Source organism: Cannabis sativa, chromosome 6 (genome assembly GCF_029168945.1).
Source record: "Cannabis sativa cultivar Pink pepper isolate KNU-18-1 chromosome 6, ASM2916894v1, whole genome shotgun sequence".
Classification (NCBI taxonomy): domain Eukaryota; kingdom Viridiplantae; phylum Streptophyta; class Magnoliopsida; order Rosales; family Cannabaceae; genus Cannabis; species Cannabis sativa.
Genome location: NC_083606.1, coordinates 17984880 through 18056968, shown reverse-complemented (window position 1 = coordinate 18056968; position 72089 = coordinate 17984880). Strand labels below are relative to the sequence as shown.

General features: G+C 32.8%; 2 protein-coding genes and 1 non-coding gene across 3 annotated transcripts; 2 read left to right on the top strand and 1 right to left on the bottom strand.

Moving 5' to 3' along the window:
- The first annotated feature begins 15723 nt into the window (after positions 1-15723).
- Positions 15724-17403, top strand: LOC115695721 (uncharacterized). The gene is made up of 5 exons (XM_030622791.2): positions 15724-15880; positions 15992-16112; positions 16368-16471; positions 16851-16982; positions 17106-17403. The coding sequence occupies exons 1-5, from the start codon at positions 15878-15880 to the stop codon at positions 17130-17132; spliced, it is 387 nt and encodes a 128-aa protein (XP_030478651.1). The 5' UTR covers positions 15724-15877; the 3' UTR covers positions 17133-17403.
- Positions 17404-35527: 18124 nt separating this feature from the next.
- On the bottom strand, positions 35528-36527 carry LOC133039188 (uncharacterized). Its single transcript, XM_061118021.1, has 2 exons — positions 36027-36527; positions 35528-35931 (listed from the first exon to the last, which is right to left on the bottom strand). Exons 1-2 carry the CDS (start codon positions 36525-36527, stop codon positions 35602-35604), a joined length of 831 nt encoding a protein of 276 aa, XP_060974004.1. The 3' UTR covers positions 35528-35601.
- A 4860-nt stretch (positions 36528-41387) lies between these two features.
- On the top strand, positions 41388-41469 carry TRNAS-AGA (transfer RNA serine (anticodon AGA)). Its single transcript has one exon. It is a non-coding gene; the product is annotated as a tRNA-Ser (tRNA).
- Positions 41470-72089: the final 30620 nt, after the last annotated feature.

Genomic DNA, 72089 nt, shown 5'->3' with positions numbered 1-72089 from the left:
AGAATGAAATCAATTAATAAAGTATCAAAATTACAAAGACAATTGACTTAAACAAGTTTAGACTCCCTCTAAAGTATTGCCGCAATCCTTTGTAATCCACTTTATGAATCTGACTTCTTGAAACACCTTCAAGCCCGAACTCCCTTCGTCTTTGAAGTGTGAGTGCTTACTTCCTCCCGAAGTAAGGCTTTAGCAAGTCTTCTCCCGAAGACCAAGTGCTTACTTCCTCCCGAAGTAAGGCTTAATCAAGTCTTCTCCCGAAGACCAATCTCTTGTTCAGTCAAGTAGTTCTTCACAACCTCTAGGATAGAGTAAGAACAGAAATAGAACAACTAGAACCTAGGTGAACAACTAGGCTCTCACAAAACAAAGAAACACTCTCTTCTCACAAAAGATAAATGCAAAAAATGAATAATGGAAGAGGTAATTCGAATGGTTGCTCTCTAGGCTCTATTTATAGATCAAAGAAACCAAAGAGGCAACCACAAGTTCGAATTAGCAGCTGTACAAAAACTTTCCAAAAACAAACACGATCTGCTACATCAGATTCGGTTGCTGACGAAGCAGACCGCCGAAACGGGAAACTTACTAAAATCGGGTCCGATCTTCTTTCAAAGCTTGATTCCTGCCAAAAACAGATTAGATATTCTGATTGTATCAAGATACAATCGAAATCAATAAGGAAAAGGCAATAAACAAAGTTTCCCTAAAAAAGGACAACTTTCCAAAAGAGAATTCCTTCTCTTTTGAGAAGTTTTCAACAAAGGAAAGTTCAGCTGAAAGTGCAACTTTCCAAACAAGGAAAATGGCAACTAAAACCGAATAAAAGAGGTAAGATTTCGAAAATGAATGCAAGGCAATCTTACCATAAAAAGGAAAAATTATTTTGTCACCTAACTTGCCAAAAAAGGACTTTACAGTTCACTTGAGACTTCATTATATCTCGCTTGTGCACTGTTAATGGCCATGTGCAACATCCATTTCATGGACTCTCTAGAGAATAACTCCCAATTCTCATAAGAGGCGGCACCACCTCTAGTCCATATAGGTAGAAATTAGTGTCTCACAAATTCTCTTTAGACACATCATTCCATTAAAAAACCTTTCGGTTTTAACCCTCTAAATTTTACCATTAGTACTCTTTCATAGATGAGACAAGTTGAGTACTACTTTTTCACTCTATTCACTTGTTATTACCTATTGAACTTAAGACTAGATTTTTACTAGTGTTAAGATAGGTTACCATCAATGAGTAAAACTCTAAGGGAGTTTAAGTCCCATCCCTCGAAATTTCAGTCTTTAATCTTGTACGGAGATTAAGCGATTTTTATAACCACACACTTTTCGATTCCAAACGAATCTTGCTAGCCAAAATTAGTGACCATTTTTACATGACCACTTTTCTCCTTAAGTATACTTAAGCTTTAATAATTTAATCATAGAAGATTAATTTTCACACTTAATTTCTCACACATTTTGATACCAAGCATATCAAAATATGTACACTAACTTTAGACACCAAACATGTCTAAGTTATACTCAAGTCTTAGGCACCAAGCATGCCTAAATTTCACATATCATCCATTCTTTTACCAAATTGCTTGATAAATATTGGATATCACCCCCACACTTTCTCACATTTCACTATCAAGATAATATCTTGATTTTATAATATAGATGACCACTTTATCTTTATAATTTCTCTTTAATTTCCTTCTTGAAATTATTTTAACTAAAATTTGACACCAAAATATGCCAAAATTTCTCATATGCACATAGCAAAAATTGATTTAGAATTTGAATTCCAAATCAAATAAACTAATCAACAATGTCTTATCACATTTTGTTTAAGTTTGTGGCTCACCCCCACATTTCTATTATAAAGTGTATATAAAATATCACTTTTAGTGTATTTTCCTCTTGAAATGACTCTTTAAGGTCACTTTAAAAAATACCATTTGACATTTTTAATTTTCTCAACAAAACTTAAAATATCAAACTCGCACATCACCTCTTAAAAAATAATGTGATTATTTTTACCTATAATTTTAAGGTTATCTCCTCATTGAGATTAACCCAAATATTACACCAAAGTTAACAAAATTCTCATCAATTTTGTTCACCATTTTGGTTATTTAAGATTCAAAATTGCTTCTCCCATTTTGTTATATTTTCACAATTTTTGAATCCACTATGATTCACTTTGATTTGAGTCTAAAATTGCTCTTCTAATTATGACTCATTTTACAAGTTTAGATCCACTTTGATCTATTTATTCTTTGGCAAGATAATTCCAAAAAAGAGTAACTCTCACAATTCACTTTCTCATCTCATTAAATGAGATAAAAACCACTAATAGAAAATTAATTCCAGAACTCTTCATTCTCAAAAAATGATGAAGGCATCTTTTTCATCATAATCATTATTATTATCATATATACTAAATATGATTAGTTATACATATATTATTATATACAAATAATATATATAACTCTCATGCATAAAATTATCTCCCAAATTTTATGCTAATTAGTATATTATGTATGTTACTATCATCTCATACATAACATACACATAATATTAATATACATCACAACTATACATGTTACATATCTCGCATATATATAACATATACTCATCATAATATATATCATCTCCTTATAATATATATCATATATGCCTTACATACATAAATATTCTCATCATAAATATATATCATGTATCACATGCTCAATATATATAATATATACAACTCATATATATGTTATATATTATGTATATCTCACATACAATGTATTCAAATATCATATTATATGTCACTATATTAATATGACATATACACTGATATATATATAACTCATATATATATCTCACGTATAATAACATAAAAATCCATATCGCACCATAGAAAAATATGTTAATATATATATTACTATATAAAAAAAATAGTAAATCACAAAATATCATATTTCTTACCCTTGTATTATCACATGTTGATTTCTTACCTTTCGTTGAAGCAAGGTAGGAAAGAATAAGCTTTTCATTGTTGGAAATTTATAGGTGCTTCAATAGAAAGACTAATGTCAAAATATAATTTAAAATGAAAAATACAAGAACAATAATATTGATTAAATAATATTACAACTCTAGACAAAATATACACATAAGTATAAAAAAGAAGATGAAGAGAAAATTATAAAACACAATATAAATAATAATATATATATATATATATGTGAGAACAATCTCAACATCACTAACACCAAGTGTCAAGTAGGGGAATCACAAAACTTGAACAAGGTTTTGCACCTTTGTCCAAAAGCTTATTTCCCCATACCACAAGCACTTAGGGAAGAAAGAAATAGAAATAACTTTCTAGAATTATCAAGCTTATAGTTTCTAGCAAGGTGCTCTCTTTGATAGAAACTCACAAAATTGTGTCTTCACAAATGAACCAAAGACCTCTATTTGTAGTGTTTAAGATTACACACTTTGAAATTCAAACTCATAACCCTCATGGATGATATGTAACTCATGCACACACCATAACTCCCATAGCATTAAGAATTTCAAATTAAAATGTTTAACACCTTTTTACACACTTAATATTTGTGATAATTGTGGAGGTTACAAAATGTAAGTAACTCCACCTCTTATGTTACAATTTATGTAAATATTAGATGTATGTAACTCTCAAACACATTATATACATTAATCTCATATCAATATATAATATGTTACATTTTAATATTTTAATCTATCTTATATTATAACAATATAATATAACAGCAACAAATGTAAGTTCTCTATGTGAAGCAAGAGCTCTGATCTTCTTTGGCAGTTGTGGACCTAAATAGAAATCCGTTTACATGAATATGTTGCATTTCAAAATAATCTCAAACACTTTGTAGAAGAAAATTACCAATTGAAATTACTAACACAACTTCTTAAACTAACATAATACCATTGAAAAATTACTGACTTTTCATTATCAAATGAGAAAAAATTAAAATCTCGGTTTACATCAAAATATGATTTTTAACCCAAAAAAAAATCATTTTATACAAAACCAAACTAACTTACCAACAAGCACCAAAGCGAGCTTTGCGCACTGAAAATTAAGAAGAAGAAAAATTAATCAGTAGGTAATATTGAGAAGTAAATTAAATGTAGAAAATGAAAAAGTAGAGAATGAAATTACATTGTAAATCTGAAAAGTCTTGCCAACACTGACGGTGACGAAGGTTTCGGTGCCTAATCGCTTAATGGAGAAAGGAGCACCGCTTGTAATGTATCCAATAGAATAAGTTGTAATCCTAAAGCCTAATCGTATAATAACAATTCATAAAAAAAAATCGTGTAAATTTAAAAAAATAACAAAAAAATATTAAAATTTGGGGATATACAGTTTGTTAGAGAGATATGTGGCTAAGATGATTTTTTTTTAATTTAAAAAAAGATTTTTTAATTTTTTGGGTTTAATTATTGGGTTTATTTGTTAACGGGAGTCAAACCTATTAACATCGTTAAATTTAACAGAATATTCTTTTAAAGTAGATTCTGTTAAACCAAGAAATATCGTTAGATAGACACTTTTAATATATAAAGATATTATGTGTCTCTTCTCCTCTCCCATTTAATTTTTCCTTTATTAAAAAAACTTTATTTAATTTAAACCTAACAGCACATATCCATATCTTCCCTTAATATTCTCTCATTTTCTCATTTTTCCTCTTCATCTTCTTCAGTTTTCCATTTATAATATCTAACCCATATCTAAACCTTAAACCCAACTCTTATTTATTTATTTTTGCTCACCCTCTCTCCACGTAATTATCTTCTCTCTTTTCATCATTCAGTTTTCATCTCTAATCCATGTCTAAACCTAATTCCAAATCTTATTCACTCATTTTGGTATGGTCAAGATTCATTTTTATTATTCCAGAGGTTAGATTGAAGGTATTTTTCAACATATATAAATCTTTCAATTGTTCTTACCTTCTCTTTATTGTACTTTTTTTTTTGAAAAAAATATTTTTACAAGGCTTCAAATGAACATAGATCTTTCACTACTATTAAGGTTATCAATATATAAGTAAAGATATATATATATATATATATATTTATATATGCCTTGAAATATATAGAATATAAAAAGACTTAAGATGGTTTTAGCAACTTAAATAAGAATAAAATTGTTGACGCCAAACAATGACATTGTTAGTGGTTCTGCTAAAGTTGCTCCAATGGTAATCTTCTTATTAAATTATTTGGTAGTTGAAGTTGATAATTATCTAAATTCTAACCTCTTTTTAATTCCATTTTTTATTTTAATTTGAATCATGTAATTTTTTTATTTGTTGTTTATTACATATGGATGAAGTTTTGTTTCTTATTAATGTAGTTTCTCATATTGGTATGCCTACTAAACTTCAACAACGTCCAACTCTTGCATGCATACACATGGGTATTACCTCTTATTATTATTTTTTTTTTTAAAAAAAAAAAAGATATTATTTTCTTGAATTTTTTTTAAAATAAACTGACTTTTGGTAGACTTCATTTAACAGTGATATCAAAACAAGTATGGGGCATCCTAGAATTTTTAGCGTCTTATACTCATCATGTCCTATATACTGAATCTATGTGGGTCGTCTGTTACTAAATCTATAACAATTTTTTGGGTCATAGTTAGAGTCATATTAGGAATATAAGTTTAAGATAAGAGAGTAGCTAGTTTAAATTTAATTTGTATGAAAATATTACCCAAAATTAAAATGTTCATAATTTTTTTTTTTGACTTTATAGTTTTATATGAGTGTGAATTTAACTCTGGAAAGACGTTAAAAATGCTCCTTACATCTGTGATACGAAGGACAAATAAGATTTAATATTGACTTGCGATGGAGTTAATCTACTATATGAAAAAGTTTTACTATCAATTACTTTGTAATTAAATCAAATAACATATATTCAGATATATCAAAATAAAATTTATGATCATAAAATGAATAACATGATTGTTGCTATACAGATTGTTATAATGTTATTAGAAATGATAAAGCTTCATCATAAGTGAGTCATTCATATAAACTAAGTTAATTAATTATCACCGTACAATGATTACAAGCACTAAACGAATATCATGGTAGTTTGATCGATTATATATTATAATAGTAGGGACACGATTTTGTCCTGTGATTGTACTTTCACGGAATGTATTCCGTGATGTACGGCAACCGTTAATCTGAGGGCTGAAATTGATCTAGGGATAATTAGCGTTAAAAAATAGTTTCGTACCCTGACACTCATCTAATGTACCCTGAGACTCATCTAATGTACCACGGAATACATTTCGTGAAAGTACATCACGGGACAAAATCGTATCCCTACAATAATATTCGGTGAATCAAATTGCAGTGTTGGTCAATATCAAGATTCTCTATTATATCATTTGCATTAAAGCCTAATGTAATAGCATATGAAAACTAATTAACACAATCTTATTATATTATGAATCAAAATTTGTATGTAAAAGTCATATATCAATGTTATGTTGTAAAAGATCACATATTATTATAGATCAAAATAAAGATAAAAAAATAACAACTTTATGTATATATTTCTATACATTTTCTTTTTACATTATTCTTAAAAGGATTATTGGAGGCAACATTTATTACGTTTTGATTTTATACACTTAATTCTTTTTTTTTTTAGCAAAATTCTTTTATGTTTTATTTTTCTTTGTAAATTTGAGGCATCAGTTAGATATTACCATTAAATATCAATTAAATTACCATTGTATTGAATTTGAAGTTTTACTGTCACATATATACAAGTGTACACAGGAGTTTTGACAAAAAAAAAAAAATAAAGAAATTAAGTATATAAAAGTTAAAACATAAAAAAGTTTCGGTGTTAATTACTCATTTTAAAAACTATAAATCATTATGTTGTAATAGTTATATAAAAGAGAATCTAAAAGACTGTAAAGATGAAGTTATGTTTAGATATAGTGCGCAGATTATAATTACATTCTATTATTTACAAAAAGGAAAAAGAGTTAATTATGCTTATAATATATTATGTTATTCAAAATGTGCAATAAATATTTATTCAAGAATACAAATGTTCAAAAATTATAAAAGTGACAAACTAACGAGAATAAATATTTAGGTGTTTTTAAGCACCAAAAAAGCACTGTTATAATATGACATTTGGTTTATAATATTTAATTTTATATATATTTGGATGTTTCTAAACACCAAAAAATACTATTACGACATGACTTTTGATTTTATAGTTCTTTTTTTTTCTTTGTCCGTTTGCTAATTTTGTTTATTCATTTTTTCAGTTTTAAGTTTTAATATAAGATTACATTACAAATAATACTAATTAAGCTACTATATCTTATCTTTTTTTGGTGTAATTGTTGAATGTCTAACGACTCAAGAAAAATAAGTCATTTATAACTACTAAAGTATTGATATGAATGTTAACTACTTACAAGTATAAAATAATTGTAAATATGTATAAGACTCTTCTACTGTAAGGAATTTTCTAAATACCTTATTTGTAGGACATTTAATAGTTTATTTTAATTGGGTAAGTGCATTGTAATACCGTTGTCTTAAATGCAACATATTTAAACTAGGATTGATTAAAATATTTTTTTATTCAACTCTATTTTTTGACATTTGCTATTTAATTGAAAAATGTTATTTGTCTCCCACGTGTCCATTATATAGTGTATCATCTAACCAATTTTTTATAATTACTTTTTTATTAATTCATTATTTCATTTTATTCAATGCTATGGACCCCACAGATATAATAATGCATGAATTAGGGTAAAACTTTTTTTTTTTTTTTCTGCTCATTGTTTCTTCTTGGGTTGCAGATAGTCTTCACTGTTATTTCAAACACTAGCCCTTGGTTAAGAGCTTTCATTGGGTTGATTTCTCCTACACCTGTTTCATGTGGACTCACTATGGAGTTTGAGTTGTTTCCCAATGGTTTTCCCATGTTGTTGTATTCACTTGCTGCATCAAAACATAGAAAAATAAATTAAATTTTGTTCTTGAATAAGATAGTTCCAGCTTTAAGTGAAGATTTTGTGTCACTTTTTTCACCTGTTATATCATGAGTGCTGATCTGATCATAGAAGATTTCCATTTCGGTCGAACTGATTTGATGAAAGCAGCTGCTCCTGTAACAATCTTAAATTAACATATATATATTGTTGGGATTTTATGCCCTAAATAAAATTCATTTCATTCTAATCTTATTTGTTATCAATAGAAGATTAAAAGTCATTTATGTTTACATGTAGTTTTCATGTTTATGGTTTAATGTATACAATTTCTGTTAAGTCCAGAACATATAGTTATTCACAATTATAGTGATGTCAACATAGTAGAAGGTAATTGTGATTATATGCTTCAAAAGTTAATGTCCCTTGATTCATCAGTGCACTGGATTTACACGGATGTGATAGTCAGTGATAAAGCTTACTTACACCTTGGATAAGTGTTATGTTCTTTACAGAACATTGACAAAGTATGCTAGTATCGGATGTATGGAGTATACATTGGACTGGGCCCAATATTGATCTTGGTAAAGATATTATAATCTTGCTGTTGTATCTTTCTAAGTCAATATCACTGGTAAAGATCTTAATCCTGACATGGTTAGTTTCGATCTCAAGAGTGTCATTTGTTATCTTTGAGTTGTTAGTTAAAGCCTACCATTTGGTTCGGGTCGAATGTACAATTTGGGAACATGCTAGTACAATTGAGTGGGAGCGCTAAACATAGATATGGAATCTATAGCTTCTATCTGGACGTAGAAGTAAAATGATGATTTCCTTCAAGCTTGGCTTAATAGAGATAAATGGAAGAGCTCTTATTTCAGTGATTATATTAGTTTACTAAAATATCATTTATAGGAAGCTAAGTATTTTAAGGATAAAATACATTGAGGGATAAAACGATAAATTTGTCCCTACTCGGTGTAAATTATCTATACATGATCTTTGATATTGGGGCTAGAACGATGGTTAAAATTTTCATAGCGTATCTATATCGTGGAATATGTAGAGTGGTATATATAATTGAGAGTGTATTCAATTCCAAATCTATAGTGGTGCAAGGAGGAATTAATAAGTTAGGGAATGTACTTGGTAAATTCTAGATCTGCTTATTGGAAGCTCGGTTATATAGGCATGTGGTCCCCATACTAGTTGAGACAATACTACTTGTAATACTCAGTTAATTGATTTTAATTAATCAATTATAATTCTAAAATTAGACTATGTCTTATTTATAAATTTTCACTAAGTTATGACTTGATTGTGAAGAAATAGAATTTTAGGATTTATTTGTTAATTAAGAGACTTTATGGAGTCTAATTAATAAATAATATAAATAACAATTTTATTTGATATATAATTTTAATTATTAAATAAATAGTTTTGCCATTTATAGGATTGAAAGTGCAAAAAGTGATATTTGTGAAAAATAGATAAATGATTGAGAAAAATGGCGAAAATCTAACTAGTGATGGGCCCACATAAGGGGTCGGCCACTTAATCCTATTTTTGCACTATTTTTATCATTTTTTTTTCATTCTAAATAATTATTCAATCCTAACCCTAGTAGAATTAGTATAAAAAGAAGAGTAATGTCTCATTATCCAGACTAATGCTTATACAGCCTTAAACCTAATTTTCATTCTGACAGACAACTAGAGTTTTGAGACTTCTTATTATTCTTTTCTCTCTTCTAATTCAAAATTCTTAGTCTTCTTCACTATCAAAATTTGAGCCTTAATGATAGAGTACATGCCCACGCATAGCAAGTTGGTACTCAATCATAGTGTTTAAGATTGTGAAGAATTCAATCAACTGAAGGAGAATCAGGCGCAGATCTTGGTGATACTCTACTACTGAAAGGATACAAGAGTTAGAGATCTGAGCGGAAAGAGTCATTTAATTCTGCTACAACCAATGTAAGATTTCTTGAACTTTATATGTGTTTAAATTCCATTGTTTTATAAATTCATATTTAGGATGTTAAACAACATACATGGTAGTAAATCTAGATCCTGTAAAATAATCTCCAATATATATGTATATTTATAGATATATAAATAATTAAATAAACATATAAATTTATTATATTACAACACTGTGCGTGGTTTTCTAATTATGCAATATAATTAAAAATTGAGGTATTTAATAAAAGTGTAAAATTAAACAACAATTAAAAGATAAGATTATATCAATATAACTAAGATTGTGAAATCTAATAAAAATAAAATATAGTAGTCAATAATTATTATTATATATATTTTATAATTAACAAAAATGTATGAGAAAATGTGAATAAGTATTTTTTTTCACATTTTGTAATAATTTATATAAAGTATATAAAATTGTAAATTTTCTTAAAATATTCTTAATCAGAAATTTGACTGTAAATAATTAATTTTAAATTTGGTATACCAAATGGTTTTATCTAAACAAATACACTGTTATATATGTAAATACACTGTTATATATGTTAATAAAATAAGAGAAATGAGCATTGTTCAAAAGAAAAAAATAAATTGTTCAAAAAAAAAGAGAAAAAATAAAGGGAAACTTACAAAAATATTGCTTTTTTACCAAATATTTTCAAAAATACTGGGACACAATAAACTTTATATTTTTATTGTCCAAGCCCGTTTTTATTTCTTTTATACTGTCTAGGCCCAATATATTTACTTTTATACTGTAAACAGTAACAAAACACAAACGACACATCTCCTTCGTGGTTGGGGACGGACAAATCAACACCGGAATCATAGAAACACCAGGAAAAAACCATAAAATCTGGCAAAGAGAAAAAATTACTAAATCAACAACAAATTACTGTTTTGTAGTATTATTTTACTGTTGTTTTAATATGAAAAAAAGGCCACGTAAATGAAATATTGTGAAAAATGACAGGACATTGAATCTATACCAATTCTCATAAAGAGCAATAGACAATGGAAAAAAGAACATAATTATTTCAAGAGAATGTGACAATGCTCAAAAACAACACAACAATACTTGAAAACAACACAGTAACAACAGAATCATACACATTGGAACACCAATTAGAAGAAGGAGGAGAGTTGAAAACAAGAGAACTTGAAAACGACAAATTCAACACAGTTGACTATGCGAAGCTGGTTGCTAAAAAAATGGTAGAAAAACATGAAAACAACAGTAAAAAACTAAATCCAGAAATCGACATCAACAATGCGAAGTTAATAACAGACAAACATCACCCAGAAGTTGAAAAAGGTCAGGCATACAAAGACATGAAAACACTGAAGAAAGTTTACAGCTTCTACGCAATCAAAAACAACTTCCAATACAGTTTTTGAAACACATATTTAATTGGGTTTCAGTAAATTTTTTTTTAATATCTTCAATAGCAGAGTAATAACCAGAGTTTGTAACTCTGGAATGGTAGTATTCCGATCGGGTGTACTTGGATTTTCAATCCTATAAAAAAACATAAGAAAACACTACGAAAACAACACAAAAAAAAAAATAAAAAAACAAGCATAAAAAAACTCTGGAATGGTAGTATTCCGATCGGGTGTACTTGGATTCCCAATCCTATAAAACAACATAAGAAAGCACTACTAAAACAAAACTAAAACAACAAAAAAATAAAATAAAAAACATAAAAAACAAGCATAAAAAAACCCTAAGTCCTGCAACATTCACAACTCTCTCTTTAAAATGGAGAATACCACTCCCATAGCAGTAACCCCTGTTGCCATGTTCGTTCCATCAGTGTCAACTACTGTTGATCCTACAGTCGTATCTATAGTCGAGGCTAATATGTCTAATCCCTGTTGTGACATTGTCCTTTACCAATCGGAGGTTGTTGGTTCTGCTCGCCATTCGAGTCCTGAGTCGACTCCGTCCCCGCCTTCATCGCCAATCATTCGGAAACCTCGTACGTTTCAAGGTAAGGCTCCTCCCCTGTCTAAAAAGGCTAGTCCTTCTATGTCGTCACCCCCTCCGTCTGTGTCAAAACGAGTCACTAGTTCATCGTCGAGTCTACAGCCTCAATCCAAACCCGTAGGACCTCCTCGTGCTCCATCTAAGGTGTATATTCCTTCCCAAACCACTGTTCAGCCAAAACGAAGGTCCTCACGTGATACCACGTATCAACCACTTGAAAAGAAATCCGAGACCGAACCCATTTCAGTCCCATCTACAGACTCGTTTCCCAAACAGTCGTCTAAAGGCTCCAAAAAATCGAAATGTCCAAAAGTCCCCATAGCATCTGTTGACCCATCCACTGTTCAATGCTTTGTTGATGTCTCCAAAGCTTCGGTTTACCAACGATGGTTTGGTAGTCGTGACCTTTGGTTCGAACAAGTAGTCATGTTAGATGATTTTCCTGAATTGCATGATTTTTTAAAAATTAGGAAATGGGTAAACACGGTCACTAACTTGTCTGCACCTCATCCCATTGTAGTTCGAGAATTCTGTGCTAATCTAGATAGGACTGTTATTGCTGAGGGTCATCCAGGGTGTGTGAGTGCATTTGTTAGGGGTAATCGTGTTCCATTTGGTCCATCCACTATTGCATGCATGTTGAAAGTTGAGTCCATCAGGAATCCAACATATGGGAAACAATTCAATCCAGATCAAAATGTGATGGGTAGAGTGCTAACTGGCAGGGATGATTATCTGTGGGATACACAGGAAATTTTAGCCACTCATCTGACACCTTTTTATAGGGTTCTTCATCGGGTAGCGTTGTACAATTAGTTTCCTAATTCTCATTTGTCATCAGTTACACTTGAGATTGGCAAGTTTCTGTATGCTGTAGGAACTCATGTGTCTATTGATCTGCCATCTCTCATATTTGAACGGATCCTTGAAGCTTCAGAAACTACTGGCACTCGTAACAAGCTACCCTTTCCAAGCCTTGTTCAACGAGTACTTATGGCTGCTTACCCGCCTCTTACAACGCATGACTATCAAGTTCAAAATCCTGTACTCAGTAAGAGCTTTCTCTCTGTGGTCGATAGGCAGCCTTCATCAACCACTCCTTCTGTGTCCAAGGTCAGTAAAGGCAAGTCTCCTATGTTCAAAGGGCTTTCGGATTCCAGTTGGCAGGTTCAAATGTTTTCTGAGTTTACATCTTTTCTCAAACGATATAAGAAGGATCAAAAGCGCCAGCTTGCATTTGAGGCCTCCATGTATAAAATGGTTCGCACTATCAAGTCTACTCTTTTGCACCGTTATTCTGGGGATTATGTGCCTCCATCTATTGACATTTCTCTGCCTGAGTTTCATAGAGATTCGTTTGGAGCATCCTTTGATGCGTCCGGAAGTAACGCACATGTGCAGGGGGAACCGTCTGTATTTGCCCCTGTCACCAGTCTAGCCCAACCGAATATGCATCCTACAACTGTCTCGTCTCCAGTAACCACTACAACACCCTTGGTGTCGACTGGGCCACCTTCCTAGGGGGAGTCTGGCAAAGAACAGGATCAAGCAACTCATATTCAATGAAGGGGGAGATGTTTGTACTTATGTTTTTTTTGATATATGGTTTTATGGGTTGCTTTGTTTATAATTCTAAAGACATTTTTTTTGGTGCATTAATTCTGTGATTACTGTGTGTCTTTTGAGGTCTTTAGTCTTTATTTTTTTTGAGTCATTGAACATAATCTGTCAAGGGGGAGAATGTAAGTGTCGTTATTTTGTGACAGATTATTTTAATAGAATGTCTAGTCATGTCTGGATTTTTAGTCTGTTATATCTGCACACTTGCGTACTGTTAAGGTGGTATGAGTCTGTTATGACTTATCGTTAGGTGTTAGTTAGTGCCAGGTGGACTGTTCTGTTGGGTATAAATAGTCGGTTTCATTCTATAAATAGATTATCCATAAAAATCGATATTGTGGGTTAGTTCAGTTTCATCGTGTGTGTTAGTATTGTTTCTTGCTGTTCTTGTTGTTGTTTCTACAAGTCTGATTGTATAGCTTGAAGATGGTCATCTATGGCAGAACGATCAGAGCCTGAAGTTGCTGAGTTCAGCTTGAAGGGAGTTCAGTGTCAACTTCGTCATCAGATCTGAAAGGATTTCAGGTTGAAGAAGTGTCGAAGACGAACTCAGTTGCTGCACAAGGGATTGTGTACTTGCAATCAAGATTCTTAATTGTTGTTGGTAATTCATTACTAATTGCTGTAAAGTTTGTATTAAATTCCTTAGAGTGAACTGGAAATTGTAATACAAAACTCTTGAGAATTAGTAGATGAGATTACCCTGGTTCAGGGAACCCAAGCACTAATCGGCTGAGATGTGTTCTCAGTGCAGATGAAGCTTGTAAATCTTTGTGTGCATTACTGCTTTACTCTCAATTCAAGTCTAAAATACATGTGTTGAAATCAATCTATTTAAAGATAATCAACTCGGTAATCTGAATCATGAAAATCAACAAGTAGTACTTTCAACATTAAAACTAAAATAATGAAATGACACACCTCAACAACCCTTTTCCCAATTATGTCTTCAAATAGATCAGTTGATTGAACAATCTTCACTTGGTATTTACCCTTTCCCTAAGAGTTAACAAAATAAAACCAAAGCAACAACAAGACACAGAGTCAAACAAACAGAAAACTATAAAATAGGACTAACAAAAAAAAAACATGTAAAAAAAAAAAACAGAGAGAAATAGGAAACATAATCAATTTGAAAAAAACCCTAAAACAACACAAGATCAATAGAAAAAAACCTTATCAGATTTGGGAGAATTTGGAACTTTGACTCAAACTCAAAATTAGAGTCGGAGTTCTCCAATACAGATTGAGGGTATTTTGATTTAGTGTTCTTCGAAGTACCAGAACCTAGTTTTCTTTTAGTAGGAACTGGGGAAGTATGACTAGTAGGATTATCTTTCAAACTCTTCTTGTCCATTGATGCTCGTGTTTTTATTTTTTTGAGGTTGTTTTGGAGACTTTTTGGCAAAATGGGAGGAAGATCGGTTAACAACCATTGTTAATGAGGAAAAATAATATTTATAGAAGAATTCCAACAAAAAAAAAGTGGGAAATGTATAGAGAAGTTTAAGATGAAAAATAAAAAAAATCTACTAGAAGAAGATGATGAATAGTAGAACATGGGGGGTTGGATTTATGTAAAAAACTAAAAGATGAAGATGAATAGCGGGACATGGGGGTGGGATTTTTAAATATATTTAAATAAAAAAAAGTAAAAAACATGTCACTTTTGTGACAGCCCACATCCCATCAGCCTTTTAATCAAAAGATAATATAATAATTATTAAATATTAAAAATAATAAATAATAATTTTTAAATCCATTAAAATAAAAAAAATAAAGAACTTGTCACTTTTGTGACAAGCCACGAATCAGTCAAAAAAATAATAAACAAAAAAAGTGTGTACACAAAAGGCACAACCCCCAAGAAGACACCTGTAAGCCACAAATCCATCATACACAATTTGAACCAAGGCAGTATACTGTCGAATTAAAAAAAAAAAGTAAAAAAAGTTAATATCCGCATGTCACAGTATAATTATAAGAAAATGGAAAAAGTTAATAATTTATGTAAATTTTCCAAAAATAAAATAGCAGTGTAAATAAATAGGAAAAGTATAAAATAATAAAACTACAGGCCTAATCCAAAGCAAGCCCAAACTAAAGATATGGGCCTACATTGCTGAGTGCAAGTATTCTTTAGGCCCTTTGTTCTATAAATACTCCTCTTACTACTTACTCTCTTAAACCCTAAATTACAATCCCTAAAAACCCTAGCGCTTCTCAAGTTCTACCTCGACACCGAAAATGGTAAAACATCTGTCTCCCTCTTCCTTGTTCTTATGGAAAATCATGATTACTGATTCAATTTTCTGATATGTGGTTTTGGTTTTGGTTTTGATTTTGATTTTGATTTTGCAGCCAGGAGAAGAAGTGAACCCAAAGGCCTATCCTTTAGCCGATTCCCAACTCAGCATTACCATATTGGACCTTGTTCAACAAGCTGCTAACTACAAGCAGCTCAAGAAGGGCGCCAATGAGGGTTCGTTATTGCCCATGTGCATATTTTTTACTTTATTTTTCTTGATTTGCTGTTCTTTCTTGTTTTTGTTTTTGATAGGATTCGTCATATTGGGTACTAGCCTGTTTCAATTTCGTTTTGGATTTCGTGACTATCTTGTTGTTTATTAATTTATAGCATAACTGAACAAAAATTTGTATATTAAATCTTAGTTATAGTGATACTATGATTTTATATAATTCATTAATCAAATGGAACATTATTGTGATGTTTCAGCGACTAAGACTCTGAATAGGGGTATATCCGAGTTTGTGGTAATGGCGGCGGACACTGAGCCTCTGGAGATTCTGTTGCATCTTCCTCTCTTGGCTGAAGATAAGGTAATCCTTTAATATTCTAGAATATAATTGTTTTGTATTGAGTATAATTACAATTTCTTTCCTTGTTATATGTATTCCATTTGTCTTGGTTGTTTAAATTGTTATGAAAATGATTTTAGTTCTCACCTGTTTTATGGTTTGTATAAACATTCTGATCTGCTTCATTTCTCCAAATAAATAGATGTTATGATCTGTTATTCTAAATTTTAGATATGCCGTTTAAAGTAATATGTTTGTTTGAAATGCCATTGCAATTCATGTTATCCAAGACATAAGATTCTCGTGTGTTGTCTTTGGTTGACAAAATTTAAACTTGTAACTCAGTTTAAGTTTGAGCTTAATGAGAATGTTCTTCTAACTAGTCCATTGGATTTTTCAGAATGTCCCGTATGTCTTCGTTCCATCAAAACAAGCACTTGGCCGAGCTTGTGGTGTCACGAGACCGGTCATTGCATGCTCTGTGACAACCAACGAAGGAAGCCAATTGAAATCCCAAATACAACAACTCAAGGTAATTTCCTTTCTGATTTCTAGTTGTCTGATTCTGTGGTCCTATCTCTTCAGCTGTTTTTGTTTTCAAGTGCTCAATTTGTTTTACTTGATGGATTCTTACTTGTTGTGTGTATAAATGCAGGATGCTATTGAGAAGCTCCTGATCTAAATGATGATGGATGCTATATTTCGGTGTGATGGGCCTCTTCGGTCATAATAGTCGCAACTCTAGAGGCTTTGACTGATGAACTTGTGCTATTATTAGAAAGGATATTTTTCTTTGTTGAATTATGAGAATTTTTATTTGTGTGCATTACGAGAAAGAATGCTCAACAACAAAATATATTTGCGTGAGTTATGATTAATGATGTTATAAAGCCCCTAAAAGTTAATGTTTCTTGATTAATGTGATCTGTTTTATCAGTTGTTTTTTTTAACCATTTTAAGATTGTGATTTAAATTCTTATTAATTTGCTTGAATGTGAACCAACGTTTATTATTACGAACTTTCCCTTTTGCTTAATATTTTTAGCCTTAAAATTCATTCGGGTTTTTTTTTTATTAATCTAAAGTGAGTGGGGTTGTGATATTTACTAATGAAAGACTTATTTGCACTCGTGTTACTAGAGCATGGCTATTAAGGTTCCTAAGACCAATGTCACTTGGTGGACACCTTATCCTTTAGCATTTCTTGTTTTACTAAAGTTTTTTTTTCTTTTTTTTTTTTTTTTTTTTGTAAGATAAACGTTTTAGTAACGATTGGTTGTATCATTAATGAATGAGTTTCTCTATATTAAAAATCTATATATCTATCTTCTATATAAAGTGTGGCTATATAATAGAATTTTTGATTTATGAGAAATTTATGAGTATTTTTTTATTTATATTAAAAATAAAATAGTTTATTATTAAAATGTGGTACAAATATCTTGATTTAAAATAAAATTTAAAAATATACTAATTAAAAATATCTTGATTTAAAATAAAATTTAAAAATAAACTAATTACTAAACCCACATCGATTACTAAAAGATCAAATTATAAAGGAGAGGAAGTATTTCGAAGGAAAAACTCACCTATGAAAGCATAACAGAGACTAGCAGGTATCAACCAATTAATACAATTTCTGCACAATAAATTTGCAGACGGTATGTTATATATACTGTAATTAGTACTTTTATTATCTCTATTTTATTATTGTATTGTCCTACAAATTTTGAAATGCTAATGGGTACTTAAAAGTTTCAAGTACCATTTTAAAATCTTGTTCACATATTTGAATCTAATATTTGATATGAGTAACAATTAATCAATAAAAAATGGTATATGGTATTTGACGCTTTAAGGTATTAAAAAGTAATATTCAAATAAATTGGGTCTTTGTTTTATTATTATCTCTGTTTTATTAAGATAAGAATGATATTCTCTATATGACTTAATAATAAGAATTAATGACAACATTCTCGTGTGAACTAAGCAGTGTTCTGTCGGACAACAATCTCCAAGGTTCCATACCGTCTAGCTTGGGGAGTTTGCTTCACTTAGAAAACCTGTAAATTCTATTCTCTCTCTCATTTTTTTTAGAGAATCTCCAAGGTTCCATAATGCATATATATGTAGCATTATATATATATATATATATATATGTTTGTCTTTTGGCATGTGGTTCTCTCTTCTGACCTCATCATTGATTTTGAACTTCTACAACTTTGATTTTGAACTTCTATAGCCTATATTTTGCTAATATATACATACATACATATTCTATATATGTATAGTTTTCTTGTGGAGGAATTATAGAATAATGTTTTTCCTTTCCAATATATTTATATATTAATCAAATTAAATACTAAATTCTCTATGTGAAATACTAAATTCTCTATGTATATAATATATATACACAAATATATTATTCGGACTTTAAACACAACAATATGGAATCTATATATATAGTCTTAAAGTTTGATTTCGTGTTACAACAGTTCTCATACATATGAAAAATTGAAACGGTAGATTTTCTCACTGATTTTCCCAGTTCTTGGATTCACCATCATTGCTGCTACATAGTTGATCATTTTTAGCTTTATAATGTGAAATTTCGTATTGTGTACTTTTTAGAGTTTTTAATAGACTTCAATGAGTGATAGATTGGTATAATTATACTTGGAATAAATTTTGATGTTGTTATTTGGTGGAATCCTATTTTGTTATTAGGTAACATAATATTATTAAGTGAGAATGGATCATCTTAAAAACTTTTTTCTATATTGAAAGGTGAGATTGATTTTAATATGAGCTTAATTATATTTTTTATTTTGTCTATCTATTATTTTATTTGAAAACAGGTGAATAAATGACTACAATATACACAACAATTAAGGACATCACTCCAACTATAGAAAGTTGGAAGATTAAAATGAGAGTGTTAGAAAAATCTGGAAAGCGGACAAGTAAGAGTTCACCCCTCAAATATCAAAAGCTTATGTTAGCAGACAGAAATGTATACAATCAGTTAATTTACCGTTGAAATTGTCAATACTCTACTAATAAATGCTATATTTTTCGAACTCTGCCTATAAACGCGCTGCAACAGATTATTATTTTATAAATATATTTTTTTTCCTTTTAAATGAACACAGGGTAATGATGTTGAAGCAGTAATATTTGGCACTGAAATTGACGCTAGAGAAAACACTTTGGAAGTGTTCCACACTTACTACATCAGCAATGCCTATGTAAAAAAAAAACAGCCCCGCCTTTCGATAAAAAGCGAGACTACAAATATACTTGGACAGTGAACTCAAGAAGAAATCCAAACAGAAGACAGCCGGATATCAGGACCAAACTATAATTTCATTCCGTTTAGCGACATGCATACACCCTAAACAATTCAGCAAACCAATAGGTATTTACAATTTGATTTTTGTAAATATATATTCCTCATTGACTAACTATTTAATATTTCAATTTATTAGATATTTTGGCTATTGCTCTCAAAATGAACCCACCAAAAGAAGTCAACACTCCCTATGGACCACATACAATTCAAGAGATATACTTAATTGATAAAATGTAATTAAACTATACATTTAATCTACCACTATAAATACACCCTCGTGTTCGTTTTCATTGCGATATATTAAATACCATTTAATAAAATTTATGCTAATACATTTTTTTATTTCCTTACAAAGTTGTAGCTTCAAACCAGTATGTTTGATGATGTGGAGACATAAAGTCCACCACAGTATATTACAAAAAACATATGATGTTATTAAAATTAAGTTAAAATAAAAAAAGATACTAACAATCTTATTATGCATTTTACAGTGCTATAGTATATGTTGAACTTGATGACAATACATAGAGCCTATCTGCTGTCATGTTCGCAGATATTGTGGAAAAAATATTTTCGTGTACTGCTGCCCAACTAATGTGTAGTTTTTAAAAAATAAAATAGTTTACATGTCTTTCATAAGTTGATGTTCTTAATTAAATAAGCTATGCACACCATGTCTAATTATCTTAAATGAAAATACATCACTGTTTGCAGGAACACCGCCGCTTTGTCGACACTACCATATTTAATTTATCAACGAAAAAATAGACAATCCAGATATATGCGGACCCGGCTAGAATGAAAAGTGCAAAATACAAAAATTACACTATTGTCTCTATCGAAGCAAATGAAGATTGAAATCCACCAATGACTATCATTAGTTTTCTTATCTACAATTTTTAGACAAATGCTATCTTCAATTATCAACAATTTAGAGATTGATTTTAATTTTCTTTTTATCTTACACCCATTAACGTAATGTTTCTTTAAGTATTGGAACATCAATTTTTAATTTATTTTTGGATTAACTTAAGAACATATTTAAATCATCAAGCTTTCTTAAACACTAATATATTGCATTCGGTATTCACTTTTAATTGACAACATTATAATATTTAGATACACATAATAATAATCTCACCTAATAACTAATAATATTTTTTCTTTAATTTTTAATTGTATCACTTTCAAATAACATAGAAAAAAACTAGCATAAAATTTAGTATACGTGCCTCGCGTGTACTTTTTTGCTAGTCTATATATATATAAAGTAGAATTATGAGGCGGTGATGTGGCGGTCTAAAATCTTTTCAATGCTATTTTTTTTCTTTAATTCTCTCATTTTTTAATATTTTATTAGAACATAAATTTACAAATTAATATTTTACTATTATTTTAATAAATTTTCTATAAAAATATCTATATTAAATTAATTATTTTTTAAAAGACACAAAATTATAATTATAAACTAAATTAATAATATTAAATTAAATAATCATTCAATTATTTATATATGTATTCATAACTATATACGTGTTAAGTTTTTTTTTTTTACTTTGCAGAATATAAGAAAAGCGTTTTTTTTTTTTTTTATAAAAGAAACTATAATGAATCAAATTTTATGAATTGAACAAAAAAAAGAATGTGAGATTATGAATCAAATTTTATGAGATTATGTAGAAGAAAAATGTGAGATTATGAATCAAATTTTTTCATAATCTATTATTTTTATATTCAAATCATATAAAGTTGATGTCATTATTGTAGTTCATATTGATATCCTCAAATTTCTAATTAGCCAAACTGATAATTCTTTTAGAAAAAATAATTTTAAAAAAACAAAAATTAATAAAAATAAATTCATATTATTCACAAAAAAAAATATCATATACATATTAAATGAAAGAAAAATTAATTTTTCCATTTTCTTTAAGCCATATTATCTTGACAGATTAATAATAAACTTTTTTTTGTTAGGAGATTAACAATAAATTTTGATTCTCGATTCAAATGCTATTTTCTAATTCTAATTTCATATATTCAAAATTCCCATTCCATAAACTTTCTACTAATATTTTTTAATTAATGAAATAAAAAGGTAAACTTTAACTCCCATAATCAATGGAAACAAAGTCAAATTTCAAGTTCTCAAAATCTATAAAATAAATAAATAAATAGATTTTATAAATACAAACTCAAACATTAGAACCCCAGTAAAACACTAAAACTAAAAACACTCACAATAAAATTTGAACTCAGAATTTAACACACACATCAGAATAAAAATTAAACCATAAATGAAGATTTATGCTACTATTTTTCGAATTTCGGTATTTATTAGCAAAAAATTTAATATTTTAAGTATTTATGTCACAAATTTATTAATAGTAAAATTAAAATTTTAATATAATTTTACTAAGTAATTATTATTAATTATATTACACAATTTATTTTTTATATATAATTTAAAATATTTTATATATCCGCCGCGAAGCGCGGGATGTTTACTAGTTTTAAAATAATTAGTAATTTTACTTTCAACTTTTGACAATATTGATTTTGTCCTCTTAAATTTTTATATTTACAAAAATATGGTCAAATAGGTTTCGTCCCCTACCCTCAACATAAAAATGAAAAAGATGTTGGGTTTTATGCCCTAAATAAAACTCCATTTCAATGTAATCTATTTTATTCAACATCAATAAAGAAACAGAAGTATTTTTCATTCATTTGTGTATGTTTTGGTTCACCTTATCAATTGCTTGTCTATTTGATTTATAAATTCATCTGAAAGCCTTTTCACATACTTGATCCTGTTTATTGTGTTGTCAACACTTTGGAAAGTAAACATGACTATGTGAATAAAGTTTCCTAGATTTATCAGACACAGGGTTTTACTGATATGATAATCTACAACAAGAGTTTACTTGCATTTGGAGAAATGCTATGTTCTTTCCAGAACATTGGTTAAAATAAAGCTTAGGTTGGATGCATGGAGTATGCATCGGAATGGACCGATATTGAACTTTGACTTAGATTTATTAAACTTACCGTAATATCTATTCAAGTCAATATCGCCTAGTTGATCCTAGATCAAATGATCTTAATCCTGTTATGATTAGGCTCAATCTCAAGAGGCTATTCGTGTTCTTTGATTTGTTAGTTAAGCCTACTTTTAGGTCAGGGTGATACGTACATTTTGGGAACACGGTAGTGCAATTAAGTGGGAGCGCTAACATAAACATGGAATCTATAGCTTCTATCAGGCGAATAGTAAGTAACGGATGATCTCCTTTGAGCTTGACCAAACGAAAATAAATGGTGGAGTACTCATTCACATAAGCTGAAATATCATTTATACGGGGTCATAGTATTTTAAGGATAAAATACATAGTAGGGTGTAATGGTAATCTAATCCCTTTACAGTGTAGATCATTCATATAGAGGATCATTGATCATATTAGGATTATAACAATGGATAACTAATGATGTGTCTATATGGTGGAACATATAGAGCATTCTATATACTCAGAGTGCAATTATAAGTTCTATGCGTGGATTCAACGAAGAATTAATAAGTCAGTAAATTTAGGTTATAAATTATTGATCTGCTTATTGGAAGCTCGGTTATATAGACCCATGGTCCCCCCACTAGTTGAGATAATATTGCTTGTAAGATTCATATAATTGGTTTTGATTAATCAATTATAATTCTCAAATTAGACTATGTCTATTTGTGAATTTTTCACTAAGTAAGGGCAAAATCGTAAAGAAAGAGTTTTAGGGGCATATTTGTTAATTATGATACTTTGTATGGTTCAATTAATAAATATGATAAATGACAATATTATTTAATAATTATTTAAATGGTTGAATTAGAAAATTGGCATTTTTGAGAAAATCAGATGCAAAAATGATAAAACTGCAAAATTACAAAAAAGTGAGGCCCAATTCCATATTGCCAAGGGTCGACCACTTTTATAGCATTTATCATTCTATATTTTTATTATTTTAATGCCAAATAATTCAAACCTAACCCTAGTGGAATGCTATAAATAGATAGTGAAGGCTTCAGGAAAATTACACACACTTTTCATTCAGAAAAAACCTGAGCCTTCTCTCTCTATACCTGGCCGCCACTCTCTCTCTCTCTTCTTCCTTGAGATTTCGAAATACTTAGTGATTAGAGTAGTGCCCACACACAGAAAGTGATACCTCAATCATAGTGAGGAAGATCGTGAAGAAAGACTTTCAACAAGAAAGAGTTTCAACACTAAAGAAGGAGAGAAAGAGATCCAGGTTCAGATCTTGATAATACTCTGCGACAGAAAGGATACAAGGGTTAGAGATCTGAACGGAAGGAGTCATATTATTCCGCTGCACCCAATGTAAGGTTTCTAATACTTTATATGTGTTTATTTCATAATCGTTTTAGAAGTTCATATTTAGGGTGTTAATCAACATACTTGTGAGTAGATCTAAGATCCTGGTAAAATAATTTCCAATAAAAGATTCAATATTTTTTGAGTAAATTTAAAAAATTAATTTAGATCTTAAAATTTACTTTTGAATGATTAAGAAAATTATTAAAATTTTAAAACTAAATAAGAAATCTAAAAAATTATTTAATTTTTATCAAAAAATTCATTTAAGTATAAAAAATATATTAAAATTTAGTTTTTGTAAGAACTAAATTTTATGTTTGAGTAAAATATAAAAATGAAAAAGATTCAATATTTGTTGAGTAAATTTAAAAAATTAATTTAGATCTTAATTTTTTTTTGAATGATTAAGAAAATTATTAAAATTTTAAAACTAAATAAGAGATCTAAAAAATTATTTACTTTTTATTAAAAAATTCATTTAAGTATACAAAATATATTAAAATTTAATTTTTGTAAGAACTAAATTTTATGTTTGAGTAAACATAAAGTTTTTATTTTTTTTAAAAATAATTTTATATTTTTATTAAATTTTAATTATTTTTTAATATATGAGTTCATAAACATTAATAAACTTGATATTTTCTTAAAAAAAAAATCTTAGTTTATTTAGCTATTTATTGGATTTTCAATTAGTTTTGTTTGATTTTTTAAGATACGTGATTATAAGTAAAATAACTTTAAAAATATTTTTTTGAAATAATTTAAGTTTCTTTAAATAAATTTAATATTTTTATCAAGTTTTTTTTTTAATAATATTTATTAATATTTTCAGAAGTAATAACATTATAATATTTAAAATTATTTTTTTTTAGAGGGACAAAGTTTTATATCAGTCAAAGTTGAAAAGTAAAAATACCAATTTTTAAACAGTAAAAGAACGAAAACCTAACAAAAGGAGATAATTATGTAACTGTTATATTTTAAGGGGTATGATCATGTAGTGTCGAAAGTTCAAAGAACAAAAATACTAATTATTCTTGTTTAGTAAATTGCATTTGAAAATAAGTTGGTCATATTAATAGTGACACGTTCATATTCTGAAATCCATAGACACAAAATTTGTGTACACATGTATCATTAATCGTTATCACCCTGTATTCTTGTACTTAGATAAAAATTGTCTCTCCAAGTGAAAAGAATAAACCTCAAGAACTGGTAAAATTTGTATAAGTTATTTGCAAAGGAAAAGCATTGGTTTGTTTATTTAGAGACAAAACTAACCTCAATAACTGTTGTACAAAGCAGTTCAAACTTCAAACTACCTCAATAACTGTTGTGTGCACGTAGGCCTTTACTGTTGGGAACTTAGTGGCGTTTGGTTGGAGGTAATGAAATAAAATAGAATGGAAAAGAAACAATCTTCATTCCATTCATTTGTTTGGTTGCATATTAAAGTATTGGAATGTCATTCCAATAGAATGACCTTTTTATTATTTTGGTGGAATGACTATTCTATTTTGAAATAAAAGGAAAGACGATTCCAATGCACGATGAGAAACCTTCGGACAGCACGCGTTTAGACACGGTTTCGTGTCTGAAATCCAGCTTCCGCGCGCGGAAATCCTACTGGACACCCCCTGCGCCGAGAAACTTCGGCTGAGCACTCCCCTGCGCGCGCGGACAAGTATTATGCACAGCATACTGTCCGTACAGCTTGCTTTTTTTTTTTTTTTCGTTTTTCTTTGATTTTTCATGCTATTTCATGGATTTAACTTCCGAATTTTTGTGTAGTTCTGTATTTAGACATTTACTATTCCTAATTCAATTCTAAATATCATAATTAAATTAATTATTTTTTTTTTTAAATTAATTTATGATATTAGTGTAATTTGAATTTGAAAATAGTAAATATCTATCTTTTTTGCTTAATTAACTATCTTATTGTTAAATTTAATTATATCTTATCTTATTTTTAAATTTAAGGTCAGATATTAAATTTTTAAATTAAATATTTTTTTTAAATAATTTGACCTTATTTAAATTTAAAATAAGATAACTATAATCATGTAATTTTAAATAGATGTAAGATATTTTGCTAACTTTTAAATTTTGTTATTTTATTTATTTAAATTAAATCATAAAATATGAAAAAGATATTTATTTATCTTTTTTTTTTTAATTTTTATTTATAAAATAACATTAAATTTTTTAAAAGTAGTTAGCAAATTTTGAAATGATATTTAGGTTGGTTGAAACCTAATTTTTCAAAATTGTAGGTTTAATTTTAAATATTATTTTTTAATTAATTTCAAAAAATATATTTTTTTTAAACTTTTCGAAAAATTAAATATTTTTTTTATTATTTAATTATTTTTTCGAAATTTAATTATTTAAAATTAAATAAATCCTACATCTGACTATCCAGCTAACCTTGTTGCAGGAGTATGTGTTTTAGCTTGTTTGTAAGTTTTTAAAACCTATTATTGCTTGATTGCAAATAGCCATGGTTAACTTATTGACAGATCCAATGATCTGATTTTAAGTCATGGCTCCCTTGGTCAAGTAAATAATTTGTAACAGGTATATTTACAATCTTCCTTCATCTGTGTATGACCTAGCAACATGATAGGATCCATCCAAATTGTGTGCCTGTGTGAGCCTATGTGTTTAATTTTATTATAGATGCATATAGGTTGTTGTTGTTGCTAAATAAAATATCATAGTTTTTGATAGATTTTATTTAGGCCCATTTAGTTTTGGGCCTATACAATTAATAACAGTTGTTCATTTTAAGGTTAAATTCCTCTCTTTTGGGCCTTGTGTGAGAGTTGGGAGCCATAGTAGTGGGTACGACATACTGAACCCAGCACCCCCTCACATGAACCACCCCAATTGTGAAGGCCCATTTGCCTGATTTGAATTACTGTACTAGGTTAATTAAATTAGTTTAACCTAATAAAATTGATTAGCAACATAATTAATTTCATTTATTTTAAAATTAATTTAAGAAAACCATAGTTTAAAGAATTTTATATTCTAAGCTAAACTATATGTATTTTCTTGTATTTAATTAAATATAGAATTATAGCCATCTAGATTCTTTCTGAAGCTTAATTTAAATTTTTTATTAAATATTCCTATTGAAGTTGATATTTAGTTATCTCTAACTAATCAACTTAAATCTGAATGTCTTTTGGATTTAAAATTTCAAAATTAAGTTGAGGAATTTTAAGTATTGATTATTAAGATTCTTTAGATATTTTTTAAGTTGAGGAATTTTCGAACCAGTGTTTGGAATACCATTGTCAGCCTCATTTGGAAAAATTCCAATTGGGCATGTAAGAGATCTCTCACGTAAAAAAAATAGGCTCGCTCTTTATATAAAAAAGCTGATGAACGAAAAAATCCTCACACAAAATTGAGATTTAAAAAAAAATTATAAATAATTTTAAAACAATTATCTTCACCATATTTCACTTGGGGCCCGTTTGGTACGCAGGACTAGATTGGATTAGACAGGCTAATTTTTCCAATCCAGTGTTTGGGCATGGCAGAAGTCTGGATAACTAATCCAGCTAATCTCATCTGTCTGAGATTATTTATCCCATCCAGCAGGGTGGGATAAATAATCCAATGCATATGAGATTTGTATTTTTTTTTATCGTTTTTTTAATTTTGATTTTATTAATATATTTTAAATTTTATAAGAATTTAAATGAAAGAATTATCACACATTTATTTATAATTTTTTTTTATCAAAAACTTATTTATTAAAATTAGTAAAAATGTATAATTTTAAATTATTATACATAAGTTTTCAAAATTTAAAATATTGTTAATTAAACAATAAGAAACAATATGACAATAAAATTATATATTATTTTAAATGACTAGAAAATTTATAAAAATATTTTAAAAAACAAATATTTACATTAAGTTAGTAATTAAATTAGTGTTTAACATAAATAATTTTATGTTATTCAAATATTTTTATTTTACTATTTTAATTATTTATTAAATAAAAAAATATGCTAAACTATTTTATTATATATTTATGATATATATTTGATTATATAGGATATATTATTTTTTATTTAATTTTATAATTTAATTATTTTTTTTTAATTTTTTTTGCTGTGAATCATTTATTTTTTATTTGTTTATTCTTATATGTTTTATTTTAATTTAAGTTTTTATTTTCTAAAAGGAAACAAATAAAGTAGTCCAGTCTATTCTTAAACCAAACACAAGATTACTTTCAACATAATCTAGTCTAGTCCAATCCCTTTCAGTCCAATCCAGTCCAATCCTGCGTACTAAATGAGAATTGTATAATCAATTTTTAAATATCCTAAAAAAATAAACAAAGGTAAAAAGTCAAAACATGATGATAGATTTTAGAGTTATCAATTTTTTAAAATATATTATTTTTAAATATCTTAATTTTTTTTAAAAAAAAAACCAAAAGGATAAAAATGTTATAGCCAAAGATTTTGGAATTATCAATTTTTTTTTTAAAATGTCATTTTTAAATATCTTATTTTTTTTTGTTTTCAATTTTGTTTAAAAAAAGCCAAAAGCACACACAAAAAAAAAAAAAAAATACATCAATCTTAATTTAAATAGATAAAAATAAAATGTGATGAAGAGAAAAAGCAAAAGGCCCAAAAAAAAAAGAGTTATTATTTTTTGAAAAAATAAAATAAAAAAATAAGAGAAGTATGGAGAAAAAAAATAAAAATATATATATTTTACATTATTTAACATTTATAAAATTAATAAAAAATTAAAAAAATTGAGAAAATTACTTAGAGAACAAATAATGCTAATTAGAGAGATTTTAGGGTGCCACGTCACCGCCTCACATCTCTCCTTTATATATATAGATATATAGATAGGTTGATAGATTTTAAATTTATGAAAAATATTAATTAATAGTATTTAATATTACTTAAAAAATGTGAAAAATTGAGAAAAAAATAAAGTGAAATAATGTCATTTTAGAGCGTCACATTATCGCTTCATATCTCTCATTTATATATAGATGATTTGTTTTATAATTTTGTTTATTTGTTATATAATTTATTTTGTGAAATTATTTGTTATATAATTAAAATAACAATAATTTAACTTAAATTTAAATTTAAAGATAAATATTACAAAAATTTAATATTTCAATTTGTGATTATTTCATTAAAAATATGATCCCTCTAATTTGTTAATTTTTTTTATTTGTTTTTAATAATAAAGTACATAAGTGAAAAATCTAAATTCATGTATATGAGAACAAATACAAGTACAGAAGGTGATTTGTCATCATAGCAATACATAAATTTTCTAAAATAATAAAAGTGATTATCCAAATAATTTACTAGAGTTAAAAGAAAAGTTCATTAGAGATTTACATATCTAAAGTCATTGACCCTAGATCAAGAGCAATAGCCTTTTTCTATAGACTTCTGCTCCTATCATAATGCACACTTATTAAAAACCATAATAAACAAAAATAAAAAAGAGCATATCACAAAAGTCAAAATTATCTTTCTTAATTCATTAAGGTAATATAAAACTAATAGTGATTAGAGGAATTTTTAAAAATATTATTTTTTTAGGGCTTTTTTTATTTTTACACTTCTAAACATTTATTTTTTGTATTTTTACGAAATTCTATGTATAAACCCCTATTGCTAGCACTGCAACTTAAATCGCAACAAAAAATCGTATGAAAACCCCTATTGCAACTAGCGATGCAACCACTTTAGAAACCTAAACTGTAAATTTGAAAAAAAAAAAATTAAAGAAACAGTATATGCGGTAATTTCCCTAGTAATTAAGTCTATAAATAAAAAAATTATCTACTAATAAAACCTTAAAGGTGTGTATCCAAGTCAATAAAATTAAACTAACATAGATATATGTATGGTTCAAATAATAAAGAAACACTAAAGAGATGAATATAATAATAAAATTACCATCTTATATGAACCATATTGTATATTGTAATCCAATGAGAGAATAAAAATGAGAAGGATGAATATATATATATATATATATATATAATAGGAAAAATGATGCGATTTATGCATAATTTAATATTAATGTATATATAGATAATTATTATTTATATTTTTTTAGAGTTTTGTAGTAAATTTTTTTTGAAAGAAATAATAAAATAATTAGAAAATAAACTTTTGTGTGGTAGTAGAAGATTTTTTTAAAAAATAATAAAATAATTAGAAAAGGGAAATTTCAATTTTTGGCCTTAATAATACAAGCCATATCAAAATTTATACATTTCCTTAATTTGTACAAATTTAGTCCATTAATTACATGAACTTCCCATTTTACTCTTTTAAAAAAAAAAAATAGCTAAAATCTGAAATTGATCTTTCTCTCTCTCTTCCCTCTTCCCTCTCTCTCGTGCACCACTCTCTCTCTCTAGAAAAAAATTGAAAAACTTATCAAAAAATTTCCCTCTATCCGTCCCACTCTCTCGTCACTCTCTTTATTCCCTGTTGAATGGTTGTTTTCTCGGTGGGTGTTGGTGGAAAACCGAAGCACAACTCAATATCACTCAAGAATCTTACACCATTATAATGGATAAGTTGTATTTTAAGCATTTTGTTTGACTTTATGTAGTTTAAAATTGTTATATGTGTGTTTTTTGTTGGAACTGCTGTTTTTTGGTCTGAAATTGTTGAGATCTGGCAGATCTGGTTTTCAGTCGAATTATGGGTTTTCCAGTGTTATCGATGATCTATCGATACTATGTCGATGGTTTGTCGATGATTACAAAAGGAAAGGTCAGTGACGACCATTATCGACGTTATGTCGACATCATGCAACCAACATGGTATTTACTATTTGTCGACAGTTGTCGACAGAATGTCGACAACAAGCATTTTTCTTTTTTTTTTTAGAAGTTGTCGATATTTTGTCGACAAAATATCGATGCAAATGAAAAAAAACCGTGAATAAAACATAAACATAACATAACATTAACATTAAATAAAGTTCATAAAAAACATAACATAACATAAAAAAACATAAAAAAAAAACAGAAAATAAAGTTCATAAAAAAAAAACAAACATTAAATAAAACTCACCACAAGCCATAGCATAAGAAATTTTTTTTTTTTAAATTCTTTGGCTTGTGGGTGAGCCTTGCAATACTTGCATAATGTTCCAGGCTTCACCGGTTTACCGTTAAAGATGCCTAGTTTGCAACGACGGCATCCTTCGGGGAACCCTGGTGGTGGAGCCGGCCATACACCAGTTTTGCAAAAATGTGCTTCAAGTTGCCTGAACCTGAACTCGTTCCCACATCGTTCTCTTTCGAAAGCTCTTTGGGCGTCAAAAACTTTCTGCATTTCAGGAGTAACCATGCCAACATTAGGCTCCTGCTTCAGCTCTTCAGGAGTTAAGATGGGGAATTTGCCTTTGTTCTTTCTTGGGGCCATATTTAGAACTTAAGAATAAGAGAAATTTTTAAGAGTAAGAGAGAAGTAGAAGACAAGAGCACTTATGAATAAGAAAGGGATTTGCTTTTATAGAGCAGTAAACATGTTGGGAATGTATGAAAATTTAATGGTCATTAAATGCGTAACTGTACAGGTAAAACGCCTGAAATGGTGTATTTGTCGACTGAATGTCGATACTATGTCGACATCATGTCGACAACATGCCAATTTAGTGTCACTGCTAACTCATTTGTCGATGCCATGTCAACGTCATGTCGACAGCTTGTCGATAGGACACGTGTCTGACATGCAACGTGTCAGTTGGGAAGGGTTGTTGGGAACGTAGGTAAAATTTATTAACATTAAATGTGTAACCGTTGTTAATTGTCGATTGTATGTCGATGGTATGTCGATATTATGTCGATGGCGAGCATCCTTGGTGTGGTTGTCGACGTTATGTCGATAGTATGTCGACACAATGTCGACAATCAGTGCCATTATTTCTGCTGTTGTGATTATCGACATCATGTCTATTGATATCGATGGGATGTCGATTTTTATTTTTTTTGGGGTGTTTTTTCCTTTACTCACCTTGTTTTTTTGGTTTGCAATTGCAGGAGACAAAGTGTTCCTTCTTGTATCGTACGATGGTGTTTGGTTATGTGAGAATTATAATTGGATCTACAAAGTAAATAGCAGCTTGACGTTGATGATTAGCAAACCGAGACAACCCTACAAGAACTGCGACAAATTTTATATGAAGAGTTGGAAGTTGATCCGGTAGCGTATGATTTAAAGTTGGAGATTTGTTCCTTGTACATGAAGGGAAAAATGGTTGCGCCAGAGGTTATTAAGAGAGAACGCCAACTGAGAACGTTTTTAGAGATGAGGGCAACAATGTCAAATACAGAGTTTATGCCATTATTCGTGACCAAGGTGAGAAAAGTTGGGAATTCGGAGCCTACGCCGCCTACTAATCCTCTCCCTCGGAGTGTGGTAGGGTCTTGCGTTCCCGAAACAGATGTTGGGATTGGTGTGAATGAGGAGGTTCCGGCCAATTTAGAGGTTCCGACCAATTTAGAGGTTCTGACCAATGTAGGGCAAGAACAAGAAGCGACAGGATTTCATCAGTTTGAAGAGTTCGATACACCCTTCTACAATAACGATCCTATTGTAGATTTGAATATGGACGATGAACATGATTTAGCAGTCGATGAAGCCGTAGCGGGACCATTGTTGAGGTTAGAGTGTGTACCGAGTAACCAAGGTACGCAGCGAGAACGACAACCTCGTAGTGAAAATCGCACTACACCTGGAACTAGCAGTAGTCGACTGGGCGGGCGAAGAACATGCTCGTCATGCAACGTTCTCAACGTTCTCCTCTTTTGAAGTTTGTACCAAGTTCAAAGCTCCCATGTGGACAAAGGAAGATATAATGGAAAATCATGAGCTAACTACTTGTTTACAAAGTAAGGAAGCAGGGGTGATAGAGCTTGGTAATTTTTATGAAAACAAGGAAGAACTGAGACAAGTAGTGGGTAGGTTTGCACTTAATAACAATTTCGAGTGGATGGTGAAGAAGTCATCCCCTGATGTGTTGTACGTTACATGCAAGGCTCCAGATTGTAAATGGAGATTGAGGGGGAGGAAGAAGATGCATTCTGACAACTTTGAGGTCACTGTATTTCACAATGAACACACATGTAACTTGAATGCGAGACGTTCAGATCACCGTCAAGCAGCACCATGGGTAGTTGGCCACCTTATTAAGGGGAAGTACACCCAAGACGGAACTAAGTACAAGGCTAAAGACATACAGAGGGACATGTTTGACAACTACGGTATCAGTATGAGTTATGTGAAGGCGTGGAGGTGCAGGGAGATGGGACTTACGTATGCTAGGGGTACGCCTGAGTTTTCATACATGAAGCTTCCTGGGTACTTGTACATGCTGGAACAGAAGAATCCAGGTACCATTACTGACTTGTACTTAGAGGATGAGCGGTTCAAGTACTGTTTTATATCACTCGGTGCATGTAGAAGGGGCTTTTCTTTTTGTCGTCCTGTTTTGAGTATCGATGACACCTTCTTAAAGACGAAGTACGGCGGTATAATGTTAGTTGCTGTGGCATACGATGCGAACAACCAATTGTTGCCGGTTGCTTATGGTATCGTTGACAGTGAGAATAACGACTCCTGGACGTATTTCTTACAGAAGTTGAGGGTAGCAATTGGCGTGGTTGAGAACTTAGTGTTTGTGTCAGATAGGCATCAAAGCATTGATCATGCTGTTGAACTCGTTTTTCCCGAAGCGGTCCACTGTGCATGCTATCACCACATTGTTATGAACGTGAACGCCAAATTCAAGACCGATGCTTTTCACAACCAAATATATAATGTTGCTTACGCATGGTCGAAGACTGAATGCGATAGAGAGTTCGAGAAGCTTAGAAAGATGAATCCGGCCATTGCTGCATATGTGGAGAGTATAGGGTTTGAGAAGTGGGCTCACCCTTATTGTTTGGGCGATAGATACAACATCATGACGAGCAACGCTGCTGAAAGCTTCAATAGTGTCACAGAAGAGTTCAGAAAATATCCAATAACTACTTTGGTTGAATTTATCAGGTTCACACTCCAATCGTGGTTCGCTGATCGCCTCGAAAATGCTGACAAATGTGCCACCCCTTTGGCCACGCTCTTTGAAAAAAACTTGGCAAAAATTCATGAAAATGCAAGGTACAGGCGCGTCCAACGAAATGGAGCCAATTTGTATAACGTTGGTAGGGGACCTAACGGTGAAAGAGGTGGTGATGTGAATCTAGTTGAAAGAACATGCACCTGCGGCGTGTTCACGTTATTGAAACTCCCTTGCCTTCATGCATGTGCCGCGGCATTGAAAACGAACACAAGTGTGTACACGCTTTGCTCACCTTATTATTCAAAAGAAACGTGGAGGAAGATTTACGATGATACCATTAATCTTGCTGGTGACGAGGATGATTGGGTTCTCCCAGAACACATCAAGAATATGAAAGTTGGGGTACCTGTGGAAAAGAAGCCTGTAGGTCGTCCAAGAAAAAGCAACGCTGGAAGAAGACGGGAGAACTGTTTCCCGTCTGGTGATAAAAAAGGTTCTGTACCACGAAACTGCAGCCGCTGTGGCGCTGAGCCACAACAGAGCAACATGCAAAGCCCGCATCTGAGGCGTCTTGTACGTATTCGTTGGGAAATTTGATATATTGTAATGATGCATATTTTGTCATAGTTATTTTTGTTGAGGTTGAATATTTTTCAAATATTTTAATTATTTTTAGGTTTAATAGTTATTTTTGTTGAATAATATTGATATTTTATATTTGAAACCACGAATAATTATCAAAATTTGAACGAAAAGAAAATCTATATATTGTAATGTTAATTACACAAAATATACAATGTCGCAATAATTACACATATAATCAGCCGACATTTTGGTAAAATAAATCAACACACCACCGTTGACGAAACATAGCTATCCGGTCTGGCGTCACATCGGTCAATCCACGCTGCATCATGAGATGCTCCACATACTCAATGCAATAGACGCCACAATCACCACTAAATGCAAAATAAAATGTAAAGTCAGTCTAACGTAAAACATATTTTAATACTATAGTACTTTTTTATCGCTATGTACCCGGTTGCCGACTTCGTAACTAAGTCGTGAGTGGCTCGAGTCGAGTGCATTTTTGGAAGCACCGTGATGTCACGCTTAGCTAACGCCATGATCCGGTTGTTATGTGGAAATTCCCCGTTGCAAGGATTAGCGAGGGCGCGCCAGCCCGCCCAAACCTTCGAGGATGGGTTCCAAGGCGGTCCAATGACGTACGCCGGAATCACAGTCGTAGACATTAATTTTCCACAGCTCTATGTCGACTTCAACTGTGACCCAGTGCCTTGCCTCGGGAAGGTTCAGAACGAAGTAAATAAACTCGTTACCCCTCCATCTCTCAAAGACTTGGGACTGTAATTACAGAGAACAACGAAACAATTAACAAACCATAATAATCTTCCCAAACAATTAACATTTAAAATCTTACTAAAACAATACCTTATGAACCCCTCTGCAGTAGTCAGGATATAATCCTCCCACACAAAGTTTTTCCTCGGACCCTTGTGGCTCGTCCATGCACTGCTGATCATGGCGGTCACGAATGTGGAGAGAATGATACCCTTCTGATGAAATGTCAGTGGATAGTCGGTGCGTCGCCTCCTCAGCATATGCATTGCTGCATCTATATGCTGCATATAAAGGGAAATGTCAGTTAGACAAAAAAAATATATTAATTGCACATAAAGTTGTAAAGTGAAGTAATATTATAAAATACTTTACTTACGTCATCTGTAAGCCATTCCTTTGGTGTGAGCATTGTCCAAAAGAATCCTGGACCATAATCACCACTTCTCAAATCCCGAAGTCGGTGGTTTGGAATGAGTCCAACACACCACTTTCGGAAAGTGGTTAACAATTTCTCATCCGGTGGCTCCAGGGGATCAAAAGTCGAAGATGGCCTATGTCTCCTCTTCATCTCCGTATAGTCACCGAACCATACATGAGGCTTTCTCTTCCTCTTCCGACTCTTAACCACTGCAGGTTGTGCCTCTATCGATAGAATCTCACCCTGCGACTCGGTGTCATGTACATGGATAAGAGGTTGTGCCTCGATCGGAGTCGCTGGAGCTCCCTCATAAGGATCGTAATCGTCGGGGAAGACCTCATCCTCTTCTACTGGGGGTGAAGCAGCTGGTGGTGGGGTAGATGGATCTTGGGGCCTCCGTGCCGAAGCCGTCGTTGGCGGACGATTCAACATGGCCAATATGTGTCCGAGCCGCTCCATAATTACGTTCGACCACCCTTCACTCTACATGGCCGGTCTCGTATGCCTTCTTCGGCTCGACATGAGCAGGCATACAGACCCTGAGTGTCAGCCTCGATCCTATCCAACCGAGCCACTAAATCAGTGTACTCGGCACCCCGAACGCCTGATGAAGATGGTGCACTGGGCTGAGGTTCTGAACCAGTGGCCTGAAAAAATATATATAAAAAAAATACGGTAAGCATACGATAATTCCACAATGTAACAAATATCACAAAACAAAAACAATAAAAAATAAAGACATAAAAAAAAAGTTCCAAAAATTGGTACCTGAGTGTCTGTTTCCTGAGTGTCTGGCACCTGAGTCTCTGGTACCTGACTACCTGCCTCAGCCTCTGTGTCATCCACAACATCATCAACCAGGTTCTCCACACCATCGTAAGATATCGTCCTCACAAATGCCTCCTCCTCTGTCCGTGGAAGTAGCCCCTTCACCACTTCAAGATTCTGTTTATGGTTCAAAAAATATCAAAATAAAACCATTTAGCATTTATTACAAGCATTTATGTTAAATAATTACTCCGAACATAAGTGAAAATCATACCCGTCTAGAAAATAATGCGCTGACGTCTTTCTTCCCAATATCGCCTTTGCTCGTCTAGCTAAGCATCCTGGGGAACCGAATCCCGTGGTTCGTGCCATACCTCTTCCCAACCTCCAAAATGGCCTCGTACGCCCAATATTGTACTACAGGTGCGAAGCCATATGCTGTGTATTTGCACTCGTGCTGAACATCCGAACTCAGTTTCTTCTCGTAGTTGGCCTTCTGTTTCAACATGTCTTTCTGAAGCGAGTGCATGAGTCTGGCGAATGAGTGCTTCCCCCAAGGAATCCGGAAGAAGAACTCGAGGTCTTCCACATATCTAAGTATGTGAGGCGTAATCAGCGCGTTTGCCTCGCGGCCTAGAAGCACTGACTCCACAAACAAGCACAAGCCGAGCTTGTACAAGTCTTCCGGGTTCTGGCAGTTTGTGAACTGAAGTTGGAGTGCTAACATCTTCACACTATCAGACCGGTTGAAATATCTGTTGATCAATCGGTCTGACCCCGAGCGCGCGACCTGCGCAGCCTTCTCCTCTTCTGTTGGCCCCGAGGAGAAGTCCAGGCCTGTAATGAGTGCAAACTCGAGCACCCCGAATCAGACCTCCTTCCGACCAACATAAAACCGCATCCTCAACTCCTCCTGAGCATCCACTTTCATTTTGTGGAGCATCAACTGGTGAAATAACACCGAGGAGAATGTCAAGGGTACGGCATTCCAGAAGCTCCCGAAACGGCTTTCCTTCGCCGTGTTATTAAGGTTGAACTCCTCAAACCGAGCTTTGATTTTTGCAAAAATTCCAGTGCCCCTATATGTGACGCGGCCAGTAAAATGCTCGGGTGCTGGAATAATGAGTCTGGGAGCCATCTGAAAAATCAAAGACCAAAAAAATTTAAATGTCAAAAAAGTTAAGAAATGTCGACATAACATCGACATCATGTCGACATTCTGTCGACATTGTCAAACATTCAACACTGGTCGACAAATCGTCGACATACAATCGACATGCTATCGACATTATCATAAAAGCAGTGACAAACGATCAACATCGACAACTTGTCGACATACAGTCGACAAACAGTCGACAAATTGTCGACATTCTAACAGTAAACTACCAAAAGAATCAACTTGAATTTATAATCGACAAACTATCGACATACAGTCGAAAAATTGTCGACATTCTAACAGTAAACTACCAAAAGAATCAACTGGGATTTATAATCGACAAACTATCGACATACAGTCGACAAATTGTCGACATTCTAACAGTGAACTACCAAAAGAATCAACTGAGATTTATAATCGACAAACTATCGACATACAGTCGACAAATTGTCGACATTCTAACAGTGAACTACCAAAAGAATGAACTGCAACTTATTATCGACAAACTATCGACATACAGTCGACAAATTGTCGACATTCTAGGGCAAAACTACATAACATCAAACAAAGGTAAACCATCGACAAGTTGTCGACATTACGTCGACAACCTGTCGACAACAATGTTCAAACACATAAACAGATACCTATACATATCGACATCCTATCGACATTTCATCGATAACTATGTAAAAACACACAAAACACCATTGAAACATATCCAACATATACAACATGCAAGTATTGACATCTAGATTCGCATATACAATCTAAAACACACAAAATCTGAAGCACATACACAAATTTGCATTGAAATTTCTAAAATTTAAACAGAAAAAAACTTACCTTTTCGTGGTTCAGTGGTTCAGTGCTTCAGTGCTTCGTACTCGTGGTCGTGGATCGCCGTGGGACGCCGTGGGTGTTCGTCCTCTTCTTCGTCGTCGGTCGTGGGGTTCGTGGATTCTTGGGTTCGTAGGTTCGTGGGTTCGTGAGTCTGGGAGCGGGTTGTGGGTTCGTGAGGGGTTGTGGGTTGTGGGTTCGTGCTCGTGAGGAGAACGGAGAGAGAGAGAGAGAGAGAGAGGGAACGTCTGGTTTGTGGGTTGTGGGTTCGTGATCGTGAAGAGAGAGAGAGAGAGAGGGAGCGTCAGAAAGAGAGAGGGAAAGTTTAATTTAGGGGGTATTTTAGGAATCTTTTAAAATTAGAGGAATACATTTGTACAAATTATAAAATGGTATAAATTTTGATATAAGTTATATTATTAAGGGCAAATAATGAAATTTCCCTTAGAAAATAACTTTGTATATATGGTAGGATATAAATTTTTTAATATATTAATTGTATATTATTTTTTAAAATTTTAATTTAAAAAAAAAGAAGCCAAAACGAGGCAAAAACCAAAAAAAAAAAAAAACTAATAACAAAATTTTATTTTTTGAGTTATCATTTTTTTTAAAAAATAAATAAATAAAGGAAAATATATATTTTGTATTAATTAATATATATAAAATTAATAAAAAATTAAAGAAAAGAGAGAATTAAAGAGAAAAATGAAAAATGACTTTAAAGCATTTTTTTTTTTTTGAAATAAAATCATCATCTTTATTATTTACAATCCATAGTGATTACATGATTAAAATCTGGAGTAACATCACTACTCCTGATAACACGACCAACAACTAAATAAGCTAAAAAGTGAGCAACACTATTTGCAGAACGTCTAATAAAATTGACAAAAACATCTCTCAAATCATTTAACATCATCTTACAATAAAAAATAACACTTCCAAAGTATGAAACCATAGGAAGAGAACTATGTAACGCTTGCACCACTGTAAGACTATCAGTTTCAATGACAACTCCTTCCAATCCTTTGCCTTAATCCAACTCAGCGCCTCCTTAACAACCAAGGCTTCCACCATTTCGGGCTGCAACACTCCTGAACGACAGTAGCTAAATGCCTCTACCAAAGCACCAGTTTCGTCTCTAATTACCCCCGCGAAGCTATAAGTTCCATTCTCTGAAAAAAAAAATGGCAGCATCAATATTAATCTTCAAGGTATTAACATCTGGTTTGATCCATGTTTCATCTCCATCTACATCTGTAAGGAAAGCAGCAGTGGGAATAATAGTTGTATCTTGAGCCCGAGTCCAATCTGTGAGGAGGGCTTTAGTTAAATGAACAACGCTCTCAACCGTAAGAATTTTCTCAGACCAAACTAATTCATTACGATGCCTCCATATCGCCCAACATGTCATTGCAACTAGCTTTCGTTTTTCCTCATCTACCTGCTGTAGGACTGAAGCAAGCCAATTGGCAAAAGAACCAACTACTGTCAGATTAACTTTAGCAGCCAACTGTTGCCAACATGCCTTGGCAAAAGAGCAATCCACCAGGCTATGGTAGATTGTTTCATCAATCTCTTTGCACACAGGGCAAACGGCATCAACCGGCACATGTCTAGAGCGGAGTCTTGTTTTTGTAGGCAAACAATTAGTAGCAGCCCACCATAACAAGTCTTTCACTTTTGGGGGAACACTTAGCTTCCAAAGAGTATAAAACATGGAATTATCATCCCATGCCCCCAATTCTTTGCTCACTTGCAAGAACTTATAAATTGATTTGACTGAAAAGTAGCCCAAGTTTTCCCAACTCCAATACCAAGCATAACATAAACGACTTGAAGACAAAGAAATGCTAAGAATCAAAGTAGCATCCCTTTCATTAAACAAATCATGCACCAAGTCAATATCCCAAGCCAGCGAATCAGTTTCCATAAGCGCTTTAATATTTTGATCAACAAGAGCAGGATTAACAGAAGTTACCCTTGGATTATCATCATCTGGGACTATAAAGTATTTTTAGACCACCATATCAGCGCCTCATTCTTCTCCTTAATATAAATATATAGATTTGAATTTGTTAATTACTCAGGAAAAAAACAAAAGACACATGGCACGATTATTACGACACAATTGCTACTAGTTACTACTGTATAAAAGTAACCATCAAAAGTGTAATTTCTTTTCTTCACCCATGTTTCTTTCTTCCTTGGTATTGGATTATACTAGCACATCAGTAGTACTGGTACTTTTTCCTTATAAAGTTACCATTAAGGATGAACAAACATACCTCATTATCATTAACAGTAAGCATAATACCCCAAAAGCCATAATCTCATTCTAGTAAAGATTCGAAACCAAGCAACATCATACAAGCTTTGCTTCTTGCTTGTTCAAATGCAAGAAAGATATAACCAAAGAAAATGAGGTAGCCCTCGCTTCACGTCGAGATCGAGTATTTTCCCTTGACATATATATAAAACATACTTATATAGGAGCAAGTAGATATTGTTATATAAGAGAAATAATCAAGGTAATCATGAAACATCATGACTAAGTGAGCGTGCCGGAGTGGTTATCGGGCATGACTAGAAATCATGTGGGCTTTGCCCGCGCAGGTTCGAATCCTGCCGCTCACGAATTTTTATCTTCTTACACAACTTGGAAATTTAGTAATCCTAATTCCTAACATATTATAAGTCAACTCTTATACTTTTGACTGAACTTATTATGTTATAGAATTGTATATCAGGGATCAATAATTTCAAATTTTGTTAAGTTCTTTTTTTCTTTGTTTTTTTTTTCTTTCAAATGTTCAAATTTGTAGGCACGCATTGTTCTTAGCCAGCATTATTAAATGCTCTTCTTCTCTCTTCACTCATACATTTCATTTGATCAGATTGATTAGAATCCATGAATACATGAAGAGACTCTAGCATCCACCCAACCAAATCCTACTTATTTCTTCACTCCCTTGTTCTCATTATTCTCCTTATTACTGAGACCATTCCCACCCCCTTTGTTAGTGGTGTACAAAATGAATTATCATCACACAAGGACCAAACTCCATAGTGCCAACAATCCTCAATCAACTATCTTCCCAGCAATCTCTACATTCTCGTGAAACTAGCAAGCTCTAAATAAGCTTTGCAATGAAGACAAACTCAATTGTCTAGTGTTATTTGCATTACGAATAGATATTTTAAGGTTTTAATTGTGTATATAAAATTATTTTTCATTAATTAAAATTTTTATAAATTTAATTGTAAAATTATTTTAGTTGGAAATCTTTATCTATTTTGATATGTCAATTTTTAGATTTGGAGCATATAAGGATAGTAATAAATGTATGAATAAAAAGGGGATAATTTCACAGATACACAAAAACAACAAAAAAAAATTACAAAAATACAGTTTCACGGAATTTTAAATATTTTTATGGTTTTTTTGATTTTATTTACAGAAAATACGGTCTTTTTATGTTATTATCTTGTTAATTTGTTGTTGATTTTTTGTTATATGCATGTTATTTTTTTGTTATTATTTTGATGTTATTTAAATGTTATTTTCATGTTACTTTTATGTAGTTTTTTTGTTGTTTTCATATTATTTTTATGGAAAACCGTAAAAATGTCAAAAAAAAAAAAATTCTTTAAACGTAAAAATGTAATTTTTTTATAAAAAAAATAGTGCCTTGTAAAATTATTCCAATAAAAAAAGTGAGAAGCCCAATTACTCTAAGCCCATGTCAAATATTTCAATTTTTGAAAGAACCTTTCAGCTACAACATTGAGGTTATCAATAAGGGATAAGTTGAAAACTATCCCTTTTTATTACACATTAACTAAATATAACTTCAAAATAATTTTAATTAATAAATATATATTTTTTATAATCAAAGTACCAAATATAACCTCACATAATTTATCAAAATTAGAGTTTCTAATGCATATAATAGGGATATGACCTATAAAACTAGGTATAAATTAAAAAATAATAAAATAAAAGTATAAATTAAAATAAGAATTAAAAAGTGAGTATAGAGTGTAATTTCCTCGTCAATCAATTGAGTCAAAATATAGAGGAAATTGGACTCTATACTCTTTTTATATTGTTCTCTTTTATTTTTACCATCTTTTTTAAAGTATTATTTTTTCTAAGCACTTTACCAATTTTGCCCCTGTCACTTCGATATACTCTCCATGTGACCCCCTTATATCAGGGTATTTTGGGTACAGTACATATAGAAAAAGGTATGTTTTTGAATATAAATTAGACATAAATTTAGCTAATTGATAAATAGAAAATGTATTTTTCAATATACTCCCAAAACATATGCATTAGAGGAAATTACACTCTATACCCTTTTTATATTGTCCTCTTTTATTTTGACCCTCTTTTTTAAAGTCTATTATTTTTACCTCTTTTTTAACTATTATACCAATTTTGCCCCTGTAACTTCAAGATACTCTCTATGTAACTCTCTTATGTCAGGGTATTTTGAGTACAATACATATAAAAAAAGGTATATTTCAATTAAATATAAAATTAGAGGTAAATTTAGGTGTCGTTTGGTAACACTTTTTTAATCAGTTTTTTGTTTTTAAAAGTAGAAAAGTGAAAATATTTTTTAAAAACATGTTCTATAAAACTGTTTTTACTTTTCAATTTTATAATTAGAAATCAAAATTTTAAAAATAAAAAAAATCACTTTCAATATTTTTTTAAGCAGTTTTTTTTTTTCTTAATCAATCTTTTAGATTACGACCAGACCCGGACCCAAATCCCCTCCCAACGGCCCTGGCGTTGAACCCGGCTTTTGACTTGAACCCGAATCCGACCCCGGACCTAGACCCGACTTAAATAAAATCAAAAAATAAAAATAAAAATGAACTTTACAGGACACATTTTTGTTTTCTGTTTTTAAAATTGAAAAACAAAAGTAGTTACAGAACGCATTTTTATTTTTCAAAAATAATTTTTTTAAAAACAAAAGTTTTACTTTCATTTTGTGATTAAAAAATTAAAAAAGAAAAATATTACCAAACGACACCTTAATTAATTGATTAAAAAAAGTGGTATTTTTCAACTTACCCCTATGCATTATGTATCACTATGGATCAAGTCCTGAATTTGGACGTAGGCTTCGATTCATCCAACGAGCACATTCTCAAGACCAAGCCCAAATTTATTAAAAGTTCAAGTAGAAATTACACAATATATTCAAAAAATTATAAGTGGTTCTTTTTTTTTTTTATTTTTTTTTATTTACATCTATATGGGATTTTTATGCTATATTTTTGTAAAAAAAAGAATAGAAATCCCGTATTTTTAAAATAATAATAAGTTTCACTGGAAAATTCACGGGCACCGAAAAAATCATTGGAAAGTTAGTGTCACCGTTGCTGGAAAAGTCACTGTTGCCGAAAAAAGTCACTAGAAAAGTTATCAGAAGTAGATGTCTCAAATTAATATAAACAAAAATGGAACTGGTTCTATACATAATGAATAAAAATAAATAACACAAAATAACTCAAACCAGTTATAATTAAAATAGAACCGGTTCTATAACAGTGTTATAATAAATAAAAACAAATAACACGAAATAATTCAAACCGGTTATAACTAAAATAGAACCGGTTATATAACATAATGAATGAATATTTTTGAGATAAATATGGTATGTGTGTAATTATTTAGTGGGTCGGAGCATGTTAAATGAATATTTTTGTTTGAGTTGTTTTATTTAACTGGTTTTTGTGTGTGATTTTTTTATCTTATTTACTTTACGGAACCAGTTTTTTTCTCTCAAATTTTTAACTAGTTGATAAATATAACCGGTTTCTTTGTATTATATTTGAGTTGTTGTGTGTTATTCTTTGTGTTTATTATTTTACTATGGAACCAATTTTTTTTTTTCATATATATGCCTCAATATTTTTTTAGTATTGATTCCTATTTTTTTACAAAAAATTATAATTGGGTTTATGAGGTATTTTGTTGTGGAACTAATTCTTTTTTTTTTTTTTTAATTTATGTTTCAGTATTTTAAGAACTGATTTTCTCTTTGTTTTTTAATTGTAATCGGTTTGAGTTATTGCGTGTTACTTGTTTGTATTTATTATGTTATATAATCGGTTCTATTTTAGTTATAACCAATTTGAGTTATTTTCTGTTATTTGTTTTTATTCATTATAATACTGTTATAAAATCGATTCTATTTTAATTATAACTAGTTTGCATTATTTTGTTTTATTTATTTTTATTCATTATGTTACAGGATCAGTTATATTTTAATTATAACCGGTTTGGGTTCTTTATTTTTATTCATTATGTTATAAAACTAGTTCTATTTTTAGTTATATCTCAGACATCTACTTTTAGTGACTTTTCCAGTGAATTTTTCGGCGACAGAGGCTTTTCTGGCAACTTTTCTGTAACGTCCCCTGCTTCAAGCCTCCATTGGGTCCTTACACCCACCGACTAATGACTCTTATACACGAGTACGCCACTCTAGCTGCTTCCTGGATTGATGACTGACCCTACAAACCAACACGAGTGTTTTCAGCGTGCTTTGTCCTCACTCACACGCATCCTGGGAAAACTTCCCAGGAGGTCACCCATCCTTGAAATTTCTCCAAGCCAAGCACGCTTAACTGTGGAGTTCTTTCGAGATGGGCTACCGAAAAACAAGATGCACCTTGTTGACATAGGTAGTACCAATCAATCTATTTAAGCTCTCTTCAACTGTGCAGTCCCATACCTACACAGTCTCTGAATCATCCCACTTGACCTTCCCCAGGCGATGTGGGATTGCACAACTTACCCAGTATTTCCCCTTACGGATCACGAGACTATTGACTGTCACAATAACCCCCCCTTACGGGGTCCGACGTCCTCGTCGACCACACTTCCGGCTGGGTCAAGGCTCTGATACCATTTGTAACGTCCCCTGCTTCAAGCCTCCATTGGGTCCTTACACCCACGGACTAATGGCTCTTATACACGAGTACGCCACTCTAGCTGCTTCCTGGATTGATGACTGACCCTACAAACCAACACGAGTGTTTTCAGCGTGCTTTGTCCTCACTCACACGCATCCTGGGAAAACTTCCAGGAGGTCACCCATCCTTGAAATTTCTCCAGGCAAGCACGCTTAACTGTGGAGTTCTTTCGAGATGGGCTACCGAAAAACAAGATGCACCTTGTTGACATAGGTAGTACCAATCAATCTATTTAAGCTCTCTTCAACTGTGCAGTCCCATACCTACACAGTCTCTGAATCATCCCACTTGACCTTCCCCAGGCGATGTGGGATTGCACAGCTTACCCGGTATTTCCCCTTACGGATAACGTGACTATTGACTGTCACATTTTCCGGTGACTGTGACTTTTCTAGTGACACTAACTTTTTCTGCGACTTTTTCGATACCGATGACTTTTCCGGCAAAAACTATTTATTACAAGTTTTATTAAATTTATTTATTGTTTTTTTCCCATATTTTAAACTTTAATTATTTTTTAATCCCATATTTTTTTGTATTATTTATTTATACCATAAAAAGTAAACTCTCCTACATATTCCCATATATATATATGAGAAAATCCCAAAGTTCAAACTATTTAATTTAGAGCTTTTTGCGGTTAAACTATCTAAACTATCATTTTATTTGTATTTAATTATCTAAGCTCAAATTTAATGGTAAATCCCTCAATCAAAATTATTGAATTGTTAACAAATTTAAGGTGTCATCTATTTTCTACAATTAACTGCCAACATAGACTTTTTATGTGTACACTTTTGTACACGTGGCACATTTATATTAGTACACCTAATATTATTTAAAAAATATAAAAATTATTTCAAATTTTATAACATTTTTATTTTTTTAAATTTTTTTTTTAATTTTATCTAATTTAAAAAGAATTTTGAAAATAATATTTACTAATATAAACGTGTCACATGTATAATAATATACACATAAGCAATTTATGGTGGCAGTTACCCGAATGACACCTTAAATTCGCTATCAATTCAATAATTTGAAGGGTTTTACCGTTAACTATTAGAAAGATTTAACAGCCAAAAACTCTTTAATTTAACAGCCTAACAACAAAGTGTACAACAATAAAACACAGACCCCACGTGTTAGGACTTTCCTCGTTTGCCGCCCACTCTTGTCCAAGAGAAATGACACAATTATGGTCGCATTATTTACCATTTGTTCAACATTTTGAGCCACTATTTCACTATCCTCTGCACAAAAATACAAAGCTTTTAGAATAAATTGAGCCTATAAATACAATTATTTTACATTGTAAAAAGACATTAGATTTTAGAGTAAAAGAATCACACTTAATCATTTCTTTGATTCTCTTAATATTATTTTAGCTTACTTATTTTGGTGACAAGAATAAGTGAATTGGAGTAATAATATTTGTGAGAGTAGAATGTAGTTATTATATTTTTTATTCTCAATATTGATATTGATTTATTAGTGCTTCATCTTCAAATCTCATTTATTAAAATGTTCTTTCTTCTACTTTTTGCTCTAAATTTTATAGTATCTTTTATATAAGTTCAGTCATGTTTTTCTAATGTAAGTTTGGTTATTAATTATTTTAAGGTTTTATTATATTGTATGTTTTTTATTGCATTATGTAAAAGTCGTATTTTGTCGATTTAAGATATATAATATGATATGCTATCAAATTAAAAGTTATATTCAATTTATGTAAGATTAATTAATTTGTATTTTTATTATATACATTTTTCAGTTATAACTAATAATGTAGAATTATAACTGTATTTTGAATTAATATTGGTATTAAAATAAGATTTTCATAACTATATTTCTATCTTACCAAGCAAAATTTATCTAATCACCCTCTTTCTCATTTATTATTTTATTATTTTTAATTCATTCACATTGCTACTATTTTTTATTTACTAAACTAATATTTAGTTGCGATTTGCCTCTCTTTGAGTACGACAAAGCCTGTTTACTATTGCTAGTGCAGTGTAACTTATTAAGTGACATCATATACTATTCATTGTGGTTAACGTACTTGGCTCGTTCATCAAGAACATTCAAAGTCAAACAGATGGTGCAACAACAAAAAGGAAATCACCTTTTTGGATGGCACCAACTATTATGAAATTCCTTCCTTCCCACGATGTCTCATGCCTCACATGTCACTGTCAATAGTACGACCATGTATGAAAGGTAACTCAATCCAACTTGGACCTCACCTACCTAGCCCAATAGCTCAAATTATATTGGATTTTGGCCCATCAGTGGGCTTTTTACACAAAATTAACCCTATTTGGTTCAGATCAGTCCGACCCATCAAGAATATATGCCTATACATATGGCATCATCTCTCCATGTAATTAGTTAAATTTCTAGAGTTCAAAAACCATAAAATACATTGTAAATTTTATAGCCAAGAGCCTAATAATAGTGACTCGCGGACTAAGACTTGTTAATGCCTAACCACGTAAAAACCTTGTCTTAGTTTCCTTATAATCATACTTTCTATAGATTAATCATTATTATATTTAGTTGTTGAAAAAGCGGTGGATATTTTGGTACTTTCATTGAGAGCTAAAGAAAGCCATCAACTTTTTTATCATCTACAAACATGATAGCAACAAGAAAAACAATTGTGTGGCCAGCCGACTAAATGAGACGTAACAATGCTAAAAACCCTGTTGTTGATGTTGTAGGACTCCCTCCACCAGTAGATGCCCATGCAACCACTATGGGGGGGGGGGGGGGGGAGAAGCCTTAAAAGTGGGTGGTGACCCTTTTTGAGATGGTAACTAGCTAGAAAATTTTGTTGAAGAAAATCCCGACGGCTGAGATAACCAAATAGAGTACTATAAGGAGGAGCCAAAGGGTGGTTATTATGAGGAAGAGGAAGGAGACTATACCTACATCTACACAGATGACTTAGAAGTAGTCTGTTTAAGGCACCTGGTCCAAGAGCAAGAGGCTAAAATGGCAAAACAAAAAGAAGTAGCCCCCTAAATTCAATAAATGCTCATATATTTCCAAAGCCTAATAGCAATGGGAGGCCTTAACCCGAAAGTCTCTCCTACAAAATGGAATCTTGGCATGGTGGTCTAAATTAACACCAATTTGACGGTAGATGCAATAAAGTTCAACCATCCTTGAGCTGGACCCTCCCAATCAGTGAATAAAAAAAGGGAATGCCATAGCTAATGGCCCCTAAAAGAGAACTCTCCCTCTTGAGCTAGCATGAGAAAATCCAAAATTTTTGAAAGGAAGGGCTGGCCAAACCCTTGGGCCAGGTCACCCAAACAATCCACAAAGGAGGGTCCTGCAAGGCAATACGACCAATTCCCACACATCAAGACTTAATGCCCAAGGAAGGAGAAACCATGCTAGCCCCTCAGTTAACAAAGGAGAGGATGTTGAGACTTGGATCCTAAAGAAAGAAATTTAGGGGTTGACCTCAGGGACAACTTGAATGCACAGAGAGAAAAAGTGTGATGTGAAAGAATTAGGCATCAGAGATGAAATTTAAGAAATAATGTCGATGATCGTATCCAGGGGAAAGAAGTTTAGGATGATAGCACCAGACGACTGAAAGATGAAATAATAACCCTAAAAAAGGCAATTGATTGGCTGATCAAGAAACAAAGCGGAGTCGATATGATTCAGAAGATGAAGATTTGGAACCATGTGTTGGAAGAATCTTAGATAGTGTTCTGCCAAAGCATTTTTGAATTCCTCAAATGGGCTTGCACGAGGGCCAAATGGACCCTAGGGTTCACTTGATACTAGAGAGAACATCCATCAGGCTACCTGCAACTTAGTGCACTACAGGAAGCAACCTCCTATGTTCAAAGGGGGAAAGAACAATAAAGACTAGAACAACAAATGTGAGTATCATGGTGACGTAGGTCACACTTCTAACAAATGCAACCAGTTGAAGGATTAGATGGAGAACCTGATCAAGTTGGGCCATCTCCATCAGTGGATACTGATATCGGTTATATATCCTAGACAAGTAATAATGTAGGGGCAAAGGATAGTTCCTAGACAAGAAGGGTCTGCTAAACCCCCTCAAGTGGTGGTCTATTAGTAGGCTCTAGGAACACAAGTTCTTCAAGGGACACCAACTTTTCAATAGTCGACGGACTCAGTAAGAAAAGTACAGACTTGTATTTAGACACCCATACACCTACTTATAAGGCTTAACAAATGATTAAGAACGTTCTTAACAAAGGTACGACCTTTATACCACATGCACTACGTACCGCTACTGTACTAGTGTTGGTAGGGTTTGAACTGTACCCCAGGTACCACTGAGTGTTGTACCACATGCACTACGTACTTAACTGTACTAGTGTTGGTAACATCAGATTGTACCTTTGAACATCATATGTTGTACCACATGTACTTAGTACCGCCACTGTAATAGTATTTGTAGCATATGAATCATATAAACAACATGCATACAACATACATACACATATACATATATATATATATTCTATGCTAGTCTTACCTCATTTTTGAATTCAAGTGAGCCGGTCGACTTGGATGGAAAATTATGCACTGAACGGAGGCCTTATGTAACAATCACGTAAAATGAGTAAACAACTTTCTAAAACCTTTTTGGAGATTTAAACTTGAAAATAAAAGTTTTCCTATCGATAAATAGCATGGCAAAACCCTAAATATCGAGGAAACACGAGAAAATCAGCTAAATGGGGAAACTGCCTGAAAAACGGTAGGCTGTTTCTATAGAATCGGCAAGCCATTTTTCTAGGTCTGTGCTAGTAAAAACTGTAGACCGTTTTTGTAGGAACGACCTACCGTTTTTCACTGCAAAAACACAAAGAGTTTCCAATTCGACTCAAAATAATCATAAACTCCACACTAAGCTCCAGAACACCTATACACATCATTATAAGCCATTTCCAAGCAACAAAACCAACAATAAACTCAATATGAAAATTTTACCACTTCAAACAAGCTTAGAAAAACCCTACTAAACTGCAGAAAATACAACAACCTAAACCCTAACTCGAACAGCAACACATACATCACTTGCATGCTCAAAAACTAAAACAAATTATCAAAGCTTAAAGGAGCAAGTTCTAGGATTCTTCTCTTTGGATTACACTACTCGAATATTGCTAAACAACCTCTGAATTGATGAAAGAAGGCTAGATTTTTCCACTGGTTTGGTTGAGCCGAAGAAAGAGAGAGAAAAGGCAAGAAGTGGATTTAGTTTTTTGTCTTTTTGTCTTTGTTTTTTTATTTAACTTAGATAAATCAAACTAACTTAACTTAGTCTACTAATTAAAATAATGGCCTGCTGCCACTAAAAGGGATAAGCCACCTATCCTCAAAATAATAAATTCCAAATTTTACCCTTGATTTAAAGCTGAAATTATTAAATGGCTTAGGGATAAAATAGTCCAACACCTTAATCCTACTACATAAAAAGGTTCTAAGCTAACCCATATGACTAAATTGACTATATCCGTCGCATATTCTATCGTCACCGAGTAAAAAATCATAAAAATTGTAAATTTTCTATATGTTATAGATAATACACATAGAGTTTAATAAAATTTTTAGAATTAAGAAATTACAGCTCTAATGTCCATTTTTTGAAAATGGGTCCCATAATATTAATAACCAGGCTTAATAAAAAATTAATGCTAATTGCATTTACTAATCCATAATCTAACCATGCGGTCAGGGCCGGCCCTGGGCATAGGCGGGCTAGGCCTGTGCCTAGGGCCCACCTAGTCCAGGGGCCCAAAAAAAAAATTTTGCCCTTTTAAAATTACACAATTTTTTTGCTAATTTTTAAAAATACCATTTTTTTCTAAATAAGGGCCCAAAAAATTATTTTTACCCTATAGCCCACTACATTTCAAGGCCGGCCCTGCATGCGGTCATCACAAAAATATTATAGCTAAAAGATATATTTTTTTTTGTAGTATATTGAATTATTTATACAAGTGTTTAACATCCCGTATCTCATTTTATTGTCCCAATAAAAATATCTATGTAAGATCAAATCTAAGGCGCTACAACTCAAAGTAGTCTAATGAATAATTGTCTAAGACTTTCCAACTATGAAATTAATCCAATAGAGGATGTATTCCTATACTGGTCCATTGTAGGTGATAGGTCACCTTGGGCTAAGGTGGGCTAAGCTTGTGCCTAGGGCCCACCAAACCTAAAGGCTTTAAAATAATTAATTTTCTTTGAAAAGTACACATTTTCTAGTTGTTTTCATATACCAAACTTTCTTTTATAATAATTTCTTATTTCTTAAGGCTCACCAAATCTCAAGGTCGGCGTTGTAGGTGCACTGCAATATGCAACAATCACTCGACTTGACATCACATTTAGTGTTAATAAAGTGTGTCAATTCATACACAACCCCTTACAATCTCACTGGGTAACATTCAAGAGAATATTCAAGTACCTACCTGGAACTCTAGACTACAATTTGCACTTGATTAAGAGAGTATATAATTTCAAAATTAAAGCCTACTATGATGCAACCTGTGTACCAAATCCAAATAATAAGAGGTAACTACTAGCTTCTATATCTTTCTTGGTGTAATGTCATAGCCTAAAAATCCAAGAACCAAAGAACCATCCTCCCGTTCAACTGAGAGGTAGAATTTAGAAGTCTTGTAGATGTGGTTTTTGACATAGTATGGATTCAATCTCTACTACAAGAACTATGTTTTCAATCCATTGTGTTTCCTTCCATATGTTGTGACAACTTGAATTCATTGTTCTACATGCTAGTACAAAGCTTATTGAAATATCTATACTTTCTTTGGGATAAGATACTTCACAAACAGATACAAATGCCACATGTACTTGCTAGAAGTCAACTAGCTGATTGTCTTACTATAATCCAATTTCTTAGCCTTAGAAATAAATTAAGGTAGTGTTTAGTTGGAAAGAATTGAAATATAAGAATAAAAGTGAGAATGAGAATGAGAATAAGAATGTATCAAATTTTAAATGCATAAAAATAATTATTAAAAAAATTATAAAAAATTTTCTCATCTCGCATTGGAATGGTTATTACTTCCATAATTCAAAATAGAATAATCATTCCATTAAAATAATGAAAAAGTCATTCCATTGGAATCAATGGTAGAGCCAGTTCAATCTTTTCGTAGGGAATTTTTTTTTTTTTTTGAGTAATAATAAAAAAAAATAAAATTTCTATTGAAGAAAATACAAATTTCATGGAAATAAAAAAGAAAAAATATGTGAAAATAAAAACAAAAATATAAATTTGATAGGGATACAAACAAAAATAGGTGCAATAAAAATAAAAATAATATAAATTTTATGACAATAAATACAAAACTATGTAAAAGCATAGATAAAAAAATTATTTTTCTGGTGTTAAAATATAAATTACACAAAAAAATTATATCCAAAATATACATTATAAAAAGTTGAGAGGGTAAATGACCCCACATGCTCCCTTTTCCTCAATCTATGGTTGAAATAACATTTTATTACTTTATAATGCAATCAATTACAATAAAATAGAATAAAAAATATTTCTTTTTACATTCTATTACCTTCAACCAAACCCACCTAAGTATTATTTTCAAACCACACGTACTTTGAGGGACTGTTAGAGTTAGTTAATATTGGTTATAGTGAGTTAGTCACGGTCTCTTTGTCATGTATTGACTAGTTTGTTAGTGGTTGTCTCTCAACCATTCCGTTAGTTGTTTATATAAGCTAATTCTTGTTAGCGTTGTTAGTATATCTCTGTTATTTTCTGAGAAATTTATATATGGCCCCAATTCTATACAGTTCGTTTCTCTTTTAATATGTACATGACCACAATTTCAATATTTTTCTTTTGACCATTATACTTTTTTTTATTTGGTCACATGAGAATAGGTTTTGTTTCATGTGATTTTGAGAAACTTGAAAAGCTCATAAGCAGACACAATAAGAAAGCAATTAATTGTGTATACATCCTGCATGTGGTATCTATAAATATATATATATATATAGTCTACATATATATATATACACTAACATATATGTATGTCATGAGATCAGCTAAAGAAAGCTAAAATCCATGCAGAGTTTTATTTATTTATTTATTTATTTTATTTAAGCTATATTCCTTTTTTTATAGGAAGCTATATCAAATAATTCAATTATATGTCTCCTTTCTTTTCTCATATATATATTGTGGTATAAGTGGGTAGCAATATATACACATTCCATCAAACTTTTTCAATCAAATTTGATCGACTACTGTACTGTATTAACTTGAGTAAGATTCTCAATCCATAAGTGTCAAAGATACGAAGCATTTATTCCACAGTACAAAATATTCTAAGCTTATATATGGGTCACACACAAGGTCTTTTTTCCAAATGATTAGCATAAATTGAATTATTCTATCTCCTTGTATATACATGGGACCATTTTGCAGCAAATTCATTAACTGTAAAAGACACCCGACAAATTGACTATATATCTCAATCACCCAAGGTATATTTATGTATAGGGTCACTGTATATGTGGAAACTTGTCTGTGGTGCAAACTAATTTGGAAGAATATATATCTATATATACATATATAATTAACGTATATATAATCATCTATTATACATTATTATTATTATTCCTCTCCATTTATATGGACATTATTAAGCAGGGTTTTTAATTTTATGAAAATATATCAATTATTGTTGAAGAACATATTGTTTGAAGAAAATAATTAATAGTGAAAATTATAGAATATTAATGGACCCTTTCAATACAGGACAGCTAATTAATTTGTGTCCACATAATGCTAGACACTGCATACATCTCAATCTTATCACCTCTAAAACAAAATCTGTTTAAAATTAAACCTTAGAAATTTATACATATGTTAATTATGTTATACATAGATTAAGCTAGCAAATCGCTCATTCCAAGATCGAGATGAACCACTACAAAACATACTATTGTGCCCAAAATGTTTCGGTCCATTGATTTTACTTAATAAGGTAAAGCACACTAAGGCCCAAAATCGGAATAACTCAGCCCATTAATTAAAGTAGAAATTAGTAGGGGTGTTCACTAAGTATCCGATCCAATTCAATCCGCACGATCCAATTTAATCCAATCCGCACTTAATTATATATATTTTTAAAAAATTATAATACATAAATTTCTTTTTATTTGTTTTATAATAAAAAATACCAAAAAAATTCTTATTTACATAGACACACACATAAATTTAAATATATATACTAACTTATTTATTTTAGTAATGAATACACATATATTTTAGTGTAAATTTAAAGATGAGTACATATATATTGACATATATGTATATTGGTTTGATTTATATATTAATGGAGATGGAAATAGATTATTATTGGAGATTAAGAAACAATAGTCTTTTTTTTATTTTTTTTAATGAAATATTAAATAATTTATCATTAAAAAAAACAACCAATGGATTGGATTTAAAATATTATGTGGATCGAATTTGATCCAAAATATGAAATCTGCATTTAGTGCGGATTGGATGTTGTTTGACCAAAAAAGTATTGATGGGATCGGATGAACACCCCTAGAAATTACACAATATGAAAATTATAAGAGTTTATTTTTTTATGGCATAAATAAATAATATTATAAAGTTATAAATCTTTTTTTTTTTTTTTTACATTTATATAGGTTTTTTTATGCCATATTTTTGTAAAAGAAAATACGAAAATTCCACATTTATAAAACAATTAATAAATAAATTTGATAAAAACTTGTAATAATAAATTTCGCCGGAAAAGTGGCCAGTGCCGAAAAGTCACCGGAAAAGTAATTGTCGCCGGAAAGTCACTAGAAAAGTCATCATCGTTGGAAAAGTTGCTAAAAATGTCACCGTCGCTGGAAAAGTCATTAGAAAAGTCGCGTGAAGTAGATGTCTCAGATATAAATAAAAATAGAACTGTTATATTAATGAATAAAAATAAATAAAACAAAATAACTCAAACTGGTTATAATTGAAATATAATCGGTTCTAATAGTTTACTTTTTTATGGCATAAATAAATAGGGAAATTTACAAAAATACTGGAATTTGGGTTAACTTTTACAAAAATACTGTCACACGGAAATCTTTTCAAAAATACTGTATTTTTATAAAACACCAGTAAAAAACAAAGCAGAACAACTCAAAACAACAGTAGAACAACTAAAAAACACCAGTAAAACACCAGTGAAAACTTAACACAGTATATTGCAGTATGAAACTTATAAAAAAAACACAGTAAAAAGTAAAAAATACCGCCTCACAGTATTTTTGTAAAAAAATAGCAAAAGTTAGTATATCATGTAAATTTCCCAATAAAAAATAAGTCATGAGAAGCATATGTCTCAAATATAAATAAAAATAGAATCGATTCTATAGCATAATGAATACAAATAAATAACACAAAATAACTCAAACCGGTTATAATTGAAATACAACCAGTTCTAAGAGTTTACTTTTTATGGCATAAATAAATAATATCATGAGATTACAGGTTTTTTTTTTTTTTTTTTTTTTTTTTTTTAATACATTTAAATGGTTTTTTATGCCATATTTTTGTAAAAAAAAGTAGAAATCTCATATTTTAAGTTTTTCCAAAGCCGAGAACTCTAAATCCATGTGAGTATGCTTAGGAGGAACGAGTTGGACTCTGAGTCGACTCCGGAGAACTGCATTGCAGCTCTATTTGCACTCAGCCATGAAAGTATGAGGTTCAGAGAGTTGGCTAAGAAAGCGAGAGCCGTGGAGGCAGGGGCGGAGGCACATAAAAGCCTAGAGTGGCCCTGGCCCCCCATCCAAAATATGTTATATATTTTTTTTGATATTTTTTTTTATATATATGTGAGTCTTTTTATTACTTGTTTGTGACATGACCCCTCCAATCAAACTAAAACTAAAAAGTAAAAAAAAATGTCAGAGAACAAGAAAAATAAATTTATATATACATATTGTACTCATTTAGAATGGTCAATATAATACATTTAACAATACTAATAATATTAAAGTGCTCAATTTTTATTTTTCATTTTGCAAACCATTTATTACTTTCCATTTATTATTAGATTTTAATAAGTATATAATATAAGTAGTTAGCAAAACCACAACCTACAACATAATTTATTAATGAAAAGATAAAAATTAAAAAGTTAAAAGATCAACACAACTGTCTTATAAAGAATTAGATATCATCTTAATTTTTTTTTCTTTCTCATTTCAAACCAAGTAATAACGTCCACTAGTTTTGTAACTAGCGTGATCATATTAAGCTTTATTTTATATGCAAGAGAGACATTCAATATTTTTAATCTTAATTATCAATTTAAATGTATTTGAATATTTATCACATAAATTTTGATATGGTTTGGCCCCCTTAAACATCCCCCTGGCTCTGCCCTTGCGTGGAGGTGTTGATGGAAATTGAGGAGAGAGGGAGTGAGAGGGCTAGAGAGAAGGCTAAGAGAATGTTTCAGATGATGAGAAGGAGAGATGAAGAAGGTGATTGGGAAGCTGCGATTGACTCCGGCAGCGGATTCGCTTGGTCAAGGTACCAAGTTGGTGGTACTGGAAGGAATATGCATATGTTACACAGTGCAAATTCAACAACTTTTTAATTTTTAATGTTATTATTTTTCTTTTCCAGTTTTTGTTTTTTATCTTTCTTTTAGGTTTAGTCTCTGTAAATTTTCTATTTTGGTCCAAAAAGAAAAGGAAACAAAAAAATATTGTAATTTTTAATATTGTTTTTGGGAGTTTTGGGCTGACTTAGTACTGAATGTGGTGAGAGTTTGGCAATTGGATATTTTTGGAGTAGATATGGTATGAGTATAATTATTTGGTGGGTTGGAGCATGTTGAATGAGTGTTTTTATTTGAGTTATTTTATTTAACTGGTTTTGTGTACGAGTTTTTATCTTAGTTACTTTACGGAACTAGATTTTTTGTCTCAAATTTTTAACTAGTTGATAAATGTAACCAATTTCTTTATATTATATTTAAGTGATTGTGTGTTACTATTTGTGTTTATTTATTTTGTTATAGAACCAGTTCTTTTTATATTTATGCCTCAATATTTTTTGAACTTGATTCCCACTTTTTTTAAGAAAAAAAATTATAATTAGTTTTATGAGGTATTTTGTTGTAGAACTAGTTTTGTTTTTAATTTATGTTTCAGTATTTTAGAAACTGATTTCTTATTTTTTTTTTAATTGTATTCGGTTTGAGTTATTACATGTAACTTGTTTGTATTTATTATGTTATATAACTGGTTCTATTTTAGTTATAACCGGTTTGAGTTATTTCGTGTTATTTGTTTTTATTCATTATAAAATTGTAATAGAACTGACTCTATTTAATTATAACTTGTTTGAGTTATTTTATATTTTAATTTTTATTTATTATGTTACAGAACCGGTTATATTTCAATTATAACTGGTTTGATTTATTTTGTGTTATTTATTTTTATTCATTATGTTAGAATCGGTTCTATTTTTATTTGTATCTGAGACATCTACTTTTCGTGACTTTTCTAATGACTTTTCCAGGGACGGTAACTTTTTTGGCGACTTTTCTGGTGATGATAACTTTTTCAGTGACTTTTCCGGCGATAATAACTTTTCAGGTGACTTTTCCGGCACCAACGATTTTTTTAGCGCCGATGACTTTTTTGGCGAAACTTATTATTACAAGTTTTATCAAATTTATTTATTGTTTTCTCCCATATTTTAAACTCTTAATTCTATATTTTTTGCATTATTTATTTATACCACAAAAAAATAAACTATATTACATTTTTCCATATTTATAAAAAAACTCCAAAGTAGGGGTTTTTACACTATATACTATTTTTTTTTACTGTAGGACGTGAATTATTACAATTTTAATGTCTTATTTAACTACTATATACTCACTTTTTCCAAAAAAACTTTTTATTTGCATTTTTGTTTTTACAGGTCTCTTAATATATTTTTGTTGTATGAAAAAGTATAAAAATAATTGAGGTGATGGGTTATGTCACGTCTGTGGCAATTTCTTTTTTTCAATGATGATTAAAGTTGATATTTACATTGTTGGATTTTGTGCCCTAAATAAAATCATTTCAATATAATCAAACTTACTAATTAATAAAGATCAAAAACTGTATTTTATGTTACATGGTTCAGATGATTTATTTCATGATTATATTTAATGTATAAATTCTATTAAGTCCAGAACATATATAAATATGTATATATTTGTTCATGATTATTGTGTCGTCAGCACAGTGGAATATAATCATGATTATATGTTCAAGAGTTTAGTTCCCATGATTTTTCAGTTTACTAGATTTAGACTGGCATGATAATCAGCGATAAGGTATACTTACACCTTGGATAAGTGTTATGTCCTTTCCAGGGCATTGACAAAGTTTACCAGTATTGGATGTATGGAGTATACATTGGAAGGGACCGATATTGATCTTAGATATGATATCAGTTATATCTTTCTAAGTCAATATCAATAGTTGATCTTAGGTCTATGAATCTTAATCTTGATATGATTAGGTTCAGCTTAGTTGTATTATTTATGTTCTTTGAGATGTTCGTGGAAGCTAACTTTTTGTTCTGGTGGATACTTACATCTTGGGAACATGGTAGTTTATTTGAGTGGGAGCGCTGATCATAGATATGGAATCTATAGCTTCCATAGGTATTTAGAAGTGAAACGATAATTTCCTTCGAGCTTGGCTGAATAGAGATAAATGATTGAGGCCTCATTTATGTAATTATATTAGTTTACTGAAGTATCATTTATAGGTTGCTAAGTGTTTTAAGGATAAAATGCATTGATGGGTAGAACGGTAAATTTATCCCTATTCAGTGTAGATCATCTGTAGAGGATCTTTGACTATTAGGATTGTAACAATGGATAATAATAACGTATCTATATCGTGGTACATATAGAGCATTCTATATAACTGAGAGTGGTATTCAATTCCAAATCTATAGTGGCGCAAGGCGGAATTAATAAGTTGAGAATTTACATAGTGAATTTTAGATCTACTTATTGAAAGCTCGGTAATATAGGCCTATGGTCCTCTCACTAGTTGAGATAATACTGCTTGCAGACTCAGTTAATTGATTTTAGCTAATCAATTATAATTTTAAAATTCAACTATGTCCTTTTTAAGAATTTTTACAAAGCAAGGGCTTAATTGTGAAGAAAAGGGGTTTTGTGGTAAATTTGTTTATTAAGAGACTTTGTATGGTCTAATTAATAAATTATATAAATGAAAATTTTATTTAGTAATTAATTATAATTATTAAATAAATAGTTTTGGCATTTATAAGGTTGAATTAAAAAATATGATATTATTGAAAAGAAGAATAAGTGGTTGAAAAAACGTGGAAAAATTGTAAATAGAAAGTGGTCCATTATACTGGACGGCACTTAAGTATTTTTACCCAATATTTTATTCTTTTTTTAATCCATATAATTCAACCCTAAGCCCTAGTTGAAACACTATAAAAGGAACATGATGCTCTCATCTCATCCACTTGACACTTTGTCAAACTAATGTCAACCTAGCTATCTAACCAACCTAGACGAGAGAGTTCTTTCCTTAGTGATTTCTCACCTCCTTCATTGTTCTTCACATTCGAAACCTTGAGTGAATGAGTGTCGTGCCCACACATAGCAAGTCAAGTACTCAATCATAGTGAGTAAGAGGGTGGTAACCAAACCCGAAGGAGAGAAAGAGATCCAAGTTCAGATCTTGATAATGCGCTGTTACAGAAAGGAATCAAGGGCTAGAGATCTTGAACGGAAGGAGTCATTATGTTCCGCTGCAATCAATGTAAGGTTTTCTTAAACCCTTATGTGTTTATTTCATTGCTTTAGAGAATTCATATTTAGGATGTTAATTCAACATACTTGTTAGTAAATATAGATTCTGTTAAAATCTTCCCAACATGCATCTCTTACACATTTTTCATTATATATATGTGGGTATTTTAGATGGCATTTGGTAACATTTTTAATCAGTTTTCTGTTTTTAAAATTGAAAAAGTGAAAATATTTTTCAAAAACATGTTCTGTAAAACTGTTTTTACTTTTCAATTTTTTAATTGAGAATTAAAATTTAAAAAAAAAACACTTTTAATATTTTTTTAAACAGTTTTTTTTCCTAATCAATATGTTAGACTTCGATCAGACCCGAACCCAAATCCTCTCACGGCCCGGCGCTGAACCCGGCCTCTTACTTGAGCCCGAATCCGAACCTGGACCTATACCCGACGTAAGTAAAATCAAAAATTGAAAATAAAAATAAACTTTTCAGAACACACTTTTTAGTATTAATCCATTCTTTTTGTCTCTAGTGAGTATGGATTATGTTGAAAACGAAACTTGATAATTCAAGAAAATCAAAGTTAGAAAGGTAAAAGAAATTAAAAGTCTCTTTTTCTCTCTCTTGGGGGTCGGTCACACATAGAGCTTTAGTAGCTGGATTTTCTTGCAATTTTCTCAGAGTTTCTCTTAGGATTTCTTAGGGATTGAGGGCTGCAAATCCGTGGTAAGCAAGTTCCCCTCTTATTTCTTTAATTTTTATGGTTTTAAGTTTAAGTGTTCATGCAAATTTTGTAGTTAGGTTACTATAGGTTTGAGTTGCGTTTGATTCTATTTTTTGAGCTTGAATTGAAGTTGTTTGAGCTAGTTTAGGCTTGATTTGATGCTTGTTGTTGTGTTTGGACAAAGTTTGAGCTTAAAAGCTCAAACTTTGCTCTTCCATGGTGAAATTTGTTTCTGTAGTTTAAAGTTGTTTTTATTGCTTGAATTATGTTTATTATGGCTTGTATAGGTATTCTGGAAGGTTTGAGACAATTTGTGGTAGAATTGAGTTTTGTGTGAGGTTTTTTAGGGTTCCTACACAGAATCGGTCTTCTGGTTTAGGCTTGCCCTGTAGAACTGATCAACTCGTTCCCCTAGCAGAAGCCTAAGAACCAATTTTTTTGTTTTGGAAATTTAGTTTTTTTGGTTGTAGCAATTTTGGAACCCTAGATTTTCATGTTTTTACGATACATAGGGTATTGCTATGTTATCCATGGATGGGAAAACTTTTAGTTATGATTTTAGGTCCCTAAAAGATAATTTAGCGTATCATTTATCAGCTTTGCGTATATTGTGATTTAGGGGTCTCTAAATCATCGAGTAGCAGTTCCCTTCAGGTTGACTGACACACCTAAATTTGGGATCAAGGTAAGACTAGTATAATAATATGCATATGTGATTACATGTTTAGCGTGCATGTTTATGAATGTCTGCTAGATAACATATTATAGTAGCGATATTAATGTACATAGAGACGCATTGAATATCATCAATATATGTTTGGCTAAGTACTGATTAATGCTATGACATCGGTACGACTAGAGTACCGAGTATAGGCTGATATTATGGTCAATAGTACTGTCGTACGAACGTTCTAAACTCAGTATGCACGGAATGTAGGATAGGTTATTATAGGGTGTATGGGCGCCTTATTGTAATCCAATTTAAGTTTATGTTATTATTATGCTTTTCTTACTGAGTCTGTCAACTCAAAGTTATTGTTTACATGTGTAGGTAAAAGCAAAGCTAAGGCTAAGCAACAGTGAGTGTGAGTAGATGAATATTGTACATGTTGGGACAGTTAGACCTAGAGCGTACGATCTTCAGGATAGTTGGCTATATTTTGAATAGTCGCTAGGCGACAACTTATGTAACTAATATTTTGTAATATTGTTGTAAATATTTTAAATATGGGATCTCGATTTATGCAAAGGTTATTTATTTTCATTTAAAGGTGAATTAATAAGTAAAGTTTTAATTAATCACGTTTTCTAACAAACCCGTTGATTAGCAACGAATTGCACAGCTAGTATAAAATCACGATAACACGCCTTAACTACTAGGGTGTTGCAATTTTGGCAGTTAGAAACTGGTTCCCCTTTTAGGTAGTAGAGACCTCCTTCCTTATAGCCTTTCACTATGGTCATGGAACCCTTGCTTAGTTTCATAGTATCTGTTTCAATTTTACTGACAACACCAAGGTCATCTGGAACACTTATAGAGATTAGATTTCTAGGTAAATTAGGTACAAGTCTTACCCCTGTCAAAGGCCTTACCACACCATTAAACATTTTGAAGTTCACAGTACTTGAACCTTCAATGTGACATATTTTAATGTTGCCTAGAATAACCTTTTTTACCTTTAGATTCCATGAAATGAGTAAGTAAAGATTTACCATTAGTCATATGGAAAGTACAACCCGAATCAAGAATCCATTCATTTTTAAAATTTGGGGCAACCATATAAAATTCCCCACTTTCATAGCCATCACTCAAATTGGCTTTTGTTTATTGAATTAATTCTCTCCCTAATTTGCATCATTGTCTTGATCATTAGGTTTGTTCTAATTATTCCTTTTCTAGTAATAGCAAGCTCTCTTGAAACATCCTATGTAACGCCCTGTCCATCAGGGACGCCACGTGTGTGCACTTTATTTAAAATACCAATAATTATATAAGATGTAATTATACTAAAAGTGTGGGTAATTAAATTTTTGATAGTTAAAACTCAACCTTTAAATTATTTAACAAAAGATAAGTAACATGATTTATGGGGTTCCCCTGTTTTCAAAATATTTACAAACTGGTTTCAAAGTATTTTACAACATAAGCTTTATATTTTCCAAAAATACAATCAAAATAGAGCATCCTCAGAATCGGGTCGCCTACGGTACCGGTATGTACATTCTTCTTTGCGACCATAAACTCATGGTTGCTCGACTTTAGCCTTTCCTTTACCTGCACCATAAAGCACCAGTGAGTCACAGAGACTCAGCAAGAAAGTGATCAAAACAATAATTGAAAGAAAATGATTATCAACTTATTCTCATGCCATTATGCTTACTCACTATTTGATAATAATAAGCATTCCCTTAAACATCTCACATTCCTGGTACTTAATAAAGTACCACTTTTTACCACTCGTTACATACGAGCTGAATATGTCACTATCGTTGCCCGATAAAGCAAACGATAAGTAAGAAACCTAACCGCGGTTTCAAGAGTAATTACTCATAACGGTAATAACCGTTTCCAACCCTAGGTAATAACCTAGGCTTAATAAGCTTTAGTCAACATCATAATAATAAATTAAGGTCACCTCCATTCATTCATCGATTTTTAACCACATACGGTGCTTACCACTTTTCTTACCTTAATTCAGGAGTCAAGAATATGGCCGACCTTGGTGGAAAAACAAGCTAGGCAATCCCGGTCCTATGTCACGACAATTGAAACAATAAATACCTTAACATAATATTCCGGATTAAAACCCTAATTTAAAATCGATTAGACTTAGTGTAAAGCCCGCTTAGTTAATTTGGAAATTAGCAGTTATTTATGTTAATCATGAAATTATTTATAGCTATTTAAATAATTTATCATTGATATTTATGGAATTCAGATATGCATAATTATGTCATCAGCAGTTTTTATATTTCGCATTTCCGGTGTCCGGTATTTTGGAACTCGGCGTTTGGCTCAGTGGAAATCACAACTTAGTATGTTAGTATTTTGGGGACGGGTTTTAGACATTGGGAATGTCGGGAATGGCCGGGAATTTAGAATGTCCCAAAAATACCCCTTTAGTATGATTTTAGTGATTTTATGGTGGAGGGGCAAAATGGTCTTTTTGCCCCATTAGTGTTTTGTCTTATGTGAGTTTTTATTTGGAAATTAAATGTTTATTTGGAGTTAATTGTTGGCTGAAATAAATGAATAATGTGATTTAAATTCCTTTTTCTCAAACATTTTTACACTTAGTCAAATTTAAGAAAAATAGAAAAAAAAACTCAAGCTCTCTTTTCCTTCTCTCCATTTCGGCTTGGTGTTGGCTGCTAGGGCAGAGATTTTTCTCTTCAATTCTTGTGATTTTCTTCTCATCTAAGTGTAATTCAATTGTAGGTAAGATCCTTGAACTTATCCTTCTATGTTTTCTTGGAATTTTTGATAAAAGATGAGTAAATGCATGTGATTTTGGATGTTGTTGGCTGCTGTGTTTTGTGATTATTTTATGTGGTTCAAAGCATGTTAAATTGATAGGAATTAAGCTATGTTGAAAGCATGTAGGTTAGATTGTTAAGCTTGTAGTTTTTATGTGAAAAAGTATGAATTTTGGAAGGAAAATGTTGTGATTATGTTCTGTGTGGTTGCTGTTGTTCTTGTTAGTTTGCAGAGGTTATTTTATGCTTAGTTATGTTGAATTAAGCTAGTTTGATTGCTTGTTTAGGTGGTTTGCTCAAGCTTGAGTTTGGAACTCAAAGCTTGAGCTCCAATGGTGAATTTTGCATGTGTGATTTCTGGGTAGGTTTGATGCTCTAGAATTGTTATTTGGGGCATATAGAACAGGTCTGGAAAGTTTGGGACCAATTGGGTTCGAATTGGTCAAGTTAGGAGATTTTTAGTTGGCTGCCTGCGAGGAACCGGAATTCCGGTTGAGCATCCGAGTCGGATGGGGGTTCGAAATTTCCCGAACCGGAATTCGGTTGGGCAACCGTCTGTAGGTTGGGGGATTTTTCAGAACCCTAGTTTTCCTCGTTTTTGGGTTTTTAGGGGTATTGCCATGCTTTTTATCGATAGGGAAACTTTTAGTTTCAAGTTTTAGTCCCCGGGAAGTGATTTAGCGTGTCACTTATAGCGTTGTGATTTTTATGGTTTAGGAGCCGATGTCCGCGTTCGGCTTCGGTTCCGGTCGGGTTGGCCGGCACACCGAAATCGGAATCCGGGTAAGATTAGTATAACGGTATGCATATGTAGATTACATGTTTAGCGTGCATGTAGGAAGCCCGTTAGATTACATTAGATATGTATTTAGGCTTCGAACCACCCAACCTGTCACGTCGGTACGAGTGGAGTATGACCGACGGCGGAGTATGACCGGTTCGACCGATCAGTCGACACTTGGTTGGTGGTTCGGTGCTATTGACCTATCCCGTCGGTACGGGCTGGAGTATGACCGGCGGCGGAGTATGACCGGTTCGGCCGATCGGGAGGATACTTGTCAATAGTACCGTCCACGAACGTTCAAAACTCGGTACCATGTTGGACATGGCGGTAGTGCTCGTACCATGTTGGACATGGCGGTAGCGGGACTCGGTATCGTGTTGGACACGGCGATCGGTTTTATGTATGATATTATTATGCTTTTCTTGCGAGTCCGTCGACTCACGGTTTACGTTCATGTGTAGGTAAAGGCAAGGCATGGGCCGATGGACCGTGGCCGAGCATATGAGATTGTACATGTCGGGGCGGTTAGGCTGGAGCGTACGATCCTCGGGACGACGGGGCCGAGATTTTGTAACGTCGTTAGACGACTTATTTTGATGTAAAAGTTGAACAGTAAAAACGTTTGTAAATATTTTTATAAATCGGGATCCCGAGACTTTTTGCAAAATGGTTTATAAGTTTAATGAAAAAGCAAAATTTTAATTAATCACGTTTTTCCATAAACCTCGTTGACTAGCAACGAGCTGCACAGTACGTTTAAAAAAATCACGTAATACGCCTAAGATAGTTAGGGTGTTACAATTTGGTATCAGAGCCGCCAGGTTGTCTTAGAAGATCGTCACGACATGTACAATCATCATCGGCGAGTTAGCTCGGTTCACGGTTCGGTAAGCCTTTATTGCTTTAGTAGTTTATTTTATTCGGTTATGAAAAAGAAAAGCCTGTTAGGAAGCATGTTAGTAGCACGATAGTAGAATAGGCGCATGTTTCATTTCTAATTTCCAAATTAAGCGGCATTAGTAAGCTCGCCTTGAATACGACACCGATGTGCCAACTCTTGGTTTCGCGGGCGGTTCTAACTAGATGGACGCCGGGCGGACTACCGGGAGTCGGGGCAACTCCGTGGGGTCGAATCGGGGACGGGGAGCTCGGTTTCCCCCACTGCTAGGGGCCGAGGCGAGAGGTCCCCGAGGCGGGGCTCGTGGCCGGGGTGATGAGAACCCGCCACGGGCTGCCCCGAGCTCCCGGCCCGATCGGGGAGCCCCGAATCGGGAGTTACGGTTTGCGGAGATGCAAGCCGGGATCGAAGAACAAGACCTCGAGATTCGAGAGGTTGAGACGGCGGGGTGCTCCTGCGGTTCCGGTGCCGGTAGTTCCGGTGGCACACCCTTCTTGCCCGAGGCCGAGATAGTGGTGGCGGCCCATAGATTGGAACCGTTGTATGAGCGGTTCCGGAAGCAAGCACCTCCGGTATTCCTGGGAGGTCCAGATGTGTCGAAAGCCGAGCAGTGGCTTACGGTGATCACCGGGATTCGAACTTTATGGGTGTCACCGTAATGACGAGTGGTGTGCGCCACATTTCGGTTCCGGGAGGATGCCCCGGTATGGTGGGACATGGTGTCTCGGATTCACGATGTCACCACCATGACACGGGAAAGGTTCCGGGAACTCTTCAACGCGAAATACTACAATGAGGCGGTTAGAAGCGCCAAGAGGAAAGAGTTCGTTCACGACCCGGCGGGAGAACATGAGTGTCACGAGTATACTACTCGGTTTGGCCAGGTTGGCGAGGTTAGCCTCGGGAATTGTCTTAGGCAGGCTTCGGCGGGAAGGAGAAGTATCCGGGACGGGTTGAATCCCAAGATCGGGCATGACCCCGATGATTACCAGCGACGACGGCACCACCTACGCTCGGATGGTGGAGAAGGCCTTGCGGGCCGAGGGCGCGGTGGGGTGTATGTCGGATTCGGCCCGGTACTCGGTTGGTGGCGGAGCTCCTACCCCTCTGCATCGAGGCTATAGCGGGGAGTAGTGGTTCGGCCATTGATCGAGAGGAAGAGGGCACCCATCGCTTCGGCGGCTCGAGTCGAACAAGAGGTTCGGGGGAACCGAACGGAGGGAGTCGTCCGGGTGGTGCCGAGACCCGATTCTCCTATCCCGAGTGCCCTAGGCAAGAGGCATCATCGGGGTGAGTGCAAGGGGCGGGGATGCTTTCATTGTGGCATGCCCGGCACTTCAAGAGGGAATGTCCCCGGCTCGGCCGGAGGCACCGAGAGCTCCGGCGATACCCACTCCGACGGGGTATTCGCCATCACGCGGGCGATGCGGATGCCGGCCCATCAGTTGTTACAGGTCAGCTTTTTATTAACAACTCGCTTTATTCAGTGCTGTTTGATTCTGGGGCTACACACTCTTATGTGGCGGCCAGGGTCTTTAGTAAGTTGGGTAGACCCTTTGATAGATATGAATCAGGGTTTGGAACCCTGTTACCTAGCGGAGAATTGGTTATCTCCAATAGGTGGATTAGGTCTATGCCGATCAGGATAGATGGTAGAGAGTTAAGCGCTGATCTGATAGAGATGAGCTTAGTCGAATTTGATATTATTTTAGGAATGGATTTCCTATCTAAATATTCGGCGAGTATTGATTTGTAAGAGGAAGATGGTGGTCTTCCAACCGGAAAGTGAAGAACCGTGTGTAGTTGTGGGTTCGGTTCGGGGATCTCGGATCCGGTGATCTCGGCTATGTCGGCGAGAGAATTATTGCACGGTGGGTGCTTAGGGTTTACGGCCGTGGTGGTGGACACCACTCGGCCGGACACCATCGGCCGGCCGAGAGGACATCAGAGTGGTTCGGGAATTTTTGGACGTTTTTCCCGAAGAACTTCCAGGGTTACCACCTCATCGGGAGATTGACTTCGTGATTGACTTGGCACCAGGGGTGGATCCGGTTTCTAAAGCCCCGTATAGGATGGCTCCAGCTGAACTTAAGGAATTGAAGATTCAGCTCCAGGGGTTGCTTGACATAGGGTTCATCCGGCCCAGTGTGTCACCACAGGGAGCCCCGGTTTTGTTCGTCAAGAAGAAGGATGGATCTATGAGAATGTGCATCGACTACAGAGAGTTGAACAAGCTGACGGTGAAGAATAAATATCCACTACCTAGGATCGATGACTTGTTCGATCAGCTTCAGGGGAAGACGGTCTTTTCTAAGATTGATCTCCGTTCGGGTTATCATCAGTTGAGGATCCGAGAGGAGGACATTCCAAAGACGGCTTTCCGCACTAGGTATGGACACTACGAGTTTCTGGTTATGTCATTCGGACTAACCAATGCTCCTGCAGCATTCATGGACCTGATGAATAGAGTATTCAAGGATTTCCTCGATATCTGTGTGATTGTGTTTATCGACGACATCCTCGTGTACTCTCGGTCGGAAAGAGGAGCATGAGTTACATCTTCAGATGGTACTGCAACGACTTCGAGAACATAGACTCTACGCCAAGTTCAAGAAATGTGAGTTCTGGTTGTCTCAGGTGTCCTTCCTAGGACACATTGTGGGTAAGGACGGGATCAAGGTGGATCCCGGGAAGATCGAATCCGTCAGGGATTGGCCGAGACCGAAGACAGTGACAGAGATCAGAAGCTTCTTGGGGTTAGCTGGGTACTACCGTAGGTTCGTGGAAAGGTTCTCCAAAATTTCAATGCCCCTAACCGAGCTTACAAAGAAGAATCAGCGATTTATCTGGACAGATAAATGCGAAGCTAGTTTTCAGGAGCAGAAACAGAGATTGATTACTGCTCCGGTACTAGCTTTGCCTTCGGACGAGGAGAAGTTCGTGGTCTACTGTGACGCATCCAAACAGGGTTTAGGGTGCGTATTGATGCAAGCCGATCGGGTTATCGCTTATGCCTCCCGTCAGTTAAAGGATTATGAACAGCGATACCCGACTCATGATTTAGAATTGGCCGCAGTGGTCTTTGCGCTGAAGATTTGGTGGCATTATCTTTATGGGGAGAAGTGCGAGATCTATACCGACCATAAAAGTCTCAAGTATTTCTTTACTCAGAAAGATTTGAACATGAGACAAAGGCGTTGGTTGGAGTTAGTGAAGGATTATGATTGCGAGATCCTCTATCATCCCGGAAAAGCCAATGTAGTGGCTGATGCCCTGAGCAGAAAGGGTCCCGGGCAAGTAGCCAACATGGTTCAGATTTCACCTCAGCTAGCAGAGGATATGGTTAGATCCAGCATTGAGTTTGTGGTAGGTCAGCTTCACAACTTGACGCTGCAATCTGATTTGTTGGAAAGAATAAAGGTTGCTCAGACGTCAGATCCGGAGTTAGTGAAGATCCGAGATGAGGTATTGGCTGGTCAGGCCAAAGACTTTTCAGTGTCAGCTAGTGGAATGCTTTTGCATAAAGCCAGGGTTTGTGTCCCGAACAGTGTGGAACTGAGAAACGAGATCTTTGAGGAGGCTCATTCTACTCCATATTCTCTACATCCCGGCACCACCAAGATGTACCAAGATTTGAAACCGTACTTCTGGTGGAGCGGTATGAAGAAGAATTTGGTAGAATTCGTTTCGAGATGCCTCACGTGCCAGCAGATCAAGGCTGAACATCAGAGACCAGCAGGGTTGTTGCAGCCTCTAACCCTACCAGAATGGAAATGGGAGGATATTACTATGGATTTTGTGGTCGGGTTACCTAGGACCACGGGTATGTATGATTCCATCTGGGTAGTGGTGGACCGATTTACGAAATCTGCTCATTTTCTGCCGGTTAGAACAACGTTTACAGTGGATCAGTTGGCAGAGTTATATGTCAGGGAGATAGTGAGACTTCACGGGGTACCGAAGTCTATAGTTTCGGACAGGGATCCGAAATTCACCTCCAAATTTTGGCAAAGTTTGCAACGGGCAATGGGTACAAAGCTAAAATTCAGTACAGCATTCCATCCTCAGATCGATGGTCAGTCCGAAAGGACAATTCAGATATTGGAGGATATGTTGAGAGCCTGTGTTATGGACTTTGAGGGTTCATGGAATAAATACCTACCGTTGATAGAGTTTTCTTACAACAACAGCTATCAGAGTACGATAGGGATGGCACCCTATGAACTGTTGTACGGTAGGAAATGTAGATCCCCTATCCACTGGGATGAGACAGGGGAGAGGAAATACCTAGGTCCAGAGTCAGTTCAGCGGACCAATGAGGCAATAGAGAAGATTAAAGCTAGAATGCTTGCCTCCCGGAAGCGGACGAAGAGTTACGCGGTCCGAAACGTAGGGATGTTGAGTTCGAGTAGGGGACCATGTGTTTTTGCGAGTATCTCCGATGAAGGGGATTAAACGTTTCGGGAAAAGAGGCAAGTTATGCCCTAGGTTTACAGGACCTTTCGAGATTCTCGAGAAGATAGGTCAAGTGGCATATCGGTTAGCATTGCCTCCAGCTTTATCAGCAGTGCACAACGTATTTCATGTCTCAATGTTGAGAAAATACGTTTCAGACCCCTCTCATATACTCAGTTATGAGAGCCTTCAGCTTCAGTCAGATATGTCTTATGAGGAACGGCCGGTGCGGATCTGGATAGAAAGGATAAAGTCCTTCGGAATAAGACCATAGCGTTGGTCAAGGTTCTACGGAGAAACGGTAAGGTGGAAGAAGCCACTGGGAGCTTGAGTCGGATATGCGAGCTCAATTTCCGAGTTATTCGGGTTAGATTTCGGGGACGAAATCCTTTTAAGGGGGATAGTTGTAAAGCCCGCTTAGTTAATTTGGAAATTAGCAGTTATTTATGTTAATCATGAAAGTATTTATAGCTATTTAAATAATTTATCATTGATATTTATGGAATTCAGATATGCATAATTATGTCATCAGCAGTTTTTATATTTCGCATTTCCGGTGTCCGGTATTTTGGAACTCGGCGTTTGGCTCAGTGGAAATCACAACTTAGTATGTTAGTATTTTGGGGACGGGTTTTAGACATTGGGAATGTCGGGAATGGCCGGGAATTTAGAATGTCCCAAAAATACCCCTTTAGTATGATTTTAGTGATTTTATGGTGGAGGGGCAAAATGGTCTTTTTGCCCCATTAGTGTTTTGTCTTATGTGAGTTTTTATTTGGAAATTAAATGTTTATTTGGAGTTAATTGTTGGCTGAAATAAATGAATAATGTGATTTAAATTCCTTTTTCTCAAACATTTTTACACTTAGTCAAATTTAAGAAAAATAGAAAAAAAAACTCAAGCTCTCTTTTCCTTCTCTCCATTTCGGCTTGGTGTTGGCTGCTAGGGCAGAGATTTTTCTCTTCAATTCTTGTGATTTTCTTCTCATCTAAGTGTAATTCAATTGTAGGTAAGA

What these genes read in the sequence shown, in the direction of transcription:
- LOC115695721 (XM_030622791.2), top strand. An exon ending in CAAGAAGGGCGCCAATGAGG is followed by an intron (nt 16,113 to 16,367) that starts GTTCGTTATTGC and finishes GTGATGTTTCAG; the next exon opens with CGACTAAGACTCTGAATAGG. An exon ending in CTCTCTTGGCTGAAGATAAG is followed by an intron (nt 16,472 to 16,850) that starts GTAATCCTTTAA and finishes TGGATTTTTCAG; the next exon opens with AATGTCCCGTATGTCTTCGT.
- LOC133039188 (XM_061118021.1), bottom strand. Translation starts at nt 36,527, where the DNA reads ATGGAGCGGCTCGGACACATATTGGCCATGTTGAATCGTCCGCCAACG. An exon ending in AGGAATGGCTTACAGATGAC is followed by an intron (nt 35,932 to 36,026) that starts GTAAGTAAAGTA and finishes CTTTATATGCAG; the next exon opens with CATATAGATGCAGCAATGCA.